The following is a 72089-nucleotide window of genomic DNA, read 5'->3' as shown; positions in this document are numbered from 1 at the left end:
TATTCATACTGAATCAATCCATCAAGTCCAGCTAGATCAGTGATGTGTTTATGTGTATTAGTGGAAATATTCACATAAGTGTATTACTATCCGATAGTACTAACTTTGCAATGCCAAAGCTAAAGTGAAACGTACTTCTTCCAAAACAGTAAATCCATGTGAATACAAAAAATATTTTACATTGCTTCCATTTAAAATTTTAAATATAAAATAATAAAAATTAAATAATATTAAAATTCATTTCCTCAGTGACACTAGTCCTATATCAAATGCTCAAAAGCATACATGGCCAGTGGCTACCACACTGGACAGCACAGGCCTATAAAACACAATCAACAAATATCCTTTGAATAAATAGACCCAGATGTATATCTTTCCCCAACTTTACACTGAACCTTGAAAATTAGAGACCTAATCATAGTTGCATTATACTCAGCTCCTCTCTAATCTAAGATCAACGGTACACAGACAATATCCAATTTTTAATAGACTAGTGAGGTTGAAGTGGTATAGACAACCGTGTGTGGTAACGGCAGCATGGTGTAACGGAGAAAAGTGCTGGACCTTGGACCGAAGAACTGGGGTTTCAGTCTCCACTCAGTAGCTCATTAGCTGTGTATGTTAGATTTCTCCTCTTTAAAAGCGATTGCTTATAACACTTCACATATTTGCTGTGAAGATCAAATTAAAATATTTCTATTTATAAGTTTTAAAACAATGTCCAAATGTTAGTGTTTATGGCTTATCTGTGCCAGTGGGAAATCTGTCTCAGGCTGAAAGCCACTTCACTCAGAAACTATGCTGTCATAAAAGCAGGGCAACTTTGTTAAGTAGTTGGCAAAGCCCAAGTTGCTGGCAGAGACTACCTGGCTTTGACTCTCCAGCTGCTTAAGGGATTTAAGATTTAGGATTTGGGATTTAGCAGCTGTATGACTTTGGGTACATTAATTAATTTGCAACGCCTCATTTTTCTCATCTGTTAAATGGAGGTAATAGTAGGGCCTATCTCATAGGATTGATTAAAGAGAGACAGAACCATTGTAAGGTGTTTAAAAGAGTGCCTGCCATATAGTGAGTTCTCAGTAAATGGTTAATGACTTATCATCTATGCTGAGTACACCATGGATGAAGCATCTACAAATCTCCTTCTTTTTATTTCTCTCTGTCTACTTTCTCTGTCCTCCATACAGTACCCTGGTTCTGGCTTAAGAAATCACAAATCCTTAAGATCCAGCTCATCAGTGGAGAAGATAATAAGTCTTCCATTTTCTGCAGAATGGAATATCTGTTAAAATGACTCTTCCTGCTGACTGTGGCCATATTTCACAGCTGAATGTAGATGTGCTGTCACGCTTGGCAGTTTCTACCTCTTCACTTAGGCTTACCAAAGAACCTTCCCCCAAGGAGGAGAATGTGAATGAAAGGAAATCTCATTCATTTATTATTGCCAAAAATATTTATTGAGTACTTACCTTATGTCAAACACTGTTTATGTTCTTGGGAGTCAACAGTGAACAAAATGGGTAAAAAAAACAATCCTGCCCTTTTGGAGTTTGCATCTTAGTGAGGGGAGATAGACAATAAATAGTAACAACAAATAAGCAAATTGTTCAGTATGTTAGACAATTATAAACACTGTGAAAAAAAATTGAGCAGACTTAAAGGGGATTGGAGGTGTGGGATATAGGGGTGGGAAATAATTTTAAACTGAATTTTCAGGGAGGCTTTCACTGAGAATAGAGCACTTGGAAACTACATGAAGGAGCCAGAGAAATAACTACAGGGGTATTTGGGTGAATAATTTGCTTAGAGAGGGAACAGCTACTGGAAGGGTCCTAAGGTGGGAGTACATCTGGCCTGCTCAGAACACAACGAGGAGACGGCTGTGTCTGGAGTGGAATGATAGAGGTGGGGCCATCACATGTAGAGCCTTGTGGGACACTGTAAAAACCAGGGCTTTTACTTCCAGTGAAGTTATTTAGGGGCACAGTGTATAACTATGGGAATAGTTACTAATTGCATAGTTATTTCAAGTCCTGTTTGGGCACTGAGAGTATAAATAGACCACAAAGCTAGATTCTCTGAGCCATCAGAAGCCTTTAAGAGAACTGAGTCCTCTTGCTCATCAATCCTTGAATTTTCTCCACAGCATTACCACCAGAGAGTCAACTTGCCTATTCTTGGGCACTCTGGTGACAGGGAGCTCCCATCTTCCCAGTGCAGCCCGTCTTTCTAATTCTGCTTAGTGGAAGAGTCTCTCATTTATTGAGCTGACATCTGACTGCCTGTCACTGCCATCTATCACCTTTATTTCTACTCCCTGGAGGCCTTTCAGAATAAGTCTAATCTTTCTTTCTTCCTCATGACAGCCCTTCAAATATTTGAAGACAGTTGCCACATCCCTAGAGTGTTCTCTTCCCCAAGCTGATAGACTCCGGTTCCTGATATCTTGTTTCATATGACAAATATGTATCCAGCATGTACTCTCTCTCCTCTGACTTTGCTCCAAGTCTACTTATTTAATGCCCAGAAAGGAGCCCAGAGATGCCTGGCTGGTAAAGACCAGGCTAGAGCCATCCCATCCTTGGCCTGGACCAAGTTCCAAGCTATAGCTGGGTGAGGGGAAAGACTTTAAAACCGATAGTTATGGATTCAAATCCCAGCTCTGCCCATTTAGTTTTGTGTGGCTCTGAAGAGTGGTTTAATTTCTCTGAACCTTTGTTTCTATGTCCATGAAGTTAAGATGATAATACTAATACCATGCCTTATTTTGTAACAAGTAAAGTGAGTGTTAATTCTACATCCAGGAGAGAGAGCTCTTCCTTTGTAATAGGGCATAAAGATGTAACTAAATTTATAACTCTCTCAGAGGATTATAGACACAGCTCTGCCATAAATATGACTCTCACAACTCATCTGAAGCTGAGGGGTCAGGGAAGACACTGTCCCTGAATGCTTGTAGCTATTCTGATGTGGAGAGTTAAGGAGAAGGCTGTGGTACATCTGGGTCATTATAGGACTGGCTATTTGGCCAAATTAAGCCTTTCTCTCCACCATCCTGGTGGAGAGGCTCCTCGTGTCTTGCATGGTCTATTGCACAAGGCAATCTCTTAACCAGTGCTCTGCCTCCAGTCTCAACTCCATTTATCTAGCTGTGATCTGATGATGACATTATACTCAAAGGCTCCCCTAGCTATCAGGCTCCTACATACTTCATACTCTAGTCTTAGTCAAACTTCCCAACCTCACATCCAGCTCACTCTTTGCTGTGGCCTTTCAAAATTATTTGCCATTCTCCTAAAACACCTTTCAGGTTCAAGCCTTCAATACTTTGCATGTGTTGTCAACTCTGCCGGAATTGCCTTTCTCTGTTTTTTTTTTGCTTAATGAAATCTCATCCATTCTTCAAGATCCACTCAGATAGCACTTCATTTATGAGGACTTCCCTGGTTTCTTCAGGAAGAGCTTATTACTCCCTCCCCTGTGCTCTTACTGCAACACTTGGCACATACCTGCATTGTATTATAATTGGTGTATTGTATTACAATGATTTGGTAATGCATCTTTCTCCTCCAAAAGAGGAGAAAGACTCAGCGTATTACTTTCCCAGGGGATGCCATAACAAAGTACCACAAACTGGCTTAAAACAACGGACATTTATTCTCTCACAGTCCTGAAGGCTAGAAGTCTGAAATAGAAGTGTCTGCAGGGCCATGAACCTTCTGAAGGCTCTAGAGAAGGATCCTTCCTGGTCTCTCCCTACTCCTGGTGATTGCTAGCAATCCTTGGTGATCCTTGTCTTGCAAGTGCATCACTCCAATCTCTGCCTCTGTTGTCACATGGTCTTCTTCTGTGTCCAAATCTCTCTCTTTTCTCCAGTCATAAGATTAGGGCCCACCTTACTACAATATGACCTCATTTAAACTTGATTACACCGGAAAAGACCCTATTTCCAAACAACATCCCCCTTTTAAAGGTTGGGACGGTGTTAGGACTTCAAAATATCAAAATTTGGGGTCACAATTCAACTTACAACAGTAGGTTTTCTATGTTTGTGTATTGTCACCACCTGGCTCCTAAGTGGTGCATAAAAACACTCACTCAGTGATGAAGGCATAAATGGTGAATGAAAAGAAGAATACGTTACCCCAATACACGTTCATTCTCTGTGTGCTGCCATCTATGCTAGGCCCTGTGGAGGTGCTGAGATCACAGAGGGGAACAAAATGTGGCTTCAGCCATCATTTGCTCCCCATGAGGCACTTGAGCTCCCAGCCGTGCTCTTTTGCAGTCCTCAGCTCACCCCACATTCTTTAGTTTTATTTTTTTATTTATTTATTTTTTTGCATTCTTTAGTTTTAAATAGACCTAGCAGTGTATCTGATGCCAGAGTGTTCATGACTAATTCAGGACCCTCCTGGCAGTGAGTTCAGGGGTGTGGGAATCCAGCTGGGACCCCCATTCCCCAAAGATCACTGGGTCCTGCTCCCACAGCATAGCTGTGGGGGGTTTACTCTCTGCATCTAAATGCAGAATAAATCTGTAGGCTCTTTTGAAACGAATTCCCACTTCTCCACCCCTCTTCTGCTCTGGGTTTTATTTCCTCACCTGTAAAGGGGGTTAGTACCCAGTTTCTCAAGGTGGCTGAGATAGTGGATCTGGAAGTAATTTATTATGCTACTTATTAGTTATTTAATACTCAAAATGTATTTTGGCACACATTCTTTCTATCCCTGTATTCTCACCCCTTGTCAAGTTGACCTTGCAGCTCCTCCCACCAAAATGTGGAGGCAATTCTCTTACTCCTTCATTATACCCTGACCATGTGGTTTGCACTGACCAATGAGAGAGTAGTAAATATGATGCAAATGCATGTTGAAAAGCACTTGGATATTGGTACTTGCTCTGTGGCTCTTGGTAGTCTTTTAAAAAAATTCCTTGGGATCCTGAAAATGCTGGACCCCACTTTCCTTCTGAATAGTCTCCGGAGTTCATAATTCTGAACTCATAATACGTCCTTCTCTAGAATTTCATAGTGTGTATTATGTGACAATCTCTTCATGTAACAGTGATTTTGTAATATATCCTATGGGAAATGGAAAGGGAGTTTAGTCAGTCTTTATACTAGAATGGCTGATCAAAACTTATTTTCCTGCTACTAAAGATACCAAAAAGAGTTTTAGTTTCACAAAATAAAGGTAATTTCAAGTAAATGTTTAGAGTGGTGATCAAATTTGACACTTCTATCAGTTTTTTTTTTTGTAAATGAGCTGTCAGATTTCAGGGCATTTCAGAATTTTCTTGTGTAATGACTAGTTTTAAATACTCAGTAACCAGCTTTTCACCAATGTCCTTGTTTTAGTGAATTTTGTGTTATCTTTGCAGATGTCACTACTTTATTTCTTAAACACAGACAAGAAAGAACATTAAGTGTTATTCCGAAGTGTTAATAGTTGTGGCTATTAAGATTTTAAAGCAAAAGAGAGAATTTCCTTTCAGACGTCATAATGAACGGTGGCATTCTTAAATAACAAATATTTCATAGGATTTATCAAGATAATTGCTGCTTTTAATCCATGAGCATTGGAGAAAATACTAAAATGAAAAAAGCAAATTTAACATTTATCCAAAAGATTTTATTAAGAATTAATCAAAAGAGAAAATGTGTATAAAATTAGGTGGTAAATAAAATAAACTAATCAGGCAGCAAGTAATAGTCCATTTTTGGAGATTTTATTTCGGATATGACAGTCCTGATAATTTGTTGTTTTAGAGCAAAAGAATCCAGTTTACGCTCACATATTGACCTTTATTATCATGTCTCTTTAGTTCTTTTTAGGCTAAAACAGTTCCTTAGTCTTTTCTTGACTTTTAAGACCTCGACAATTTTGAAATCATAGTGACTTATTTTGTAGAAATGTCCCTCAATTTCAGTTTGTCTGATTTTTCCTCATGACTAGATTCAGGTTATGTATCTTTGGCAGGAGTATTACAGGTATTAGGCTGTGTTCTTCTCAGTGCACCATATCAGGTAGCACATGGTTTCCATTCGTCCCAATGCTGATGATAATCACTTTGATCACTTTGATTAAGATGGTGTCTACAAGGCACCTCCACTGTAAAACAAATGTTTTCCCCTTTATAATTAGTAAGTACTTTATGTGGAGATATTTGAAACTATGCAAATATCCCATTCCTTATCAATTCACCCATAACTTCAATTTATTTGTTTATATCTGTATAAGTTCATGCTTCTTATTTTTACAATGTGTTAAAAAATCTTTTATTATCACTTTTTTTTGCAGTTTAAAAAACTGTGGTAAAATACATACTATAAAATTTAACCTCTTAAGCATTTTAAAGTGTACAGTTCAGCAGAGTTAACTATATTCACATTGTCATGTAACAGGTCTCTAGAATTTTTTCATCTTGCAAACCTGAAAAGGTGACACCTATACCCATCAAAAAACAACTCTCCCTTTCTCTCTACCCCAAGTCCCTGGCAACCACCATTCTACTTTTTGTTTCCATGATTCTGACAGGAAATTTGGAATCATGATTTTGACTGGGGACTACTCTGGATGTTTCATGAAAATGGAATCATACAATATTTGTCCTTTTGTGACTGGCTTATTTAATTCAGCATAATGTCCCCAAGTTTCATCCATGTGTAGCATGTGACAGGATTTCCTTCTTTTTTTTTTAAGATTGAATAATATTCCATTGTATGAATACATCACACTTTATTCATCTGTTGATGGACATTTGGGCTGCTTCCACCTCTTAAAATACTGCGAATAAGTGCTGCAAAAAACATGAGCGTGCAAAAGTTTCTTCAAAATGCTGCCTTCGATTCTTTTGGATATATACTCAGAAGAGGGATTGCTGGATCATATAGTAATTCTATTTTCAGTTTTTTAAGGAATTTTCATGCTGATTTCCACAGTGGCTGCACCGTTTTACATTCCTACTAACTGTACAAGAATTCTATATCCTTGTACATATCCTTCTGTATCCTTACCAATACTTATTTTATTGTTTTGGGGTTTTTTTTTTTTTTTGATAGTAGCCATCCTAATGGGTATGAGGTGATACCTCACTGTTGGTTTAATTTGAATTTCTCTAATGATTAGTGATGTTGAGCATCTTTTCATACGCATGTTGGCCATTCATTGAAGAAATGTCTATTCAGGTGCCCGGTCTTTTTTTTTTTTTTTTTTTGCTGCTAAAAGCTTTATTGTTTCTGTTTGGTCCAAGGCTTGGGACAGGGTCCCAGGGTAGTTAAAAAGCTGCCTGGTGACTGCATAGAGAGGCTTCAAGCAGAAGCCCTGACACCAGAGGGGCTCCACAAGGGCCGCTGGGTTGCAGATGCTCCTAGTCATGCTTGAGAGTGAGCCTCTCGAAGAGATAACTCACCCAGCCTAGCCTGGGGACCAGCCAGCCTGCAGAATTTAGTCAGGTGGTCGCCCATCTTCTTGATGAGTTTCACCTCCTTATCCAGGAAGTGGCTCTCCCAGAAGTCACAGAGGTGGGGGTGTCTGGGCGGGCAGAACCCAGGGCATGCAGACCAAAAAGGGCCTGGTTCAGGTTTTTCTCCAAGACAACAGAAGCTTCCATAGCATCCTGAGTATCACCTCACTCATCTCCTGATGGCTTCTGCATGTCCTGGAAGAGGGCGCAGCCACCGCATTGGTTTTGCATTTTCAAGAGACGCCTGGTGCCCTGGTGCTTCTCCTCAGCCAATTTGCAGAAAAGGGGGCCCACACCCTCCAGGGCCACATTGTCGTGGTCAAAATAGAAACCCAGAGAGAGGTCAGTGTAGGAGGCCCGCAGGTGCATGTTGACCAGGCAGTTCATGGCAGCCTCCATCTCAGGGGAATAATTCTGACGAATCCGGGAACTCATGGTTGATCAATAAGGAGTTAAGCTCAAAAAATGGTGTTGGCTGGTCCTGGAGGCCAAGGATAGCTGAGTGCATGGTTCTGAAGTTTGCGACTGGAAAAAAGGTTGAAGGGTGGTCGGAGGCTGGAACAAGGGGCGTCCTTGGGTTTGTTCTGTCCAAACACTGTTGAAGCAAGAGATCCGTGTGACCGCGGAACACACTGCCCCTCTGCCCATTCTTTAATCAGGTTAATTGCTTTTTTGTTGTTGAGCTATTAGAGTTCTTTACATATTCTAAATATTAACTCTTTATTAGATATATGATTTACAGTTTTCTCCTATTCCATAGTTACCTTTTTGCTCTGTTGATTATTTCCTTTAATGTGCAGAAGTTTTTAGGTTTGATGTGGTACCACTAATCTATGCTTGCTCCTGTTGCCTATGCTTTTTGTGTCATAGCTAAGAAATCATTGCCAAATCCAGTGTCATCAAGTTTTTCTCCTGTGTTTTCGTCTAGGAATTTTGTAGTTTTAGGTCTTACATTTATGTCTTTAATCCATTTTGAGTTAAACTTTATATATGGTGTTAGGTGAGGGTCCAGCTTTATTCTTTTCCTGCTGGATATCCAGTTTTTCTAACACCATTTGTTGAAGAGACTGTCCTTTCCCCCATTGTGGTCTAGGCACCCTTATTGAAGACCATTGGACCCTTTATGTGAGGGTTTGTTTCTAGGCTTTCTATTCTGTTTTGTTAGTCTATGTGTCTGTACCATCACTTTTTTGTTGCCCAAACTGTCCCCAATTTGACCAGGAGAGCACCCATTCTAGCTGGCTTCTGGGTAGTTTTGATGTGTCTCCATCATTCTTTGAGAACTTCCTTGCTTTCTGGCATGAGATGTTCTGTTCTCACCATTCACTTTGCCTGTGACAACCTCAAAATCAGCCACTTCTCTAGGGAGCCCTGATTCCTTTTAGTGGATGTGATATTTAAAAGCCAAGATCTAGATGCTAAGCATCCTCTTGGTATTTAAGTGTCACTGTTCCCAGTCCCTCTCAGTGAATAGAGATAGGAAATGTGTATGTACATAAAACTCCAATCCAAAACCACAGGGTTAATTCTAGTTTTCATCCTTTCTGTATTTTTAACTCTCTTCTCAGACAGGGGAAACCTGTCTTCTATTTTCCTTTTTTTTTTTTTTTTTTCCCAGTCTTTCTTTCCCCAACTATTTGGGCTGGGATGGGGGGATTGATAATTAGGTTTTTTTTTTTTTGATTTTCTTATTTAATGGAGGTCTGGGGATTGAACCCAGGACTTCATGCATGCTAGGCGTGTGTTCTACCACTGAGCTATGCCCTGTCCCCCCACTTTTTTCCTATTTAATCAGCCCCCTCCCCAGTATAACCAGTCTCCCATCTCCATTGCTACTCTGTTACCCACATAGATACCTCTTCTCTCTGATTGGGCTCTACCACCCCACACAAGGCCACTCCCTGCATGTATGCCCTCCTCACACCTGCTTAGCCTCTGGCTCCTCAGGCTAGGTTATTTCCATACATGGATACCCTCCTCATCCTACAGGCTTTGGTGGCCCACAAAGGTATTCTTCACCTTACTCAGGCTCTGACTCCCCATACGAAGATGCAACCCATCAAGGACCCCTTCCTTATTCACTTTGGGCTGTTCCTCCAATTGGACACCTTGGACTTTAATGTCTCCCTTCCCATCCTGCACCATACACACACACACACACACCCCAGGCTACCCCTTCCACAGATACCCTGCTCATGTCATTTGGGCTCCAAAAGCATATGTAAGGCTGCCCCCATGTGGGCAGCTTCATCACCCAGCTTGGGCTCTGACATACCACACTAGGCCAGCTACCTGCACGGCCTTCCTCTTCACCCTGCTCAGGTGGAGCCAGGTCATCCTTTTCTATTTTCTGGTAAGTATTGTGTAATTGGTGGCATTTCTTCCTTAAATGTTTGAAAGAATTCACCTGGTGGTTTCTTTGTGGGAATTATGGAATTTGATTTCTTTCATAGACACAGGGCTATTCATTCACTTTTCTTCTCATGTCAGTTTTGGTAAGTTGGTTTTTGCCCTAGGAGTTTGTTCATTGCATCTAAATTTTCAAGTTTATTAGCATAATTTGCTCGTTAAATCCTCTTATATTTTAAATTATGCAAACCTTGTATTAATTTCCCCCTTTTCATTCCTCCTACTGGTTTTACCTTCTCTTGTCAGTCTCCTTATCTCTCTCTCCCTTTGTCTCATTAGGGGTTTATCTATTTTAATGTCTTTTCCAAGTGCCAATTGTTGGCTGTATTGATTATCTGTTGATTCACTAATTTCTGCATTTATCTCTATAATTGTCTTCCTTCTATTTTTTTTAAAATTTTGCTGATGTTTTGGTATCTTACTGAGGTAGCTGCTTAGACAGGGGGTAGCAAACTTTTTCTGTAAAGGGCCAGATGGTAAATATTTTAGGCTTTGTGAGTCATACAGTTATCTGTTGTTACTATGCTGTTAGAGTAAAAAAGCAGCACAGATACACATAAATGAATGGGTGTGGCTACGTACCAAAAAAATCTTGATTTACAAAAACAGGGAGAGGGCCAGATTTTGCTGACGCTTGGCTTAGAACAAGAGATCCTTTATAAACTTGTTCCCATATCTATTATTTCTCTTGCCTTTTTGTTCATGTCTTGCCTTTTGGTAAATCAGGTTATTTTTGATTGAGTTCCAGAAATGCATTTGAAGGACTGTAGATAACTTGAAGCTCTGAATGATGTTAATCTTCCTCCAGATAATTTATTTTTGCTACTGCCAGGCAGATAGATTAATGTCACCTGTAGTCCCTTTAATCCAAAAAGGGATTGAGATCATTTGAAGCTGGATGAGTCCTTTTGGGTCCTAAATGAAAATTTGAGGTGTATATTTTTTCCTTGCAGCTTGACTCTAATTTTTGTCACTTCAGCACCATGAATCTGTTAAAAACTGTATTTAGCTTCTAGCTCTCTTGACTTCTACTTTCAGAAGTGGCAGAAAGAAACGATCTCAAATGCCAGACCCATATCTCCTTTCTGAGATTTCTAACCCTGAGATTCCTCATACATTGATTGATTTCTGATGCTTTCTAACAGATATATAATTTCTCCCGCTTTTCCAATTGTTTGTAGTGAGAGTAACTCTAAACCATTTATTCTAAAAAAACAAAACAAAACAAAACAAAAAAAACCCACCATCTATTCTGCCATTGCTGGAAACAGAACTTTCTTTGTACTTCCGAGTACACAATGTGTCTTTTCAATGTATAGATTTGAGTCTTCAGTTCAGGAAACTGTTGATTTTTCTACTTAGAACTCCAATTATGAATGTTAGGCTTTTTTTTCCCCTGCCTTTCTCCTATTTCTGTAATTTAAAAATCCTTTTTAAAAAGCAATAATTTTTTTTTTTCTAGTTGAAGTATAGATGATTGAAAGCAGTAATTTTTAAACGTTTAAAAGTACACTTTTCCATTTGCAACAACATGGATGGACCTAGAGGGTTTTATGCTCAGTGAAAAAAGTTAGCCAGAGAAAGACAAATATTCTACATTATCAGTTTTAAGTGGAATCTAAAAAATAAAACAAATTAACATATATAACAAAATAGAAACAGACACAGATATAGAGAACACGCTAGTGGTTACCAGTTGGGAGAGGGAAGGGGAGAGAGGTAGAATGCGGTAGGAGATTAAGAGGCACAAACTACTATGTATAAAATAAATAAGCTACAAGAATATATTGTATAGTGCAGGGAAATATAGCCATTATTTTGTAGTAACTTTAAATGGAGTATAATCTATAAAAATATTGAACTACAGTGTTGTCTACCTGACATTAATATTGTGAATCAACTAAACTTCAATAAAAAAATTTTAAAATAAAACATAAAAATAAATTGAAAACACTTTTACCTCACTGTGCTTTCAATTTTATTTTCATTTCTGTTATGATTTTGCTTTTTCTTTTATTTCTTTCCTCAGCCTGTCATTTCATATTTCATCTTTTTCTGTTATATGGCCATCTATATTCTCGTATTTTTGCATTGATTTTTTTTCTACTATAGCAGTAACTGTCCCTTGTCTACTGATTTTAATTCATGGCAAATGTTTGGCAGACCACTCTTGATGGACCAGTAATGTTTGCATACAAAATAAAAAAGCACACATATTTTATAAGTTATATTACTTATTCCATGAATTTTATTTTTTGCCTTTATTTCAGCGCAATTACTAATAATGTTGTGCTATTTTCATATAATTTGCATTCCATTGACAGTAATGATCTACAAGATTACAAATTTAAACATAATTTTATTCAAAGTATACCAAATTTGTACAGAGGTGTATAAACTTTGGTATATTTTGAAAACAAAAAGAAGAAAATCAATGCCTGGCACTTAGTGGGAAACAGTACTTTGTTATGCAGGAATCTTTTGCGATTTGTGCTGAGAGGAAGAATTTGACAAGTTAATTCATCTTTTCTGTTTCCTAAAACTTCTGACACTCAAATCCTCCCTGCTCGATGAAGCAATGTCAGTAGCAGTACAACCCACAAACCTGTGTGGTATTTGGCACAGTTGCCTTTTGTTTAGAAGATACCAGGCAAAGGATTTGGAGAAGTATTTCCCTGGGGCCTGAAAGAGCTTATTCACAAGAACAGAAATTTAAAGTTATTAATTGCAATGTGCTGGCACTGATCCAAAGTGACAGAGGTGCCTATTTGCTCTTTAATGTATCCATGTGCTTGTGGTACATGGTTCACTGTAAAGTGTGGGACCCAGAGCAAAGGCCTCTTTCATCTGAGTCTAAATGTGGTACTGGTATTTGGTAATAATTTTCATCTTCACTATGAAATGTTTTTCTGGTTACGTTTTTGGCTGATACCAAGTTTTACTGCTCTTCCTCACTGTTTGTTTCTTTGTTTTGTTTTATTTTTCTTTAGTATCTTTGTATCAGTGCAATGCCAAATACTTCACAGCATGTATCATCGCTGGCTCTTTCTAAAAGCTGCTACTTACCCCTCCTCCCCCACCACTCCAATAGTCCTCCATCCATTTGCACCTGTTTTCAACACTCCTTCCGTATTTTATCATTTGTGGATTTTGATCTGTAACCCAGTGTTGCTGAAAATAATTTGCAGGGTGTTAGAGGTTGAATTGTGTCCCTGCTCTTCTCCTCCCCGAAAAAGGTATGTTGAAGTCCTAACTCCTAGTACCTCAGAATGTGACCTTGGAAATAGGGTCATTGCAGATATAATTAGTTAAGACTAAGTCATACTAGAGTAGGGTGGGCTGCTAGTCCAACATGACTGATGTCCTTATAAACAGACTGCAATGAAAAGTCAGAGATACACAGGGAGAGCACCATGCTATGATGAGTGCAGAGATTGGAGTCATGCAGCCACAAGCCAAGGAATGCCAGAGGTTGCCAGCAAACCACCAGAGCTGGGAGGAGACATGGATTGCCCTAGTTTTCAGAGGGAGCCTGGCCTTACCTACATCTAGATTTCTAGCTTCTAGGTCCCAGAACTGTGAGTCAATTTGTTGTTTTTCTGGTGCACTGTTACAGCAGCACTAGGAAACAAATACACGGGGTGTCCCCTCTGTCCCCTTTTTGCTCTGGTTGGTTTCTAGAAGGTGAAAGGAACTTTGGATCTAAGTTGTTGCCAAATTCTATTGCCCACTATTCTCCAGCTTTACAAAAAAAATTCTGTTACTAGAATTGCCTACATGATTGCCCCAAAAGGAATGGGCTCTTGTGCCATATGATAACTCACAAATGATCCTGAATAAATAAATATATATCACCTCATACATGGATGCAAATGAACTTCTCCATAGCATACGTGTGACTGAAATATGAAGGCTATTGAGTTATTGTGAGTTTGTGTCTTTTCTATCTGGTTGCATTGTTAGAAACGGAGACTCTTTGTAAGTAGTACACATCAAGTTCTGGTAAAAGTTCATTATACCCTCTGAGTCCTCTGTGAGGACACAGGCTTAACTATGTGAGAAAAATGGGAAGCTCCATTGTTAGGACTGTGAAGGCCTTAATGAGGTCACTATCCCAGATCTTTATATACTCACTACTCCCTGATCAGTAGTAGCTCACTGGAAGATGGATATTTTGTAAAAGTGTGTGCTTCTTGGGGGCTTCAACTTCCTATAAGGCAACAAGTGGAAGATGGCATTTCAAATGTGGCTTGGCCATTCTGAATCTAATCATGACATTTCGTTTGTGTAAGACCCCAGACATTTATTGATTCATAATAACATCTCCTCCACCTACTTCCTCATTTCTTACAATATTCTCTTAAAAGCTCTTTACAATATTCTTTTTTTGTATATATATATATATATATTTTTATTGAAGTATAGTCGGTTTACAATGTTGTGTCTACAATACTGTCTTGAAGACTATCTCCTTTGTCTCCTCCCTTTCCCTCCTGAATTCATTCCAATCATCCTTTTATCCTCAACACTCCATTAAAATCATTTCACTCAAGTTACCAATGAATTCCAGGGTCAAATCACATGGTCGATTTATCTTATTTAACCCCCTTAGTAGCATGTGACACACCTCACCCCCTCTTTTGTGAAATTTGGATTTGGAGACACCCTTATTTTCTTTTCCTTCCTTCCTTCTCCCCCCGCCCCCTTTCTCCCCTTCTCTCTCTCTCTTTCTTTCTTGATCCTCTTACCTCACAGGCTGCAGCCTCGCTTGTCTTTTTGGTTGCATCATTCTATTTTCACTATTTCTAGGTATAGGAGTCTCCCATAGTTCAGTCCACTGATCTTTTATCACTCTCTTGGTGATCTCACCTGATCTCACTGCTTTAAATACTGTTTCGACACTGATACCTCCCACAATTGTATCTCCAGCCCTGAAATTGTCCCTGAATTCCACATATATATATCCAAATGACTACTTGATATCTCCACATGGTGGTCTAATTGTTTTCTCAAACTCAACATACCCAACACAAAACTTTTGATTTCTGCTCCCACCAAAAAAATGTTCCCACCCCATTCTACAGTTTTCTTCAACTGAGTGGAAGATAAGTCCATTTTTTGTTTGTTTGTTTCTTAGGTCAAAAACTAGAGAGATATTATTGATTTCTTTCTCTCATTCACTTCTTGTCCATCACAAATGAAGTTGCTCTACCTTTAAAATATACTCAGAATCCTACTGCTTCTCCACTGCTATTTCCTTAATCTAAACCACTTTAATTTCTCATCTGCACAAACGCAAACATCAATCCATTTGGTCTGCCTGCTTCCACAACTGCTCCCTAACAGTCTCTTCTTCAGATAGCAACCAATGATAAAATGTAGGATTATGTCACTTCTCTGCTCATATCCTTCCAGGTTTCCTGTCACACCATGAATAAAAGCTAAAATCCCTGTAAAGCCCTACACAATCATGCCCCCATGTACCTTCCGAAACCCATTTCCAGCCATTCTCCTTTTCCCTCATTCTACCAGTTTTTGCCACTTTACTTACCCTTTAAGGCATTTGTACTTACTATTCCCTCTGCTAGAACGGTCTTCTTGATATCTACCTGGCTGACTCCCTCACTGTCTTTGGGTCTCTGTTTAAACTGCCCCTTATAAAAGCCTTCCCTGATGAACCTGTATAAAATTGCCCTGCTTTATTTTACTTAACATCAGTTGGTATATTTGACCATTGTTGATCTTTCCTCACTAAAAATAAGCTCCGACGGGGATGTTGTCTGTCACATTCAGTGCTGCATTTCTAGCTCTTAGATGTGTGGTCAGCATATTTGTTAAATGAATGAATGAATCCTACCTGAGAGAGATGCTAACTATACAATGTCCTGATCTGAACACCAAATTTGACCTCACATAAACCCCTCTTCCAAGACTTCCTGAATACTGCAGCACCACCTTTTTGGGGGCTAACCCTAAAAACTGCATACATAAAATCACTCAAAAAGAGAAATTCCTGAGCTGTATCTTCTTCTGTCAAGTTATCTCCAACAAGAACTCAGTTACAGTAGATTGAGAATCCTCCAAATTAATTAAAATATTTCCACTGCTTCAGAGAAAAATTACCTTTTCATTTCTTCACTAATCTTGAGATGAAGGCGTTTTTTTTTTCATTTGGCCCTAGAACAGTGTCTGGCATCTAGTGGGCAACTCAGTAATTCGTGAAAGAATGAACACACAGAACCCATTGGTAATTAAGGCCTTTCAAGTATTGGAAGACACTATTCAGCGCCATCCCCATACAAGCTTCCCCAACCCATCTTGGCCTGCCACCTAGTGGTAGTTGCTTCCAACACTGTGCTGGGACCCATTCTGTCCCAAGGATACTCTGGTTCTGGTGACCTTCATCTTAGCTAATTTCTTCAGGAAGCAAACTCCAACTGAAGTCATCAACCCAAGATTTGGGAGCCATTAGCACAAATAGCTGTTTTTCAAAACAGTTTTTGACAAAAGGAGGCACCACATACCATAAGGAAGGCAGAAATGGTTTGGCACAGGTATATTACTATCTAAGTGCAAAGGTGTCGGGCTGAGATATAGGCGCATCCAGAGTGGCTCTAGGAGGCATAAAACTCCAGAACAGTCTGCTCAGTAAGGGAGGATGGCAGTTCAGTCTACATCCAAGTACATTACTCGTATCAATCACTGCATCCCATCCAAGACAATGAATACACGAAATACACTTTCGTGTAGCCTCACCTGCAACTCAGAGTTTCTGAATCTTTATCTTGTTACTGACCATTGTTGGTAATTTGCTTCTCCCAACACCCACTCCAGTGACCTTAGATACTGTTGACCAAGCAGTTGGCTTCCCTTTGCCCAGTGCTGTTTTAAGACTAATTTTAAGGCTGTTTCAAGAGAAAGTAGTGTCATGAGCTCACTTCTGAAAAATATAAACCATATGCTTTAATTTGATGTTATTTGAAATTTTGAAATAAAACACATTGAAACAATGGTAGTTTTAAAATACATAGCTCCAAATTACACATGCCTCTTTCTTTCATGTTGCGAATCTGATAGAGCAGGGGACTATTTATAACATCTACCTGCTATCTCCATTCCCTCAATGGAATGTGCTGTCTCCCACTACAAGTCAACTGTACTCAAACAAAACTTCAGATATAAATAGGAAATTGTTTTAAAGTAGCATTTGTAATGTCTTTGGAGAAATATCTTAGGTATTATCCTAAATATTTGTTAGCAGCGTTATCTAGATATAACTGTAACTTGAATGATCTAGAATTCAGTTAGATTTACACAACAGAAAGCATATTTCTATCATTGCAGTTTTATTGTGTTAAATAAATCAGATATGGGTGTGTTAAAATGTGTATTTACAGTTCAACGAGTAAAAACACACAAATATCAACCATTCTGACTAACAAATACATTATGACACCTGAGGAGCACCGTCTGGCAGGCTTCCTTGATTGTATTCCTCTACCTCCCTGCCCCCCATAACTACTATGCTGAATTTTGCTCATGACTTCCTTGTACTACTTTTCTATTCTTTTCCTTATATAGGAAAATACACATTCAAAATTCTGCCTATTTTGGAACTTTATGTAAGTGGAACAATACTGTGTGAATTCTTCTGACTTGCTTCTTCCAGTCAACATAATTTTAAGATTCATTAATGGTGGTATGGGCAGCTAGAGTTCTTGTATTTTCAGCCTATACAGTATTTCATTGTATGGATGTCCTACTATTTATCTCCTCTATAGTTGGTGGACATCTGAGCTGTTTCCAGGTTTTTGCTATCAGAAATAACACTGCTTATTCTCCAGTGAAGACATACAAATGGCCAACAGGTACATTAAAAAATGCTCAATATCACTAATTATCAGAGAAATGCAAATCAAAACTACAATGAGGTATCACCTCACACCAGTCAGAATGGCCATTATTCAAAAGTCCACGAACAATAAATGCTGGAGAGGCTATGGAGAAAAGGGAACCCTCCTGCACTGTTGGTGGGAATGTAGTTTGGTGCAGCCATTATAGAAAACAGTATGGATATTTCTCAAAAGACTAAAAATAGACTTACCATATGATCCAGCAATCCCACTCCTGGGCATATAATCAGAGAGAACCTTTATTCAAAAAGATACATGCTCCCCAATGTTCATAGCAGCACTATTTACAATAGCCAAGACATGGAAAAAACCTAAATGTCCATTGACAGATGACTAGATAAAGAAGTTGTGGTGTATTTATACAATGGAATACAACTCAGCCATAAAAAATAATAAAATAATGCCATTTGGAGCAACATGGATGGACCTGGAGAATGTCATTCTAAGTGAAGCCAGAAAGAAAGAAAAATACCATATGATATCACTTATATGTGGAATCTAAAAAAAGAAAGACAAACGAACTTACTTACAAAACAGAAACAGACTCACATAGAAAACTTATGGTTACCAGGTGGGGAAGGGGGTGGAAAAGGATAAATTGGGAGTTCAGGATTTGCAGATACTAACTAACTAATATATATAAAATAGATAAACAAGTTTATACTGTATAGCACAGGGAACTATATTCAATATCTTGTAGTACTTATGGTTAAAAAGAATATGAAAACAAATATATGTATGTTCCTATATGACTGAAGTGTTTTGCTGTATACCAGAAATTGATACAACATTGTAAACTGACTATACTTCAATAAAAATATATATATTAAAAAAAAAAAAAGAAATAACGTTGCTTGGAGGCATCTTGTAAATGCCTTGCACCCAAGTGCAGAGATACAGTCTACCTGGTGTATATATGCATATTTACTCTACAAAATAATGCTAAACTGTTTTTCAAAGTGGCTGTACCAGTTTACACTCCCTTCCAGTATTCATCATTGTACTATATCCTACCCAATACTTAGAATTAAAACTTTTTTTTTTCATGTCTTGTAGGTGTGAAATGGCACCTGTGATTTCAGTATGCATTTCTTAGATTACTAATGAAATTATCATTTCATTTATGATGATATGGGTATCCATATCATTTATAGAATATTTATTTTGTGTGAAATATCAGTTCATGTCTGTTGCCCATTTTTCTATTGGGTTTCTGTCATTTTCTTATAGATCTGTAGCTTATTATATATTCTTGATATTAGTCCTTTTTCAGTTCTTTGTGTTTCAAGTATCCTCCTCCAACTTGAGGCTTCTCTTTTCACTCTGTGGTGTCTTTTAATGAACAGATCTTAATTTAATGTATTCGCATTTATCAGTCTCTTCCTTTATGATTTGTAGTTTTCTTAAGAAATCTTTCTCTAATCCAAGGTCATAAAATCATCTCCTGTATTTTCTTCTTAACACAATCTAGCTTTGCCTCTCCCATTAAGTCCACATTTAATCCACCTAGAATTGGTATTTATGTATATAGCATTAGGTAAAGACCCTATTTTTTTAATCTCAATATAGTAATTTCCATTTTAGCATAAATCTACTTTTCATATATATGTGGTTTCTGGTCCCTCTACATTGTTCCATGGTCTATTTATTTATTCCTGTACAAAGTCTGCACTATTTATTACAGGTCTTAGTATGTGATAGGGCAATTCTTTCCTCATCTCTTTTCTTGGTTATCATTTGCTTTTAACTTCCACATAAAGTTAAAAACCATACTGTCAGGTCCCATGAGACTTGACAACTCTTGAAATTTTAAATGGATTTGCATTAATGCTGGGGGTAACTGTCATATTTACAAAATTGACTCTTCCTATTTATGAATATGACATGTCCACTGATTTGAGTCTGTTAATGTCTTTGGTTAAAGGTTTAAAACTTTCTCCAAGAAGGCTTGCACATCTTTTGTTAGATTGAATACTAGCTACTTTATATCTGGTTTCTATATTGATTTTGTCTTCACAGAGCTTTCTAATCTTTTGATTCCAATAATTTACTTGTAGAGTCTTTCATACCACATCCTCTGTAAGAATGACCATCACTAAGAAGTCTTACTGTCGCACTCTCTATAGATTGGCTCTTCTGACTCCAGAATAAAGCTGATTACTGCTTTGCTACTGAATCTTCCTAAATTTGTTCCCTCATCTGTAAAATGAGGAACCCCAACAGAATTGTTTTGATACTTACATGAAATAACATGGGGAAGTGGCCAGCATATTATTCTTCTCTTCAGTTGCTTGCTTTCAGACAGCATGTGGTTTTCTTTGTATGCTCACGTATTTTGCACATTGCAGTCACTTTGAGTACTGAGAATAAATTATTTTACTTCCTGGGTCTCAAAGGGCAGAAAGAATATTTCTTGGCTTATTATATCCCCTTCCTGAAGGCTATATATAGCAGAGTGGGCTTGAAAAAAAAAAAAAGATAGGTTTTCACCTCGGGTTAAAAACAAAAAATGTATTATATAGCTAAGTAAAAGTAAACCCACTCTCTTACACCTACCACAAGAATTCTGAGAATGACTTTAGGACACTTAAATATATTCTCCAAATAATCTGTGTATAAATACAAAGTATGTAGATACAAAATTCCTTCCCTTCAAGTGATCCTTATTACGTGCACTGAGTAAATTTAGAAATATTTTCAGTATAAGGATAGAAACAAAGGCTTTACTAGCTGATTTTATCACAATAATCAGGATATTATTATTGTCATTATTATTTTGATCTGGTTTGACTGTACTGCTGTGACTTAACAGGGACAATGGATTAGAAAAGAATCTTTCATATTTTTCTTGGGTATCAGAGCTTGGCTTGGATTCTTCCGTTCTTGGATCTGCTTTTACTGGTTATATTACTTTAGGTCTGAATGCATACTACACTGAACTGTTTCCTTCAATTATAAAATGGAATTACTAAATTATGACTTACCCTTTTATTTCTTACATAGTTATCACTAGGTGGCAGCACACTAACATTTAAAAATATTTTTAAACACAAAGTATTTTTAAATGTTAAAGCATTTAAAACTATTTAAGCCACGGCAAAAAAAAATCACAAAATATTTAAAAATAAGATACCAATTTTCACTTCCAAAATCGATCATTTTTAAAGCATCCATTGTTGATTTTTTTGTGAAGAAATATGCATTTTCACATACAGCTGTGGTGAAGGTAAGTAAGAGGGCAACTTGTGTCAAAAACCTCAAATGTTCATACTCATTGAATCAAGCACTGCATGAAACTACTTTTGGAAGAGATGTGCATTAGGTTTACTTATAAGGATATTCAATATAGTATTCTTTATACAAGCCAAAAATCTAATGAAATAACCTGAATACCCAATAACAAGAACTGATTAAAATACCCTCCACATAACCCACCTAAATAATCTCTGAATAAAACTGACTTACTCATGCAACATACATGTCCAAGAACTTCTGCTTACTAATTATGTTTACATGTTTACTAAGACTCAGTGTGTTCCTAAATTATATCATTTTTTCCTGTGATTTCATGACTTAATATTATGTAAACCAATTAAATATGGGTACAGAGTTGATTCACTGAAAACTAAGTTAAATGCTTTGGAAGAACTGAATAAGGATGTCACTTTAAAAATCAGTTGGGGGGGGGAAGGTATATATAGCTCAGTGGTAGAGTGCATGCTTATTAGCCTGCACAAGGTCCTGGGTTCAACCCCTACTACCTCCATTAAGGTAAATAAATAAACCTAATTACCTCCTTCCCCGAAAAAAATTTTTAAAAGTCTTAGAGGTTAAGGTTAAAAAGAAAAAAAATCACAGTTGACAATCACATACTTCACACCCAATAAAATAGCTATTATCAGAAAAACGTAAAATAACAAGTGTTGGTCAAGATATGGAGAAATTGAAATTCTCATGCATTGCTCGTGAAAATATAAACATAGAATTACAATATGATCCAGCAGTTCTACTCCTGGATATATACAAAAAAGAACTGCAAGGGACTCAGATACTTGTACACCAATGTTCATAGCAGCATTATTCACCATAGACAAAAGATGGACACAGCCCAAATGTCCATTGACAAATGGATAAACAAAATTTGGTATATGTATACAATGGAATATTCAGTCATAAAAGGAATGAAATTCTGACACATGCTACAAAATGCACTTGGACACATTAAGTGAAATAAGCCAATCACACAGGACCACATATTGTATAATTCTTACATGGGGTACCTAGAATAGGCAAATTCATAGAAGGAACAGTAGCAGTTGCCAGGGAGGGGCTGGAAGTGGGGCAGGAATGAGGAGTTACTGTTTAATGGGTACAGAATTTGTTTAGGATGAAAAAGTTCTAGAAATGTACAGTGGTGATGGCTGCACATTGTAAATGTACTTGGTGTCACTGAAATGAACACTTAAAATGGCTTAAATGGCAATTTTTGTTATATACAATTTGAAAGATGCTGAATTAGCTCTTACAACTGTGGTTGTATAAGCTTAAGCTAACAAGATAATGTGGTAGACCTAAACTTTAAGGACATTCACTCAAGTGTTTGTTGAACATCTATATGCTACACGCTGATGTAGGCACTTGGGACTTAAAACAAGATCCAGGCTTTCATGGGCCTTATAGTCTGACAACCAACATATATTGTGCTAGGTAATAACATATTATTGGGTAATAAATAATTGGAAAAAGGAAAGCAGAGTAAGGGAGATAGCGGATTCTATTCTTCAATTCAAAGGTGAAGATAAAAAATCTCACTAAGATAACACTATCATGCAGACATCCAGGCAAGGGAAATGGCCCAAAGGCTACGAAAGGGAAGCATACCTGGACTGAAAAACAAGGCCAGAATGGCTGGAATGCAGTGAGCATGGGGACAGGTACTGGGAGGTCTGGTCAGATAATAGGGGCCAAATTATGGAGGAACCTCTTAAGGACTGAAGCTTTACTCTAATACAAATGGGGAGCCATAGCAGGATTCTGAACAGACGTGATTGAACTCTGATAGCTGTGCTAAGAATATGCTAAAGGGAGGCAGAGGCAGAAAGCATGGAGACCTGTTATGAACAGGTAAAGGATGAAGGCAGTGGAAACAGTTGTCAGATTCTAGGTATTTTCTGATGGTAGACAAGATTTCCTAATGTGCTGGATGTGGAATGTGAGAAGAGTTAACAATTTCAGTTTTGGGTCTCAGTAATTGACGTTATTTGTTGGGGAAGACTGGGCTGAGCAGGTGGTGAGGAGCGGGTGAGAGTAAAATTCAGCCTTGGCATGTTATGTTTGAAGTGCCTATTAGATAATTCAAGTAGAGATGTCCAGTAGGCAGTTAAATCTCCATTTGTTGGGCGGAGGTCTGAACTGGAAATGTAAGTTTAGAAATTGACAGCATACTAATACTTAAAGCCATGAGACAGGAAGAGCAACAAGGAATGAAGGAAGACTAAGCCTCCTGGGAATACCTCACAATTCAAAGGTTAGGGAAGAGAAAAAACAAAGGACACTAAGGATAATAAAAACTTAAATTTAAATCCTCATTTATGACTCCTCGTTTTATCCGCCTATTTATGCTGATGAGCGGGTGAGAGTAAAATTCAGCCTTGGCATGTTATGTTTGAAGTGCCTATTAGATAATTCAAGTAGAGATGTCCAGTAGGCAGTTAAATCTCCATTTGTTGGGCGGAGGTCTGAACTGGAAATGTAAGTTTAGAAATTGACAGCATACTAATACTTAAAGCCATGAGACAGGAAGAGCAACAAGGAATGAAGGAAGACTAAGCCTCCTGGGAATACCTCACAATTCAAAGGTTAGGGAAGAGAAAAAACAAAGGACACTAAGGATAATAAAAACTTAAATTTAAATCCTCATTTATGACTCCTCGTTTTATCCGCCTATTTATGCTGATGAACCGATTCACTTCGCTAAGAGGGCATGTTCCATCCTAAATATTCACATATTCAGGAGAAACAATTGGTGAAAAGGTAACTTCAGATAGATTACCACCCAGGGATGAGTTGTGCCATTCATCTCCCTCCTCCCTTTTGCACCCATCTATACACTCAAATCATTTAGAAAGGCAAGGACTATGGAAAACTGACCACTACAGAAGTTTATAGGATAAAGTTTTTAGGAAGGCAGTTTCCCAGTGTGCAGATAAACATAGCGTATTTACAAGTAATGTGAAACATAAAAAAGCTTAAAGGTAGAATGGTTGCCATCAGTCTGAAACAATTTGAGATGTGTAAAAATGACTTCAACAAATGCTTACGTTAACTGTGAAAAGCCAGCCATCACTAAATTCAGTGAATAATGATCAGCTCGTCTCCAGTCTGTAAATCACCTTCTAATAAAGTGAGCGTGTTCTTAGGATAGTTAGATGCTTAGTTAGATCTTACCATTTTGTGTTTTCATTTAAGGTAACTTTCCTCCTTACTTGGGGAAAACTGAAGAAAGGATAATGTAAAATGACTTACCAGATTCAGGGGAAAAAAACTGAAGTGGTACAGTGATACTCACATTTCTGTACTGTACTGGGGTAGGGCCCAACTCCTGAGTCAATACCAAAATTTCCCACAAAGTTAAATTAACATTTCCACAAATGTTATATATACCCATCTATCTTATCCCTAATAGGATAACTATAGTAACTATGTAGGTAGAACCTGTGCTATTATTTATATGAAATGCTTTTTGAAAAAATAACAAGATACCACTAAGTATCTAGCATATTATCTTTTACAGAGTAGGTATGCTTGATATTTCTGGAAATGATTATTTTAAAGTAATATATTCCTAAATGTTTAGAGTTCAGGTATCAATAAAGCCTTTTAAGTTAGCACTTATGGCAGTGGGAGGCTTAGTTTGATAGCCATTCAGCACATAATCTGTGTGAATTTGGGGTCCTAAACCCTAACTTCAACTCCCCATTCTGTTAAGTCATAACCCCTCAGAGCCTGTTGGCTCACTTGTAAAAGAATACTCTTACCTATCTTACAGGGGGAAACCATTTCTAATAAAATTTCTTGTTTTGTTTTAGAAATTAAAACTAGGAGACTTGGTAAACTGTCTACAAATCTTTAATTTAAAAGCTTCCTCTTTCACCTTATCAGGCCTTGACTCCTATGGAGTTCTGTGTAGCACTGATTAAAACATGTTCCTAATAATCTTTTCTTTCAAATACTCTGTGCAAGAGTCTCAATTAACTCAACAAAGCGAGGATCAATGAACACAATCTTCTTTAAAATTTAAGTATATAGCAAAGAGTAATAGGGAAACTAACAAAAATCTGTACCACAATTTTAATGGGGTCATGCATGGAAAGGGATCCCAGTAATGGTTAACTGTATCCTATAGGGTTCTCAACTGTTTAGAATTGCTACCTTCAACATACACTGAAGCATACAAGTGAGAAATCTAGGGCCTGATTTAATACCTGACACACAAATCCGAACTGAAACCACAATGTTACTGTTTTAAAAGCACTCTAATTACTTCCAAGCTAGCTGGTGAAATATTTTTGTTGCAATCTAGGAACATTTTTACTTGATTAAAGTCTAGTAAGGTTAACAATCCCCTAAAATTAGACAAATGTTTTCTGAATCTTACATTTCAAAATATAATAGCATAGAAATCTTTCAGGTTTCTAAATCCTAATTTTAGTCAGACATCATGTGCTTTAAAGACCATCAAAATGCCAATACAAGAAAATAACCACTATCTAGGAGGCTGGTTTAAAGATAAAATATAAATGGTCCAATTTCTGTTATACTGCATATTGCCAATGAATATGAATTATTCAAACCATACACAATGGTTAACAAATCATAAATCCAACAAAAAAGGCAAACTGCAAAGTATTATAAAAACTGTGATTTATTTTCAGTACAAGATAAATACCATGCTTGTTACTAGTGCAGTTTAAAGGCCAACAATGGCCATATAGCAAACTGCTGAACAGTCACCTAAATGCTAAAGAAAGAAAAGACAGAAAGTAAACATTAAACACAAAATTTCAATTACAAACATTTTAATAAAATGGAATGAGCTTTTTAATAGAAGCTAATATGGAAGTCTAGTTCTCATGGACACCAAAAGAAGATGTTTATTTGATCAAATATCACCTTACCTTTTGCACAGAAATCTTATTGTGAAGTCACCATAGAGTCAATAGCTAAAATTTTAAGACTTTCTTTGGCCTTCTGGTATTAGACAAATTATTTACAAACCGTGGTTCAGTAATTCATGGATACTGGTAATATGATACAATTTTTTGTTAAGGGCTTTCCATTAAAAATTGTAAAACAACTTTGTAAGGCTGTACAAGGCTGTAAACTACTTTGCTAACATACCATGGAATGAAGAGGAAGAAGGAATAAGAATAGACCTTTTTTTAAGGCTAAAGTATCAATGTTATAGATGCATTCCTTAGAATACATTATGATTTACCCCAAAGGATCCTTTCCCATTAAATACCACCTGAGTACTACAATTTTCAAAGTAAAAAAATAAACATGAATTTACCATTGTATTTTAAAATAATTTAACTTACAGAATGCTGAGAAGTGTTACGCAGTAACAATGCGACAAAAAGAACACATCTTCAAAATGAAATGTTTTTACTAAATGCAGGGTCTGTCCAATTATGAAATTAATGTAAAACATTTACACCCATGGAGGAGTTTTAGGATACTCCCACATGAAAAACTCTTGGTAGTATTTACTATCCACAGATACAATTTCAAGATTTGTGTGACTTCAATTAAACTCTAATATTTTAAAAGACTCCCATTACAATATGTTAATTAATATAGCAGGAAGTCTTTAAAACATTAAAACCTGTCTATACCTAACCAAGTGTTTATATGTTCCATACAAATACCTAATAGTAGCTGCATACTCAGAGTGAATGCCAACAACCTGAAATTTTAAAGAAATTGGTTAAGACAAACCTAAATCAATCTGAACAGGATACAACTGCTTGAATATTTTGAATATTCATAAAAATTCATATTGCTTCTTTCTAATACCAAGAAAGAAGAGTATAAGAACTTCCTCCCAGAAGCCTAGACATTTTAACATTTTCTATTTCAACTTACAATAAAATACTTTAATCCTGAATCTTTATTTCTCTAAACCAAAAATCTCACATTACAAACACAAGGAATGCTATGTGTAAGGCCACATTTAATAAATTTATAATTTTTGGTTGAATATTTATTAAAAAAATTAGTCTAAGGCTTCTAAGAGTCAAGTTGCTAAAAAATAAAATACACCAGTGTTTAAACTGAAGGTTAATGTAAAAAAAAAACATACACACACACAGTAAGAACAAAAAATAGAATGTTTTGCTACAAAAATCCCACTTAATGTATTTCAGCACAAAAATGTCTAATATGTACAATGGATAAGCGTGCATTTAAAGTACATACAACTACAGGATACATTTACAGATAGCTATGGGATGCAAATGAACTTAATGAAAAAAATTTAAAAGGCAATTATCTGTAAAACAGCTAGTATCTCAATACTGTATTCTCAGTAAAAAATTAGAACATAAACTTCCTCTTAAAATAACAAGCTGAAGCTTAAAACACAAAAGTGAAGCCATCTTATAAGATACAGAAAATGCAATGATCACTCAGGTATGAAAACCAAAATGTTGAGAGCACTCCAACAGGAAGTCTTGTAGTAGCATCTCATTGTATAAAACAGTATGTATTTTTAGGTTATTGGCACATTTTAAATACATAGGGGAAAAGAAAAGTCTTTACCCTTCCAACAGTTTTCCCCTTTCACTATAAAGTGTTATACAACATTCACTGAAACCTCCATGTTTACTTTAAGAACTGACCTTAACCTAGTAGAAAACAAAGCAATATTCTCCACAGGAGAATTAACTGAAAATAATACCTTTAAGCTACAATCCATAAATTTTTTGTGAACTCCAAATTGTAGTTAACTGCTCAAGAATATTCTAGGTTAATATGCTAAACTATGATCATTAGCTACTGCAACTTACTCCATATCTTGCTTATGAAAACTGACAAAATAAACACTTCCAAATTTATACTGGAATATCCTTTCCACAACATATGTCCTTTAACTAAAAGCAGCACATTCAATTCAAAGCGTTGCTTCAAAAGTGATACCATTCAAGTACTGTATCACTGATTCATAATTTTACTGGCTGAAAGGAATTTGACTAATAAATGCTATGGTTTAAAATTAAGCTCAAGTTTGTTTTCATATCCACTAAAATTATTATTAAGAAATGAAGGGATCTCTGGGACTTTTTTTTTTTTTTTGGTGTCTAGGTAAAGATTTATCTCTTTGGATTGTTTTTAAACATTAAAAAAAGTTTCCAAATAACATCAGCCCATTAAAAAAAAAAACAAACAGAAGGGATATGAAGAATAAAACAAGGCTTGCATTTTCACCTTTACTGCTATACATTCATTTATCAGAGAAAGACTTTGCAAAAATTAGTCAAATCAAGTTATTTCCTTCTGACAACACTTAAAAATAATGGACTAACAGCAAACAATTCTAGTACACTCAACATTGTCTGCAACAAGTCACATAATGAGATCAGCCAAGAAGGAAGAAGAGTGATATAGAACGAGCAATTAAAGGGTTCCACCGATAAAAAATGAAAAGGTGAACGAAGGATTTAAATAGTACAAAGTTTCCAGTTTTCATTTCAAGTTCAAGCACAGTTAAAGATTTTATGACTCCATTTTTAAACTGTTCAGAGAAAATTTTATCCTCATGGACATTTACTTACCTTTTAAGCTTACTATTAACTAAATTCCCTTGTAATATATTTATGTCCACACTTCTTCACATTACGGCATTGTAATATAAAAAAAGCTAAGACATGACAAAAACTAACAATACCTATACACAAAGCAAGAGAACAGATTTTGGAACAACCTCAAATAATATTAAAAAGGCAACTGCATTTTCAACAAGATAGAACACTTAAATCTGAGAGCAGACAGTTCTGATAAACACCAATGATCCCATGCAAATACTCTAATCACAGAATGTTTTAAAATAAAACTGGCAATAATATAAATAATTTGAAACAGCTAATTTTTTAAAAACTAGCGTGATAGTGGACAATATGAAAGAGAAGAATTGCAGTTCCCTGGAGGGCTTCTACCACCGCACGTTACATAATATCTAGGGTGCTTAAATACTTTAATAGCACTGCTCTAAAATTCGACAATATTTTTTTAAAAAAACAATGTGTATTATTAGAAGATCTCTCAAAGATAATCATTTTAAAAACATTTTAAAAAATTAACTTGCTTAAGGATTTTAACTCAAATTTCTGAAGTGGTGATTCAGAATGACCTTCCTATAAAAATGTCTAATCAACTTGACACTGCCGATGCTAATTTTACAATGAAGAACACATGCTAACCAGGTGCTTTTAATGTGGGCTTATATGCAAGGCAGGTTTGAAAACAATCTTTGATTAACTTCAGCATGAATTAATAGGTTTCATGAATATACAGAATTCCTTAAATTGTGGAGATGGGTACACCTATAATCTCCCATTACACATACAGGAGAATACAACCCAATGTTAATAAACATCACACCCTTCAGAAACGTACTTCCTGTTACTGGTAAATAAAACTAAGGCTTTCTTTACTCACATCTGTGTGCTGCACGGCTGGCTATATTTACATTGCCCATGGCTTCAAAAATAAACCACAAGCACTATCAATACAAAACAGCAAATAAGTGCCGCATCAAATCAGAACTGTCAAAATATTTCTTCAATGCTAGCAGTTTACAATTAGTTTCAGCACATGTGTTGTAATTAAGCTGCATTACTGTAGCAAATCATGTATGGGTTTTTACTAAAATGTTAAAACCACAAAAATTTTGACCCCTAACACATTGACTGGATTGCTACGTCGTGAAATTTCAGTTTTTACAAGTTTACATATCATTCAGCAAAGTCACAAGCTTAACTAGGTAAAAACAGCTAGAAAAGCAGAATATAGAAATATTAAATACCCATGTAATCACCTATTCTAATATCAAAATTGAGGGCAAGAGACACTTAATTAGTATGTTTAATTCACTGAACGCAAGATTAAGAGTGATGCATATCCAAAAACGCTATTGCAATGCTTTTTTAAAGGACAGTATAAATGTCATAGTAACATTATCTTTAGATATTGCTGAACACAAGACTTTCCCTGAGGTGTAAACATCAAATAACTTGAACAGCTTTACACATCAGCCCCATTAAACAGTTTATTACAACACTACATCTACTGTAATCAAAGTGGTGCTGTTTACAGACATTATCATATGAACATTTTTAACAAGAACAAACTACTATAAAACAAGCATTTACTTGACTTTTTTTTTCCAATTGCTTGCACATTATAATGGCCAAATGTAAATAACCAGTAATAAAGTTGCAAAAGCTATAACTTTTTAAATCACACTGGTTTCCTTCAAATAAAACAGTTAAGCAACATAAAAAATAAAAGTAGAGCTACTGGTTACCATTTATGCAGATTTGCTTTATTCAGATCTATTCCTGTTCATTTTATCCATGAATCCTTACAGGTTCAGTTCAATCACAAGAAGCAAACTGCTGGACAAGCATCATTTTTCCCCCATGAAGACTGTTTTGTCTTGGAAGGTGTTCCTCTTCCTTCAGCTGTAATGTGTCAAAATTTATGATGTAGATTTTGCTATTCCCCATAATACACAGAAAAACGCTGGCTTAACTATACATATGCAAGTCGTGCATCTACTTCACTGATACGTATTCTAACACAAAATAAGAATTAACTGAAACAGTAGCTGCCTTTGTGGTGGAGAAATGCTCCCAATTTATGTGGTGACTAAAACTGAGACATTCTGACTTCATTCTTCTTAAGTATTACTGCCTTATAAATTTAATGACTGAAACAGAAATCAAAATGTAGCAGCTACTGTTTCAGTGAAGATGGAAACATTTAAGTCATTTTCTAAAATATGCATACTACAAAAATAAATGGAAAATGCTTGGATGATTTTAATGTAAATATTTTTCGTTCACCCACATAAATTCTATATAACTCATTAACAATTAAATGTGAACTAAATATAAATGCAAGAAATTATTTTACAAATTAGTTATTTATTTGACAGCATACAGGAACTTCTGCAAATGATATAAATCAAATGGTCCTCAATGTTACAAATTTATGAATATATAGCTCATTAGGCACATTTAAATAAATATGACATCCACGTACAAATCTTTAGACATAATACAAATTTAAAACATTTACTTTATTTTCACTCTATTCCACCTATATAGAAATATCTACCATAGTATGTAAACTAACCCAAAACAAGCTAAACAGGAATCTACAATGATAAATTTCATTGAAAACTCACATAAAGGAAAAAACCCCAATAAATCAGATAAAACTAAAATTTCAAGAATACATAAATATGCAAACTTCAGGTAGAGGTTCACAAAAGAAACATTTAATTAATGTGGATATAAGTGATCACTCAAACACCAATTATTTAAAATATAAACTCCAAGAGAACGTTTCAATAAGATGATGTAAGAGGCAAAGGGCACAATGTTTAGTGATAATCTTCCATAGAAGTAACTGAAAAATACGTTTTGCTCTACAATGAAGAGTAATTAATACTATGTCACAACTATAAATTTTATCTTTTATGTCCTTTCCTCTTCAATTAGGCTGTAAGCATCTTAAGAGCATCAGTACACATATGCATTCACAATGCCTACCAGTAGAAACCTAAATTTTACAACTGCAAAACGAGAAAACAGGTGTTATGTAACCCTGGGCTTTTATCTTTTAGTTTCTATTTGCCCACATTTTTCAAAGAGATACTTAAGCCATTTCTAATGTTACCTTTTATTGTACTTTATCTTATGCTGGTGAAGCTTTTGGTGGAATTATTTCATGGAAAAAGAAAGGTAGCTTTCATATATTTTATCTTCACTACTTGCAAAGAACTTTAAAAAACTAGTATTGAAGTATTAAAGAGAGAGAAGGCATATGTTCTAATCTGAAAAATGGGGATTACTCAGAAATTCATAAATCTTACTGCAAAAAGATGCTATATCCCTAATTATTCTGTCATGTTGGAAGGGATGAATAATAGGGGAAATATTATTTTAAGTCACAGTGAGCAAAACAAAAATACCCAACCCTTCCAAAAAACATATGGTATACACTGCAATTTTATATCACTTATCACTCCAATGGAGAATTTTACTACTTTTTATGTAGAGAATCCTGTTTGTGAAATTACAACACATATCTTTAGGATGAATGCACTTATCTTTTGCTTGAGTATACTTTATAGATAGATCTTTACTATTAATAAGTCTCTAATTTTCATCATACAGACATAAAATCTAGGGGATAATCTGACAGTTTTTATTTCTATTTCTAAACACTTTACATTTATCCATTTGGAGATACAAATTTTACAATCTCAAAAAGAAAGCAAATTTGAAGGCAATACAACCCATTTCCAATAATCCAATTCCATATTATAGTCTCAAATTTCTAAAGTAGAAATCTACATAAACAAAGATAGCAAAAAGAAGCTTAAGTGACAAATATGACAAACAATGCTCATGTTTTCAGAATACCATGTGGTCAAATCTGTAATGTCAAAGCCACACAATTTCTTGCTTTATCTATCAGTTATAAAAGATCTATGTAGACAGTTGTTTAAAAAAAAAATAAGACATATGGAATCTATGGCTCTTTAATGAAGTCTGTAAAGTAAGCACTAAATTAAAATTTCAAACAGAAAAGCACCTGTATTTTGAGACAATGTAAGATCAAATCAATACTAACAACTCAAATTATGACTGTTTCTGTCAGAAACTTATCTAAGCAAATTTACTGGTATCAGTATCTCTAAACTCATGGCAAATTCATCTTTCAAATAAAAATTCAAATAGATATGGATGTTTCACAGGTTGTGAAATAAAATATTGAATTAAAAGGATTCTAATATAATTTTAGAGTACTTTTATTAACTCAGTAAAATAAAATTCACTTTTATCTGAAAATTTTTTCTTAATGAGAGGAATGGAGATGGGGTGGGCAAAAGAAATAGAAGTAGCTAAATACAAGTTAACTCTTTTTAAAATCAAAATCCCTTCTTGCATTGACCAGAACACATTACACAAAATTCTTTTTACTATATATGTTTACAAAAAATTCCCTTACTATGAAAACATTTCATACTTTCACCTTTCTACTTCTGGAGATAGTACTTACCTCATTTTAACTAAAGCATTTTGTTACACTAGAAAACATATACATGATTGTTGCTCTAGGCAGTTCACTAAATAGTAGAAATAAACTTCGCCACAGTTAAATACTCAGTTTTGCCCCCCCAAAATTCACAAAACGGACATTTCAAAATAAGCTGCTGTGTAATTTAAAATTCACTGTTACAGTTAAAACATGCTACCACAGGAGGCAAATTAGTAAATCTGGATAGCATATATGACACCCTTACCCCCTTTTTGGTTATTAGGTTTCCTTTAAATAATGCTTAACTGTTCATTCAAACCATTATTAATTCAAAACAATCTAATTTACAACCTAAAACAAAGGTAGTAAATTTCACACTGAGATGAAAGTGAGATCAAGGTGACTCACATTGGCACTGGACTTTTTTTTTTTTTTTTAAACCAGGGAACATTCATCATTTGTAAAGAAAACCATATTCTTAAACCACAGTGAGCAAAACACACACTATATACATCCATTCAAGAGATCACTTCCTACCCTCTTATCACATAAGATAACTATGTAGTCAGACAGGTTTTGCAAATAATACTAAAAGCAAGGAAAATTAGAGCAAAAAAAGTGAGAGCTGGCACATCCAGGTGAGGCAACAGGGTTATACGGGAAATTGCAAAGAAACACAGGACTAGACAATATTAGGCAGATCTCAGATGACTAAGAGTTGCAGAAATAACTTTTAAATCTCATTACCACCAGTATAATTCATCAGATAATTAGAATTTAATTTTCACATAAGACTCAAAGTAACACTAACTCTTAAGGAGATAAAACATCTTAACATGTAAGAAAGAACTTTCGATTCTTTTGGGGTTTTTTTTTTTCCCAAAATAATACAAAGCTATAAACTGAATAAGGAATGCGAAACACCCTAAATCTTGTGCAATGACAACAAAATTGAAGATCATGATGTTTATGATTGAAGAAAAGTAACCATACAGCAAAGGAAAGTATAGTTATTTAACCCCCATCACGTACATGATGCTTAAAAATCTGATCAAAGAAATGGATGATTTGAGAATGTGCAAACATCATGTCAGGGACAGGAAAAGCATGAATAAATAGAGAGTATTTAAAAAAATAGTTTGGTTTCATCACTCTTCAGTATACAAAGAAAAGCTGAACTACTGACAGAAATTTGCTGAGTTGGTTTGTTCCAAACAAGTAATAAGAGGAATACAGCTTAAAATAACTATGAAAATAAAATTACTTCTATGAGAAGTATATAATCTTAAAATTAAAATACTGATCTACTTTTGTTTTGCTCAGAGTGGTCTGAGAATAGAGGCAGAAATTACAGAATAAAAGGCACAATGTATTTACATGCTGAAATTTACAATACTGATATTCCTATTAGAATATTATCTATTTGAACTTTGATATTAAATACTTTTAGAAAAACTAATACATTTTTAAATGAGAGAATGTAATTAACATTACCAACAGTTCAAACACAAAAAAAATTAAGATGGGACAGACATTAACAGCTTGCCAACATTAAGTTTCCAGTTAAATTAAGAACTTGCCTTTTTAGCCATTCATCATCACTTTAATGATAGATTACATTATTGTTTTACTTGTATACAGATTTACTACTGACATTCACTTTAGCTTCCAAATTACTCTCATTCCATTTAGTCCATTTAAGATTTACATGAAAGCTCAAAAGGACTCATAGTTAAAAACTTCTAAAAAGGTCAACAGACCTTATTATGATGGTGATTAAATGTGCAAATAATTTGTTTAAAAAAGTTTTTTTACTTGGATATATTTAATTCCAGTCCCCACCCATTTATTCACGTCTACATCCGCAATAAATACTGTTTGGTATAGCAAAGGTACAATATTCCAGGATAACAGAATTTTTTGTACTGGAAATGCTTATGTAAAATTTTGCTTGGATGAAGGCACATAACAAGATTACAACTCAATTCTGATTAATGTACAAACAAAACATGGGAATTTTGGTATGGTACATATCAGTGATTAAGAAGAAATGTCAACAATAGTTTGCAAGTTAGGAATTCATAGTTAATGTCTGAATGTAATGAAACTCAAACCATGATACAGTTAGGTGTACCCATTACTGGAATGTAATGTTAGTTAATTCAAAGTATTTAAAATTAACGATGGACTTTTTAGGAGTTTACTTGTTGACTATGCTAGTCTAACTAAAATCAGTAAGAAAACTCATTAATTAACTCTGGGTATAAACTGGTGGAGAAGCTCCTTGATGGGGGGAACATCCAATCTAGGAAATGACTGAAAATGTATGCAAGTTCCATTATCACGTCTTCAGTAACTAGAAGTTTGCTGATAACTGACAAAGTCTAAATAAAAATATAACTTGAAGGACTTGTACCTTACTATACATGAAATGGCTGACATACGTTAAGCACTTCAGTAAGTTGGCCTCAGTTCACCTTAAATAATTGATGGACACTAACAATTCTTTAAGATGGGATCAGAGCTATTCAACTCAGGGGGTGAAAAAGCTACATCTTTAAAATTTACTGTTTAGTTTTACATGATGTAACATTCAATTCTTACATCCAAAGAGCTGTTTTCAAAAAGCTTAGTTTTAAAAGTAAAAAATGTTTTGCCTCATATTAAAATAGTGTTTTGAAATTTATATTAAGTTCTAAAATATAGTACATGGAGAACTATTTTAAAGTTAAAGTTTTGATAAGTATTCAAGATGCATATTCAAAATGCAAGGAAAATATTAAAACTTGCCTTTTCACTTCAAAAACCCCTTAAAACTATAAATGTAATAGCTTATTTGTGTACCATAAAAATAAGACTTACATGCTTATTTTCTAAGTGATATTATTTTAAAAGGATCTCATTTGCTAAAATATACCTACTTTAAAGAAACTGCTATTCTATCACAGAATTATATACAAGTCTTTGATTTTGCCCATAACAATTTAAATACTAACAATTACCATAATTGAATTTTTATATTTCCCAATTTTATTTACGGAAAATAATCATGTAAAGAGTAGCTACCTATAAGGAGTTTGTTTTAGCCTAATTTAATTTGGATATGCAACCAACATAAGAAGAAAAATTTGTTTACAGAATAACCTTTGTGTCACATGCACAAGCCTTCTGTGCCCTCTCCCCACTTTTCACATAAATGCTGTTCACAAATATAAAAATAAAATTACACGTGAAAATGAAGTATAAACAGACAACTCGTCCCGCTTTATGAAAAATGTACACAAGAAATAGTTTTAAAATACAGAAAAAAAGACACAATGATTATGGCTTATGAATGAAACATCAAAGAAAATCATTTCAAGGTTATTCTAACCTGGGATGTATGATCTGATACAATTTAAAATTCTTTATATGGAATACCCTGAACCCATTTTAATTGAGTAACTTTCATATCTTCTCTGCAAATTAAAGAGTACTAATTCTTTTCTTTTAAAAACAAAACCCAGATGGCAGGAAAAGCGTCTTTTCTAAAAAAAAATTTTTTTAAGTAGAAAAGCTCTTTCAATGCTGAGAAACCACCCTCCTCTATTATAAACTATTATAGTGTTAGGTTTCTTTAAAAAAGTTTTAGGGATAAATAAAGTTAGTTCAAGGAGAGAAACTTTAAATTTATTTTTTAAAGTCCAAGCACATTGTATCTATGAATTAACCCCCTCTATTTTATATTTTACATCACATGCAAAATATGTATGTGATTAAGAGAATTCCAATTTTTAGATTTTAGAAGTAGGCAATGAGTCCTCTTGATTATTTTCTTGATTCTTAAGACCATTAATAATATGAAACCTAAAAGCTGTAACTCAAGCAAGCAATACAATAATCAAGGATAAGAGGTATCAAAATGTTTACCTGGCATTACTCACCTGTCATTTATCACAGATGTTTCCAGAAGATTTAATTCTGAACAAGTAGTTGGACCATACATACTGTATAAACAACAGCCTCGGAGTTATTACTGTTAATAATACGCATGCTAAATATAACAGGAACAAGGAATACCCACCTTCTAACGATGACGATACTCGCGCTCTCGGTCACGCTCTCGGTCCCGGTCCCGGTCCCGGTCCCGGTGTCTCTCTCGTTCTCTGCTTCTCTCTCTGTAATAATCATCATGACGATCTCTACTACGGGATTTATGACGCCGACTCTTTTCTCGTGATCTACTATGGTCCCTTTCTCTTGATCGTTCACGTCTTCTAAAAGAAATTACTGAATTAATGTTCTCCGTAATTGGATGGCCTTTAAAAAGGTATTCAATATTTTGATGTTTAAAAACACCTAAGAAGGCAAAAAATAACTGACAAATCTAGTTTAGACTAACTATATCCTGAACTGCCAATCATGATTTACAAACTTACCTACAAGTGTGAACTAGAAATCCCATTTTAAAAAATATTCACACCAAAATTGGGAACCAGACACACCATGGCATTACATCGTATCATCTATTATACCTATTATAACAGGTAGCCTAAAACAGACATGCAGTGTTTACTGAAAGAAAAGCAGAAAGGAAAAGGAGAGAAAATTTCAAAGGACCTGTGTTTCAAGCTAAAGAACATGTAAGAGGTAGTTTTTTAGACATAAAATTCATGAAATCGTTCAATATACAATGGGACTTAAACATAAAACTACCACTGATTAACACAAATTACCTAAACCTATATGTAAATATCAATTTTACATTTATAACTTACCAAAATATGGTTCATCGTTAAGTCCTACCCCACTAAGAAACTTTATAATGAAGTACATACACATGTATGCTTGGGGGGTTGGTGTTGAGGGGCATGGTGGGAAGCAGAGAAGAAACAGTAAATACGACCACTAGAAAAGACTGGGATACTATTCAGTGTTTCATGAGCTGCCTTTAAAAGAAACAAAAACAGGTACTTTGGTAACCAAAGTGTAAGCCTTATAAATCCTGCTATACTCATTTCTGAAATTCACAATAAGGAAATGCCTATTAGTTTAATCTCTATTTTGTATTTATGCACCAGACACCTAGACTTAGCAGACATTATTAAGTGCTAAGCTTCTGATCAAGGTAGAAGTTACTACTTTGGACTTTAAAAATTAAAAGAAGACTATATAAGATTTGGTCTTTAGCTATGACAAATTTGTTCAAATCCAAAGATCCTTATACTAGGTCAAAAAGATAGCAGTATAAAGTTGGGGACCATGACAAAGACAAGCTCCTTTTCCTAACTTAATGAAGAAGACTCTACCACCAGATAAAGCATACTAAAGACAGATCTAAGAATACTATAGGCAGATTAAAGATCTACCTTGCAAAAATATGGAAAATTTCATGGTTAGCAGTAATGCCAAAAAAAGGAACTACCTAATTAAAAAAAAACCCTAAGAAATAGATCATTCATTAACTTTCTTGTTTAAGAAATACTTATTTAGCACCCATTCTGTACCAAGCACTGTTTAGTCATTACAAATATTGTAGTGAACAAGACCAGTAAGAGACAAGATCACTTCCATCTTTCCATGTGTTCTAGGTAACAGAAATGTGCTTTAGTAATATTAAATAAGAATAAATTATGTTAAGTATTATGAAAGCAATAAAGAGAACAAATAGACAAAATAACCTGGGAGAAGACTCCTAGGAAATTAGACTGAGTTGAGGCACGAAGGATAAGGAGCCAGCTAGGGAAGAGCCAGGGAAAAGGGCTCCCAGCGGAATAAATATCAAGTACAAATACAGTGAGGTGGTCGAGCGCTTGATATGTTAAGAGAAAGAGAAGGGAGAACAACATGGCTAGAGAATAGTGAGCAAGGAGAGAGGTACACAATGATGCTGAAAAGACAGGAACTATATCACACAGTATCTCAATGTTTACAGTCTCAGTAAGAGTAACTGGAAGGCTTTGAGGGGGTTTAATCAAGTGAACACCCGACATTTGACTTAGAGTTTAAACAAAACCAAAAATCACTCTAGCTGCAAATTAAAAAGTAATAAGTAAATCAAAGTTTTGTAAATCTCAAACACACAATATTTTTCTATTTGTAAAATAGCAGTTTTAAATAGGCATGAGACAGGAAAGTTTTACCTTGATCCAGAACCGTAAGATTTGGATTCAATTCCATGAAGGCAATCTTGCAAAGAGCTAATAAGAACTTTGCAACGATCATCAGCGGATACTTTGGATTGCTTAATTAAAGAAATTGCAGTTACCAGTGTCTCAATAGCACTCCCATAATCACCTGTGAGCGAAAGGAGAGAGACTGAAGTCAAATTTTGTTTTTAAAACACCACCAAATCATTTGGACTAAACATTTTACAAAAGGAATGCACTTTAAAATGACTAAAGATGTCTTAATTTTTTTCAGTGTTTCATTATCTGGGAAAGGCATTAATATACATGAAATTAACAATAATCTGTTCCTATTATACACCTAAAAATTTTATATTAGGGGTCTTTCCACTACACTATATATACAGATCCATTCAATGCTTTTTAAATATAGGTAATGATTTGGAAATATAAAAAAATAACTCCTGCATGTAGATAACCCCTCTTCAAGATTGTACTTAAAAGTTTTAGGTCACTCCTAATAGCACAAATGAGAAATATTAATACAGAAACAAATATACAAACCAGCACTGGCATCAGACACAGCTCTTGAAATAGCACTGCTTGAGATTGCCCTATTTCTATTCATGATTTCTTCAAACTCAGCTTCACTCAATGGCGTTCTTGCAGTATCCATTTCCCTATAAAATCAAAATAAACCTTAACTTGTACTCAAATGATTTCCTAAATTAGTCATAACAGTGTAAAGCAATTCTGAATAGTTGCTTTTGACAAGTGCCTTACAACTCAGTACTTACTTTGTCAGACTGAAATATGCTATTTTTCCTACAAAGAGAGTAAGTCAAAGCAAAATTATCTTGCACCATTACCTTTCAGCTGAAATAAAGTAGCAACTTAAAAACCTCATCTTTCTGGAGACTAGAGATGATCTATTTACAAATCTAAAATACATTATTTTTCAAAGTCATACAAAAACAGATACAATAAACTGTTCTGCTGTCTCTGTCTCTCTCTATATATATATACACACATGTATATATAAACAAAAAAACGCTGAATGGAAAAAATACATCCCTACACAATCAAGGGTGAGAATTTAGTTTCACTTATGTTTGGATCCTCTAGGTGCAGAGGCCAACTCACAACAGAAGGATAATAAATGTCTGTTTAATAAAATTTCAGGAGGGATGAGATCTTAGACTTATCTTGTTTGCCACTGAATCCCTAGAAGAATATCCAGCAAATAAAGGGTAGTCAGTACCTGTAAATATTTGTTGAAAAAAATTAAATCCCAAGATTTTCTAAACCTGTTGGACAACTTTAAAAATTGTGACTACATGTATAGCACAGGAAAAGGTAAATTTTTTGCCATCTTAGTTATTAGGTAGGATGCTGAACTGAAGCAAGCAGTAGCAGCTCATTCTAATGAAATGAGGAAATAGCTAATATAACCTTATGCATGTTTTAAGATATTACTGTTATCCCCAAAACTTTATAAACATCCTGATGAAACTACAAATTGTTCAAAATCCATGTATGATTTTAACTAAATTCTGTGACATATACCCATCCTACCCCCTTTAAAAAAAAACTTATGTAGGATGTGTTCCCCAATTTTCTTTTTTTTCAGTATTTCTTTTATTGAGTTACAGTCATTTTACAATCCAATTTTCTATTAAAAACTACTCAATAATAACAAAAAATATATACATACACATATTTTTAGAAAACCTGATACTGTAGAAATTCTATTATGTTAAGAAAAGGATATGAAACTCAAATTTTAAACTGTTGAACCAAGCCACCTAACCCACTCCTATACATTAAGGGTGAACACATGATAGGTAGTTGTTCGCTGGAATTAAACTGCACAGAAGAAAAGTTGTGCTAGCCTTGCAGTTGTAACATCTTTCAAGCATTTTTGGCAGTCATAAAGACACAATGTCTATGAATAGATAACTGTCAACAGACTTTTCCAAACTCATTTCTCTGGCCCTGTGCAACTGTATGGAATTAAAATAATGCTCAATTCCATCCCTGCAGGACAATATCAAACAAACTGAAATACAAAGTAGTTCAACAGTGATAAAGAATACAAATTCAAATGATAAACTCAAAGGAAACTGAAGGGGCAAATTTAAATAGTTCTTAGAAATTAAGAATATAGCTCTCCAGATTATGATTTGAGTACAGATAGTTTTAAAATTATTTCAAAAGAGGGCTTAGTGATCACTTAGTTCCACTGTGCTTTCCACGCAGCTTTTCTCTAACGATTACCATTAACTATTTTAATTTCCATAAAGTCCGTGTTTTACAAGTCTCTGTAAATTACTTAATGTTCCCATTTTAATTAAAAGTTAATAATTTTGCTACTCAGGACTCCTGATGAGCATGAGATAATCAATAGTACCTATCTAATAAACTGATCTAATTCCTAAAATAATGAAGAAACTAGCATTCTATGTAGTGGTATCAATGGTAAATGCGATTCAGATTTTAAAATCTTAAAAATGGCTTAAGGATCCCATTTGCTCACTTAAATTATCTTTAGTAACCTCTTTTAATTTAAAAAAATGATAGAAATGAAGTGACTGGCCCTAAAAATCATATGGCTGTGTAAGTGGCAGAGCTGGATTATTCTCAACCCTGTACAGTATGTTTTTCACCATATCATACTGCTTCTTCTAAGGGAAAATAATACAGAAAATTAAGGATCTAAGGGGAAAGGTCATAATTTTTAAGAAAATTCAGTGTGAAAAATATCTTTTGCAGATCAAATACATCAAGTCCACTTTCATAGATAAATACTAACTTACCTTCCAGGAGGCCCATAGTCACCCCTATCATATGGCGGAGGCCGGCCATATGGATCTGTTGGTGGTGGACCTCGGCTATCTGATGTAGGCATGCCGCTGTTAGTTGGTGGAGGAAAAAAAGCCGGGTTCACATGTGGAGCTGGTGGTGGGGCACCTGGAGGTGGTCCAGGAAGATGCGGAGGAGGAGCAAGTGTAAGGGGTGGCCCAAGAGGGCCAGGTGGGCGAGGTGGAAAGGGGCCTGGAGGTGGAGGTGGTCCCTGTTGTGGAGGTGGTGGACCAGGAGGGGGGCCGTAGCCTGGAACTGGAGGTGGAGGACCAGGAGGAAGCGGACCCAACGGAGGCTGCCCAAAAGGTTGTCCAGGAAAAAGAACTGGTGGTGGAGGGCGATCTCCTCGATTAGGAGGCCCTGCTAAAGGAGGAGGCAGAACCTGACCAGGAGGTGGAGGACCTGGTGGACCGGGTGGGCCTGGAGGACCTAAGGGTGGACGTGGTGGAGTCTGTCCAGCTATAGAATAAAAGGGAGAGAGAGAGAAAAAAAAAAAAAAAAAAAAAAAAACAAAAAACACTTCAATAAGATTTTAATCTTCATGCCAAAATTATACTTTTAAAGCATAACTCACAGACCAAGATTCTTTCTCTTTAAATGAAACCCGTATATAAATGCTACACTAACAATTACAAAGGTGAAGTATATCCTTACACATTTAACTAGCTCAATTTATGCTTAAGGAAAATTATTGAAACAAAAACTTTAATAGATTACAATGCTTAGAGATAGTTTCCATCTTTCAGCGTACACACACTTCTTACAGTGAAATCACCCACCTTATAGTCTACTCTGATGCCAAGCTAGAAAGTGAAACAAGGAAAAATGGTCTTGAAAGGATTTTTTAAGAGGTAAGAAAATAAGACGGATGTAAATATTCTATATATAAGTCAAGCAAGTTTGGAGAAAAATAAAGACCTTTTAGGCCAAAAATGGGTATTTCCTCTATGCTGTGCCCCATATGCCATGGAATCCTAGTTTCCAGGAACAAAGGCCGAGTTCCTTTAACAAGATGCTTGATCAAATTTCCTGGATTCCAAAAATAGCATAACAAGGAGAGTAAGTCACATTAATAATGCATTACTTGAAAAAGAGAGAAAAGGAAAAGAGGTATTAGGTAGACACATTTTATCCATGGTAATTTAAGAAAAATTTTACCTGGAAAAGGTGGAGGTGGCCCTCCTGGTCCTGCTGGCCCAGGAAATCTGTCCCCACCAGGAACAGCCCCTGGAAAACGGCCCCGTCCTCTACCACCTTGTGGAAATGCTGCACGTGAACTGCCTCCTGGAGGACCAGCTTTACCTTCCCCAGACATTTGTCCTGATTGCGTAGCTGCAAATATTCAAATACTCATAAATAGCATTTATTAAAATAGTTCTCTGATATGTAACCACTGTTATTAGAAACAACTCTATTTTAAAGTTCATTTACACTATACACTAACTTGCAGATGCCTTGTGCCTGTCCAAACTACGTAAGAAGTACCAGTCAGGAAAACATTCATATCTCTTTAATTTCTTTTGAAGTCTCAAAAGATCCAGGCTTAAATGTATTTCCAATAAGCAAATATGAGTTACTTTCAAAATACCATACTCTGCAGCAGCCAAGACCAAAATTCTCCAACAGAAATCTCAATTTCAGTAAGCATAGATAATTTAAATTTTATAACATATTATCCATCAGTTAAGTGCTAAAACATTGAAAGAAAAACCACTTGAATTTCTGTTAATTACATGATCATCTTATTTCTTTAAATGATAACATTCACAAGTGTATTATGGCAAATCTTTTCTATAGTCACTTTACCAAGTGGTGAAAGGTCTTGGTGCCAAGCAGAAAATCAACGAATACTTTCTGGTTATCAGTGGTTTCTCCCCCACCATAACACACATCCATATAACTTTCCTTCAATCTAGGGATTAGAATGTAGCTTCTTCCTTTCTCTGGGATGGGAATGACAGAACAAGAACGGCAGACCTACAGAACTTGCATACTGTAGTATTATGTTGGGTCTGTGACATCTGGAGAAAAATGGGAGTAGGTTTCCAGTACACGGGACCACAGTCATAATCAGTAATTTAAATCAAATTCAAAGCATGGACTCTCTAAGATGGATTCTCCAATTAACTAAATATAAATATTAAGATGATTTCTCTAGTGTAACATCCAACAAATGCTAGCAAGATTGGTTAAAATGCACATCTTTTAATAAAAGCCTCTGAGGGGTTGCTTACTTTTCCTGGACTGCATTTCAAACTGACTCAGGAACTGTTTATTGCATGGAGTTACAACAGGATTCTGACCATGAAGTTCTCTTTTAGGCAACAGATCCATTAACTTTTTTGAGGATGCTTCAGATCCAACACCAACAAGGGCAAACCTAAAAGATGTTTAATGGGTTGAGGTTAGAAAGTGAGGACAGATTAACAACATTACCATTATTAAAAACGAAATGGTCTGAATTTAATTTTACCTAAAAAAACAGAAAACATGTCTTAGAATTATACAACCTCACTTTCATCTTTAACTTTTAAAAATAACAACACATATTATTCACTCACTTATAGTGTATATAATTCAGTGGGTTTTCTTAGTAACAGAGAATTTTACAACCATTGCCACAATCAATTAAGAACATTTTCATCACTCTAAAAAAACCCCCACACCCATTAGCTGTCACTCCATTTTTTCCATCCCCCAACCCTCATTAATTCATTGTTTCTATGGATTTGCCTATTCTGGATATTTGAATGGAATTATACAATATGTGGTCCTTTGTGCCTGGCTTTTTTCACTTAGCATAATGTTTTCAAGGTTTATACACGCTGTAGCATGTGTCAGTGCTTGATTTTTTCATGGCTGAATAATATTTCATTATATGGATATACTATATTTCCCCAAATCTGTTACCTGATGGACATTTGGGCTATTTCCACTTTTTGATTATTATGAATAATGTCACTATGAAAAAATGTTCTGTATCATTAGCCAACAGGGAAATGTACCACAACGATACCACCCTACACACACTAGGACAGCTATAATCAAAAAGACAATTAACAACTGCTGGTGAGGATATGGTGAAAATTAGAACCCTCATCCACTGCTTAATGGGAAACGTAAAATGCTGTGGCCATTTTGACATTCTGGCAGCTCCTCAACCCTACATGGTATGTAGGGCTAACATACAATGCAATAAATCTTCTCCTGTGTGTATGTATGTACCCAACAGAATTGAAAATACATACTTATATAAACTGATACACAAATATTCATATGGGCATTATCCACAATAGCAAAAATGGAAGTTTGTATTAATTTCTTTCATGAAAGATCTGAGAAAGGGTGGTTTTGGAACAGTGGCAAACCATATAGGGACTATGGTGTAACCTGTTTAGATAAAAGAAACCATTTTCTTAAAAAACAAAACGAAAATCTATGCTCATACAAAAACTAGTACATGAATATTCATAGGAGCCTTATTCATAACAGCAAAAATGAAAACAACCCAAATGTCTGCCAAATGATAGAATTTTTTAAATGTGATGTATCCATATATTACTGGAATATTCTTCATCTATAAAATTACTTAGCTATAAAAATATTATTTAGCTATAAATATTACTTGGCTATAAAAAGAAATTAAGTACTGATACATGCTACAAAATGGATGAACCTTGGATGAACCTTGAAAATACTATGACAAGTGAAAGAAGCCAGTCACATGGACCACATTCTTTATGATACCATTCCAGAATAGGCAAATCCAGAGACAGATTACTAGTAGGGTATGGGATTTATTTTTGAGGTGATGAACTGTTCTGGAATTAAATAGTGGTAATGGTTGTATAACTCTGTAAATAAACTAAAAAACACTGATTTGAACACTTTAAAAGGGTGAATTTTATAGCATGTGAATTATATCTCAATAGAAAAAATAAATTTAAAACAGAAAAAAACAAATGAGTATCAGTTCATACTGTTATTCTAAATTATTCTCAGAAGGACTCTTAGAAGCCTCTTCTCTCTAGGATTCAAAATGGCCTTTTAATTAGATCCCTTCTTCTAGTCAACAAAGTCTTCTGTTACACTCAAGATTATCTTGGGTCACAATATTTAGAAACAATTTAATGAATTCATTAATTTAACAAATGTTTATTGAGCACCACTTCCTATATGCCAGGTATCATTCTAGGGTGAGGGATACAATAAGTGATCAATGCTTTCATGGAACTTACAATCTAGTAGAGACAAGACAATAAACAAGTTAAATACACTATAATAAGGAAAAATTAAAAAAGGAAAGAGTGATGGGAGCAGAAGGTTCTATTTTTGCACAGGGTGGTCATGGAAGGGAACTCTTACACAGAATCCTGAACGAAGTGAAAGAGAGCTCCAAAATTTGGATATTTTGGGAAAAAGTAAGCCAAGAGGAGGCCCTAAGTAGGAATGTGTCTGAGGAACAGCAAAGAGACTAATGTGGCTGAAGCAGCAAAAGGAAGGTAAAGAGTAAGGTTACAGAGGGAGTGGGGAAACAGATTTTTACATAGCGCTTTGTAGGCCACAGTAAAGATTCTCACTTTCACTCTGGATAAAATAGGTGGCCATTAGAAGACACTGAGCAGACAAATACTGATGTCACTTTTCCCCATCCTCTACTGTACTGCACTACTTCTAGACTGTAGGGGATTAGAGTGAAAGCAGGGTAGGAGGCTATCATAGAAATTCAAGTAAGAGATAATAGTGGCTCAGACCAGGTAGCAGAAGTGAAGTTCACAAGAAGCAGCCAGACTGCACATGTTCTCAAAATATTCCTAGTGATTGTAAACTGATACACTTAGCACATTAGCATATTTTTTACTTTATCATTCTGCATCCAGCAAATTATCTTTAAAAGAAATTCAAAATCTGCACCTAAGAATTATATAAAACAAAGCCTGCCGCAACATCATTTATAATAGGCAAAACCAGAAGCCCAAATAATCAAAAGAATGGTAAAATAAATTACAGTAGCATACAAGGTATGGTGAAAAAATTAATACATTAGAGAAGATATATATTTACTGTAAATATTTGTTTTACTCCGTGTATCAAACATACTATAAAATATGTGAATTGTAATCCTATTGTCTTTTTGCAATAAAAATATAAGCACTAGGAAAAAACCTTAGAGGATATTCACTAAAATGTCAAGAGCAATCATCTATGGATGGTGAGATTGTGGCTTTTTATTTTCCTACTTTTGGACATCTGCATTTTATAATGATCCTACCTCATTTGTATAGTTTAATAGTTTAAAAAAAATAAAGCAAAACATGTTACATCATTCTCCAGTTGTCCATCTTCCTCCATCCCTAATCACAGGGATAGTAATACTTCTTCAAATTGTCATTTCAATAATCATTTCAACCACAGAGGGAGAACTCAGGAAAACTGGAGAGGAGATCTAATCTGTCCACACTCCCAGCTCCTCTAACTGTAGTGAGCTAGACAACAGGCTATGTGATTAAGTATGAATCGTTGTCCAAGAACCTCTTGCCAATATAGGGAATAAAATACCTTACACGTTAGTTAGCATTAACTCTAAGGAAAATTACCCCTAAACCTGTAATCAGTAGCTACTAACTTACATTAGGGAAAAAAAAAATTTAAAACAAAATTCTTACCCCTTTGACTGGCCATTTGCCCGATTTTCAAAAAATTTTATCTCCAAAATATCATTTACTCCCAAAGAATGAACTGCTTCAGTTAAGTCTTCATCTGTTGTCCACTGCAAGACATTTCCCCCTCATTAACCATCAAAACATAGCCAAGATATTTAGTTTCAATTTACTTTTTAAGGGTAAACGCAGGACAAACAAGAGAAAATTAATGCTCAGTACCAACTAAGTGCAATTACTACGAGTCAGTCTCCATTTTTAAAATAGCACAAAAGCACCAGAGGACTTTTAACTTCATTCCTTGATAAGAGTTTTGGAAATTAGAAGGTATACACTTAGGGATAATAAAGATTTTTTTTTTAACTCAATTAGTTTTTGGTCTCTTCCAGCTTTCAACTGCTATGACTTTAAATTTGCAATAAAACCAATCTCACTTGTCGTTTCCTTTCCTTAAAGGAAATTATTTTAGGAAATAATTTCCACCTGATGTTTCAATATAAAATGGGGGGAAAAATCCTAGCATATACTCAGTGCCTACCATATACTTTATATCAAGGATATTTAACTCTTAAAACATAAAAGTCCTGTATCATTCCCATTTTACATATGATGCAACAGAGAGATTAAAGAGCTTGTCCAAGGTTATAAAGCTAACATAGGTAGGAGGTAGGAGCTAAGATTCAAAGTCTTACTTAGCAACCACACTCTTTATAACTACATTGCTACTATCTCCAATATAAAGATCACTTAGCCTGGATGGCAGGAGATTGATCAATTAGTTTTTTAAAAATTTAAACATTAAAAAATGCTATTAAGGAAGTGGAATGGTGACAAGTTTTGACTTCTAGACAATTTTTAAACTTTCAAGTATGTGTAATAAATGCTTCTAAGTTGAGCTACAGAAATTCTATAGGACTGTTTTAGTAAATATTTAAGACTTAATGCTAATAAAACACAGATAACACTGAACATCCAGCTAATAAAACTCCCAACCAATAATCCTATGGCCTCATAAACTATTCAAATTAAAATACAATGTATACAGCAGCATTTCCACGAATGAGATTTCAAATTTAAGAGCGGAAATAAAACTTAACATGACTGTAACGTGAACTAATAATGAAAACTTTAAAAACCAAGAGTTGTATTGTGTCTCTCTCCTACACTTCTGAATCCTGGTTTGAGATTTTATGTGAGCACTTTTCTTTGTAAAACTGAGACAGCTGAAGTATAGGAGTAGTAAAGTAAAAAGAATTAATTAGAAGACAAAATAACTGAACTATATTTGATAGGAATATCTACCAAAACAAGTTGAATGACTACAAAATTCACATGTAGAAAATTTGGAATTTATGATGTTTTAAAGGTACTTGTATTTCCTTCCTCAATGCATATAGAACCAACCTAGTAACTTCAAATTCTTATTTTACAAAATTGGAGAAAAATATTAACTACTGGAATGTTTCAAAATCAATCATCAATAACTTAATTCACATGCCAAGTTTACGTACCCATGTTAGATTTCCAATATACAATGCAATTCTCTTTCCAGTATACGTATAGACAACATTTGGTGCTGCTCCTTTACCCACATCATCACCAACAGTTGGTGGGAGAGTATCCATGTAGTCCCGGTCTTCTGGGGCATCTCCATTATTTGCAGATGGAGAGATGACATCATCATACAAATCTATCTGATCATGCCCACCATATTCAGCTTCCTGAGATACAGAAATAATGCTCTAGATTATACAGCAGTCAGACTACTACTCAACAGATTTGAATGCAAATTCATTCAACTACTTTGTTTTAAAAATTTGGTAAAAGAAAAAAGCCTAAGATCTCAGTACAAATTTCAGTTTATGCCATAGACAATTCTTCTTGAACAGTGCCTATAAAGTGAATTTCTAATCAGTGAATTCTGTTTTCCCAGTGATTATTTATTATTATATAGGAAATAACATTCCTGTGGGAAAAGAATGACATGTAGACAAAATAAATAATACAAAACTTTCCATGGAAGTAAAATACTCTACAAGTAATACATGAATACAAACAGATGGGCTTAAAAATTTTTTTGACACAAAAATATCACAAACAAAAATCAGAGCCATTACAAATCCTTAATATTTATCTGCAAAAAAAAAATACAACTATTATTTTCCATGGAATTCAGGATCTTGTTTCCCAACCCTGTGAAAGCTATTAGTTTAAGAAAAAGCAGTGAGCTAAGCCATAGGAAAGGGATAAACAAATGTGGATATTTAAATGATTCTGAATGTCACAACAAATGAAGAGAAGCAGTAAACAAAATATAGGTTAAACTATCCAAATTAGTATCTATTAATAGTTTCATTATTCTCAGTCAAAAAACAGTTAATGCTTACCTGACTTCTTAGTCAATTAGCAAGAGATATCTACATGGTCAAGAGAAAAGGGATATGAATAAGGACCTAGTAAAGCTTTGCCATTAAGTGTCACCAGCAGAATTAAAGCAATGCTAGCGGATGCCACTTACATGCATGCCTAAATGATACGTCAGTAAGAGGAAAATGGAAAAAAAAATGTGAACAGGAAAAAAATGAAAAAGGAGGATTCAATTTGTGAAAAAAAGCACAAGAAAGGTACTGGCAGAACACTGGACACCATTTAAGTTGCCTTTGGTAACCGTTACTGGGCCACAGACGTGACTAGCTAGGATCAGAGGAAAAGCTCTACTTTTATCTTCCTCCCTTTCCACCACTAAGTACCTAAATCTTGATGTGAACTGTTTTATTCTTGAGGTAAAATATTTGAGAAAATAAGGGAAAAGAGGCAATTACATTTACAAAAAAAACAAATTTAAAAGAGTTCAGACATAACTCCTATCCTTTCCCATTAATCCATTTTATTAAGGATGAATACAAATGGCACAGGAGAAACTAACAGTTTTAAGGACTAACTACTATATGGATTTAAAAAATGACACAGAAGTTATTTCTAATATGACTGTGAACAGATCAACAAAATATTGTTACTATAGGTCCCAAAGGAACATGGCTATTGTTTCGTTATTTAGAAGAGAGCCAGAATAAGATATTGTTAAAAAGAAAGAGAAAAAGAAGAAAATCTAGAAGAGGAAATACCACTTATACACATAGCCAAAGGGACCTGAAATTTGTAAAGTCATCTTCAGATAATTATCTAATTTACTAATTATTCAACAGCATCTCTACATAACAATACTGTTAGGAGGTTGAACATCTATAGTAAGATCTCAAGATAAATCAAAAACAAAGCCATCTTTAGCAATGGACAGAAACTAAGAACACAAATCACTGAATAATACTATAATTTAATTTTGTTTGTACAGCAATACCAAAATAACCGTTGAAAATTGAGTTTTTGTTAAACAAAGTAACATGATCAAATTGCGGTGACAGTAAAAATTAGAAAAAAGGAGGGTGAGTTTTGTTATGAAGTTTCAGTGTAGCTGAAAGCTTCAGGTGGCATGGCTGCAGCAGTGATTCCACACTCCACACACCTAAGACACTAAAAAGGTTCCCACAGGGGGTAGTGGGCACTTTAAACTCTTGCAATCCAGTTCTGTACATCAAGTAGAATTATTATTACTATTATTCAAAAGGAGTTGTGTTTCCATCCTCCTCAGCAGAGACTATAATCACAATATATGGTCTGAGGGAGAGTAAAAAAGAATGCAAGGGTTATTAACAGCAGCACTAAAATAAAAAGTATTTAGATTTACACTTTCATGAAATAGGTTAACACATCATTTGATTTTTTCATTAGTTGTAAATCTAGGAGAATGTTTACATAAGTAGACAATTCACAAGCATAATTGCAGCTACACTAACCTGGTGAATCACAATCACTTACTATTTTTGTCCGTCCATGAATTCCTACGTTGACACCAACCAATTTTCCATATTGATATGATTCTACCAATATTTAGCATCAGCCATTTTGTCTGGTAGCTGGACTGCTTCCAACTGGTTGAAGTATGATGCTAATTGAGACCATGGTCCTGGGGTTTGATCTCCATGTGGACTAGTTAGCTTCACTCTGTTCCAAGGCCACAGCCTGTACTTCTAGCCCCAGTGGTATGCATTTGGACTTGGTGAAAAAATATTAATGAATCTGAATACATATGCCACCATTACTAAAATGCAACTCAAAACACACACTCTTTTGTAGTATCAGTAATCTTCCTCTTCAGCTTTAGCATATCACACCTATCCTCCAGATTAAATAAAAATATATATATAGAGAGAGAACATATCCTACCTTCTGTTCCCACTCTAAAAAGGGGGAAAACATGCATCTTCTGAAATTATGTAAAAGGTATATCATAGGTCATATATAAAGAAACTGAGCCCTGAAAGTCTATTGAACAAACTGTCAAAGAGAAATGGGCAACAATGTCAAGTTCTACTATGTAGAGTCTTTTCAGTGATTACCTTTAGGAAATTTTAATGGCATTCAAAAACAAGAACATGTCAACATTAGCCCTCAAATTATTTATAGTATTTATACCAAATACTGCCTAATTGTAACTATCTACTTTTCACAGCAGCTACTCACCGATAGGGCTGCACATTAAATAACTTCCAGCAGGCAACAACTCTTAGGGTTTGTAAAAAAAAAAAAAAAAAAAAAAAATTCACTTTTCTTTTTTCATTTCCTACATTCTAATCACTATAATCATTTTAAAGGCAAAGTATCCTCTCAATATTTTACGCTTCAAGATTATGTTCCTCGTGATATATAAGTAGCTGTTGCCAAGTGAAAGAATAACCAAAATTCAATTAGCTTCTTTTTAAAGTAATATTTCTCAACTTTTTTTCATTATTACCACTCCCTGCTTCCAAACAGTTATTTTTAGACATATTTTCCCTATCACCTCCGATAAAATTTTAGTATTACAGATGTACTGTACACCCTTATTGGAATGGCTGTGGTACAATTGTATTATACACTTCATTCTCCCTTACAGGCCTAGCCCTGCCTTTGGTGGTCCTAAAATGTATTCTATACCATGGAAGAGAAATATACTAGCATGCAAAATCCAATAGCATATAATCTATTACATATTATCTTTTTAGAAAATATTTCACTTTCTGATTTTGTTTATGTTCCAAGTAGATAATTAAAATTAGTTTGTGATCTCTATAAAAAGCTCAACTGATGGTAAGGAAGACAACTTGGTACTAAAAATATGCCACATAAACCACAAAGTGGACAATTTATAGGCAGCTCAATGAGCTACTCAAATAATTAAACTGAGTAAGAAGGGTTTTAGTGCCTCTTAAATATTTCAACCCAAGTTTCTAAATTAATCTCTACCTACCTCAGTCTCCATCTTACAAGACTTATCTTACAGGATTTTCTATTAAATATAAAATTCTTAGAAATAAGATTTTACTGATATTTGTCTAATAAACTTATCTTCCAAAATTAGCTAAACATTGGCTAGAGTAAATACTTAGAAACTAAATGTAAAGTATAATGACTTATGAAATAAAGGCAAGTTGACTTATGAAGATGTCTAAACCCATAACTTCCAAATGAATTTTTCCACTACATTTTCATTTTGGTCAGATTACTAAATGAGCACTGCTATCAGTGACCTGCCACCAGATACATCAATAACTAAATTCTCCATTATGAGCTTTTACTCCCCAAACAAGCAAAATACACACTACTTCAATGCACATGGTATAAACTTTCCTAAAGTTCAGAAAATTTGACTTTCCTCTCCACTGTCAACAAAAATTCTAAGACAGAGATACGCATAAAGGAGTGATTTCTATAATACATTACTTGTCAGTGTTATAATTAGGTAGGTGTCTCTCAACCCCGCTACAGTGCACTGTATGGTAGAGACTGAAAACTTTGTATCCCTCCTTGTTGGCATGTAACAGATACTCAAGAAATGTATATTGGACAATTGAGTTTAAAATTTTTTATTTTAGTTTTGGTCAAAATACAAGCCTATAATTATTAAATATTAAGCTACCAACTACTACATTCAAGTACAAATACCATTTCGAACTGAACTGATACACAGTACAAAGGCTGAAACGAACCACTTTCTTCTCAATTCTAAATCCAAGTAATGTACAGGGTTGGAAGTAGTTCAAATTCTTCCACTGGAGCAACTGTTCTCAATTTGGTTACATCCAAAGACCTTCAGTTTAAGAACTAAGAAGCACCTATAAAGAATAGCGAAGTCCCTTGTGCCTTCTCCCCTTCTCCACTTTCATTCTCCATTCTTAAATTCATCTAGTGAAGAAAGGGAATGATACTATAGTTTGACTAACTTATTCTCACATCATTCCCAAATTAAAGTTTATTCTAAGACAGCTGAATGTGTCACGCTTTTTGAAATAGGTTTATACTGTGCTTTACCAAACACATTTTTTAAAAAAAGCATAAAAGTATGACCATTTAAAATAGAAAACACATAGACCACAAAGAATATCAAAGTATACAGTGCAATTTAAACTGCAACTCACAAGAACAAATTTTTTAAATGTCTACAGTTTAGAAGCCAAAATAAGACCAATTATATTTTAGCAAAACATTTTACTCAACCACCACAAGTAAGAGTTCACAGTTTACTGTAAGAACCAGTAAAAACAGTCACCAGCTAATAAGAGTCCACATTAAATCAATCAGCAATAATTTTGTAGTTGCCTCTAATTCTGATAAAATTTCAGAAAAATATTTGATGATAGGAACATTTTAAAAAATGAAGGATGAACCTTAAAAACCACCAACTATCCTTTTGTGGCCATATTTTATATAGGAATTACCACAACAAGCAGTATATTACGAAAGCCAGTCATATGAAAAAATAACAAAAACAAAGCCTCTATTTAATCCCATTAATCTATTAAAAAGTAAAAAGATTTTACTGTAAAAATTATACAACTATGTGTAAGATATAATGCTACAGGTACAAGTCAATAAAAAGGCACATTTTTTAAAAAAAGATCCCTATAAAGCAGTTCCTCATGAAGGCCACAAAATTTTAAACTCTTCTTACCTCCTCCTCAGTCAGCACTAGTTACTTACTGCACAGGGATAAGCAAGTATCACTCCATCCAGCTATACAGATTAGAGAAATGCCCACCCCAAATAAAGTTATATGAAAGTCTAAAAGATATTTCATTAAAAGGTTCTGAAAAAAGTTCCAACTTCTAAAATTGTAGCCCAATTATTCCTTTATTGTGGGAAGAAAAACAAAGTAAATATATTTTCTGGTAAGAAATCTAAGACTGTCTTGAACATTTAATTGTTCCTTTACTTATAGATATGGACATTTTCGATGGAATGTTATACTCATTTGATTGATAAAAAGAAAAAAAATTTTCCTAGAGGTCTTTGTCTACAGATCTTAAAAAAGCATTAGAACCTGTGTAGCACTCAAGGTAATTTTCTAAATTATCATTGACACAACTCAGGCATCACATATCCAAAATGTAAACACAATAAAAAGAACAAAGATTTTAAAACTTAACATTTGACTACAATGGGTTACATTTAGGCATGTTGAGTCTTGAACGGAGTAAGAAACATTTAAAGCTAATTGAATTTTTTTTCTAACATTAAACGAGGAGCACAAATATTTCTTTTTAAAAAAGGTTTCTAGCTTTCCCTATTTTAAAAAAACTTGAGCCCCTAGTCACAAATAAGATTCTCAACGGAGGAAAAAGCCCCACAAAAACACATTAATTAGCTAGTAGAATTTTACTAAGCTTCTCATAGAGACCTGGAAAATACAAAAAATAAAGCTTTTAAGTGTACTGCAGTTAGGGACAATTTGACTTTTTTAAACGTGTTACTACAAAGAAGGCAGTAAAGATGTGAGCAGTAGGCTTACAGCTTAAACGTCACTACTCTAGTAACAACCTTCTCCAAGGATGCCCAACATCAGAGATCACAGCTCCGCGGCTAAGTTCTTCTAGGCAACTGTGGCCTATGAGATACCGGAAAAACCTTACATTCTCTTTCTCCAGCCTTTCAAAATCCCTTGGAGAACAGTAAACGTTTTGCTTTTGGAAATCGGGTCATAGCTACAACCCTTTATTTTAAAACTATACGGTAAGAATTTCGAGTGAACGTTCTTTAATCACTCCTCTGATCTCTAAGTGAGCTACCATCTTTTTTCGTTCCATCCAGTACCGCGCTTCCAAGTAGTCCTTTCGGCCCAGGCCACCTATCTTCATAGGTATTTCCATGACAAAGGCCGAGAACGACTGGGCCTCAAAGGCAGTGCAAGCCCTCGACCACCGACGCTGGGCCAACCGACTTTTAAACTCGATCTTTAGGTCCAAAAGTCAGAGGACTTGTTGCAAAGTGCCTGCACCTAAGCCGCCTTTGGAAAGTGTGAGGGGAGGAGGAGGAAGGCGCCACGCCGAAACCTGTCGCAAACGTGAGCAGGAGGGCCCAGGAAGCTGGGCGCGCGGGATACAAAGGGCCGTGAACGCGGCCTTCCATGCGGCGACCGTGCGCCGACAGGGAGACAAAATGGAGCGATGGGAGGAATCGGAGACCGAGCGGCAGGGCCGGGGGCGAGGCGGCCAGCGCGCGCCCCGCTGGGCTTCCTCCCCGACACGGCGGCGGGGGAGGGGACGCAGTGGCGGCCTGTTCTCCACGCCGCCCCACCGCCCCGGCCTAGCGCGGCGGGAAGCGCCCGCCGGCCGCCGCCAACAATGGGGAGCGAGGCGGCGGCGAGGGAGGGGCCCGCGGCGGCTGCACGGCGGCCCGCGGCCGCGCTCGGGGCCCCGCGGCGGGTCGCTGCGCCCGCAGCCCACGAAACGACGCGGTAGAACGAGGGGCGAGGGGGCGCCCCGACGCGATCGGGCGGCGCGGCCCACAGGCGCCAAGGACGCACGGTCTGCAGCGGCGCCGGCTCGCAGCCCGCGGCGGACCCCAGGTCCACGTCCCGGCCGCAGCGCCGCCCACTTCGGCGGCGTGGGCCTAGGTCCCCACGTACCTGGTTGAACTCTTCGCCCACATCCGCGTAAATGTCTATGTGGTCCACACCGTCCGCCATCTTCCCTCGGCCTCGGGCGCCGCCGCCACCGCCGCCGCCGCCGCCGCCGCCGCCGCCTCCTGCAGGTCCGTCCGCCGCGGCAGCAGCAGCGGATCTAGCGGTGGGGGCGGGGCACGCTGCGTCACTTCCGAGGCCCGAGGGCCGAGGCGGGGGAGGACGGGGGCGCCGGTCTCCTCCGCGGCCGCCAGCTCGCCGCGGAGAAGAAAAACTGCGCCTCCGAGGGCACCAGCGGATTCTTTTGTGTGTCTGGGTTAGGCTTGGGGGGCGGGGCAGGGGGTGGTCTCAGTTGTTTCCCGACACTGTTTTCACGTTATCTCAGCTACAGTCAAACGTTTTGTAATATTTTCATTTCTCAGTTTTTCTTGCATTTCTCACAGCCAGGGATTTTAGAAAAGTGGGAGTTTGAGGTCCACGATTAAATACAAAGTGTTACCCCAGCTTTCTGTGAGCGCCTTGAGAGCGAGAAGAAAGTCTTACCCCTGCATCCTCAGAGACCAGCAGAATTTCCTTTGCCTTGTAAACGCTAGATACCCGTTGATGGTTATCTTGAGCTATTTGTATACATGTCATATGCATGTTATTTATCTTTCCATCTGTATCTCCGGCATCTTCTTTCATCTCTTTCTTTTCTGTCGTTTATCGTCCCATTCATCGCCCTTCATTTTTCCTTCCTTTGATTTGCAGTTGGTTCTCTCTCGAATAGTTTAAATGCCTCTAACTTGAATGCAGTCCTCCAGAACCAACACAGTAAGGTGGAGGTATCCTGAGGCAAGGAGCTTCTCTCTTAGAATCATGGAATCTCAGAGAGGGAAGGGAACTGGTAAAGGTGTAATTAGGTCCAAACTGCTCGTTTTACAGATAAAGGAGGGAATTGAGGCCTAACAGACTCTAAATGATTTAACTGGGGTCACATAGTTAATAAAGAAAGCTTTTGCCACCAATATATTACTCTACCCTTAAAGAGGGTTTCAGTTAAAGGGGATCAACTGCAGTCCAAAAATGTTCAATGGAAAATTTCAGAAATAGTTCATAAGTTTTAAGTTGCTACCATTCTGAGTAGCATCATGAGATCTCTAGCAATCTGTAGTTTCTGGCATCTGTTAGGGGTTTTGAAACATAGCCTCCCCCAGGTAAGTGGGGACTGCTGTACTTTGATCAAAGATGTCTCTCCAGTTTGAAACCTTCTCCCCTTCTTTATATCTTTTTCACCCATTTAAAAACCCACCAAGTCAGAGTGTCTTTCATAAGATATATACTACCCAGAAATTATTCATAAGCCAAGCAATATCTGTACTTAATATACTAAGAAAAGCTTGGCTGGAGTCATAGAGACCAAACTGGTGATCTGGATACAAATTTCTAGTCAAATACTCTACCAGCTAGATGACCTCAGTCAAGTTACCTAACCTCTCTGATGTTCAATCTCAGAATCTTTAAAGTTGGGACAATAATATTTACCTCACCAAGGCTGAAGGTTGATAGTGTTTTAAATGAGATAATATGAAAAATGCCTATCTGCTTCTGCTTCTTGGAAACACTGATTTCCTTTTTCCCATGGGGCTTTATAGAAGAAAAAAGTCACTCATGATAAAGGGTGAGAGCATTTCTTAGATTGGTGATATGGTAGGCACAATAATGGCCCATCGTAGATGTCCACATCCCAAAACCTAGAATCTGTGACTATGTTACCTTACATTCCAAAACAGACTTTGTAGATATGATTAAGTTAAGGATCTTGAGATAGAGAGATTATTCTGGATTTCTTGGTGAGTCCAAAGGAATCACACGAGTCCTTGTAAGTGAAAGAGCAAGAGTCAGAGGAAGTGTGAGGATAAGAGCAGTTTATGTTCTTTCAGTACACTTAAAAATCATTCCAGGATTCTGACTTCTGTTGTTACCTGTGAAAACTTAGCTGTTAGTGTGACTGTTTTTTGAAGGTCACTGGTGTTTCTTCCCCTCTGGCTGCTTTTAAGATTTTTTTTTTCTCTTGGATTTTGATTTTCCACTCTTGTTCTATATATGTTTGGAAGGGTAATTCTTTTTATTCATGATGCTTGGAATTTATTGGGCCTCTTGAATATATCAATTGATCCCTTTCATGAGTTCTGGAAAATTCTCAGACATTACCTCTTCAAATATTACTTCTGCCCCGTTCTTTCTTCTCTCCTATAACCCCAATTAAAAGTATATTAGATCTTCTCTATTCACTATTTCTCTTACCTTCTCTCTTTTATTTTCCATGCTTTTATTTCCCCATGCTTCACTTTGAGTAGCTTTTTTTCTGTTTCCTGGATTGCTAATCTCTCTCCTATAGTGTTAAACTCATATATTGAACTGTTAATTCTTTTTAAATTTTAGGTTCTAGAATTTCTATTTGATTCTTTTAAATATCTATTACATTCATTTTTATAACATCAATTTTTTTTTTTTTTTTTTTGCTGGAACTGTTGATCTTAGCTTTTATCTCTTTGAACATAGTGGCATCATTGGTATACAATCTTGGTCTCTGATAATTCCAATATCTGGAGTCTCATTGCATCTGTCATTGGTTCTTTGTTCTAGTTATTTATTATGCATTGTTTAAGCTGGTTCTCATTCATGTTGTCTTGTTACTTGATTGTCTTTGTAAGCTGGACATCATAATTGAAACACTTGAAGAAATAATGTGAGACCTATGATGATTTTTTTTCCATAAGGGATTTTCATTTTCTTCTGTCAGGCACCTTGAGATACCAACAAACAGGATCACCCTAACCCAGATGATTGGGAACCTTGGGAAGACTGCTTTAGTTTGGTTTGTCCTTACCTCTCAGAGTTCTGTCCTGAGAACCATCCCAAAACATGGTTTACCAGAATCACCACTTTCGACGAGTCCTAGACTCCATACTTCGTTCCCTTAAATGTCAAAAGTGCAGTTGAACCTCTCAGCCATCTCTTTTGAATCTGAAAATGCATACCTCCCCCTACCCCAGGACAAAAGCACTCTGAATGCGTAGACCCTGTCCCTTTTTGCTTCTCAGCCAGGTAATTCCTCATTCCTTGGTTAGTTTTTTTATTATTTTATTTTTTTTAATTTTTTAAAGTAGTTTATTAAAATTTTAATACAATTTTTAAAGTTTACTTTCCATTGACAGTTATTACAAAATGTTGGTTATATTCCCCATGTTGTACAATATATCCTTAAGACTAAATTACACCCAATAGTTTGTACCTTCCACTCCCCCAACTTTTTGATGATTTTAAAATGTTGTTTCAGGATACCTCCTTACTCAGCCCCAAAATGAGATATTGTAGTAGATTACAAAGGTAAATGCATAATAATAATGACAACAATGACAAACTCTACTGCTTATTGAGTACCTTCTACATAACAGTCTCTTTTGACATCTTACACTCATTAACATACATAGAAAAAAGATGGGAGATTTGGATTCTTGTTTTGGCTTTAAAACTGACTAGCCAGGTAACCTTGGACAAGTCTTTTACCTCAAGTCCTTTGCCTCAAATCCTCCATGAAGGTCCCTGTCAGTTCTGAAATTATATTGTTCAATATCTACATAGACTTGAAAGTCCAAGGTGCCTTAGGAGAAATTCCACAGTAGTATGTTAAATACTGCAGAGGCATTTCCCTTTAGCCCACCTGCATTAGTTTCCTGTTACTGCTGTAACAAATTACCATAAATTTAATGACTTGAAGCAACACAAATTTCTTGTCTTACAGTTTTAGAGATGAGACGTCTAAAATGGATCTCACTGGGCTAACATCAAGATGTTAGCAGGGCTGTATTCCAGGAAGCTCTAGAGGAGAATCCATTTTCTTGCCTTATCCATCTTGTAGAGGCTGCCCACATGCTTTGGCTATGGCTCCCTTTCAGCAATCACATCACTCCAACAATATAAGCACTATAAAATCAAAATATTTAAGAAGAGTAGCAAAGAGTCCATCAACAGGTGACTGGATAAAGAAGATGTGGTATATTTATACAATGGAATACTACTCAGCCATAAAAACTGACAACATAATGCCATTTGCAGCAACATGGATGCTCCTGGAGAATGTCATTCTAAGTGAAGTAAGCCAGAAAGAGAAAGAAAAATACCATATGAGATCGCTCATATGTGGAATCTAAAAAACAAAAACAAAAACAAACAAACAAACAAAAACAAAGCATAAATAAAGGACAGAAATAGACTCACAGACAGAGAATACAGACTTGTGGTTACCAGGGGGGTGGAGGGTGGGAAGGGATAGACTGGGATTTCAAAATTGTAGAATAGACTACACTGTATAGCACAGGGAAATATACACAAAATGTTATGATAACTCACAGAGAAAAAAATGTGACAATGAGTGTGTATATGTCCATGAGTGACTGGGGAATTGTGCTGAACACTGGAATTTGACACAACATTGTGAAATGATTATAAATCAATAAAAAATGTTAAAAAAAAAAGAGTAGCAAAGAGATTGGAAAGGAGATAAATAATGTTCTAAGGTGCTCTATACATCTGCCTCTTCTCTGTATAGAAGGACTTTCTCTCCTTTTCCATGCACATGGCTGTGCAACAATGGCAACCTCAGCTCCAGAGTTCCAATAACCACCATTCAAGAAAATGGCCATCTGGCTTAGTTTCAGTTACAAAACCTGAGGAAAAAGCAACTGATTAGCTCAGTTTTTATAGAAGTTTACTCCTAGTCCAATCAAATTTGTCTAAGGGAGTAGGGTCACAGAGTAACAACTTGGCTTACAGCTTCTACTCTGTGAGTTAGGAAAGCATAGAGAATTATCAGTGAACGATGGTTGCTTTGAACTAAGGAGACACTCCAAAGGTTATCTAACACGTTCCACCTGCTGAATGACAACACATAGACAAATCCTGATGGTTGGGGAAGGCAAATCCAAATTCATAGATATTTAACACATGCTATCATTCTGACTTACTCTATATAAGTCAATGCCACAATCTCTGTAGGAATATGACTTTGGTTCTAACACATTACAGGCCATAGTTTAGCCTTATGGTCCCCAAACTTTGTAAAATACTTAACTCTCTTAGTATAACATTTTAAAACATGCAGCTGTAATATGTATGTGTAAATACTATTTTATTGAGGCATTATATGTTAACATTCTTATACCATGAACATATGTATAAATATAAAATTTTAGAGGGTGAAACAAATAAGATTTTAAAATGTCTTGCTAATAATACTTAAAGACCTCATATTATCATTAGTGAATGTTAATCCATATTTCAAATTGTCTTCTTGAAATTTGGGGGCTTATTCTTGTCAAATCTGATTATATCATCACTTTTTTTATCTATTATGTGGCTGACAAGAATTCATAATAGAAGTGGGTAAGTGTTGGCTCTGCTAATTTCTTGTCTTTTGCTTTTATTTTCATTATTAGTGTTAACTATGAATCATGGTTTCTTAGGAGTCTTTTTAAGACAACTGGGCATTTTGTGATGGTTAGCTTAGTTAAAGCTGGAGAATATAATCTATTAGTCTATGTAACTGGGCTTTCATAAACTGCCATGTATTGTAATACACTGCAGGTGAATCGTATTAAGTGCCTGTGTGAGGGAATCCTTTCGAATCCTCTATGTCGGAGAGGAAATCCCCCTCTTTTGCTCAGGATTGCCCCCAACAGGAGGGACTATGTAGGAAATGAAAGACGTTAATGATTCAAAGCGCCTCACCTTCATGGGTGCTTTCTGCAATTGGAGACCACGGTTCCTTTCCACTCAACTTTTCTCTCTCTGACACATGCCCACTTCGTGTTGGATAGGGGTTGGGAGTGGCAGCAGGCATCTTTTTGGATCTAAGTGGAAGTTGATTGGGGAGGTACATTAAGTTTGGGGTTAATGGGGCTTCTGTGATACTAAGATACAAGGCTAAATGTCGTATCATGATCTGGGTATGTCCGACTGTGCTAGGCTCTGGAGGTATGTGGGTTATGGAGGAGAAACAAAGTATTAGATATTATTCTTTGGAAAATTAATCTAAAGAAACATGAAAAATTGTAAGTGGAAGATTTGGTTCTCATTAATGCATAGTCAAAATAAAAGTCTTTACTGACAGGAATATACTAAATAATGAGACATATAAAATTATTAACTTACTATACAATTTTTTCTCTTTATGAGAAAAATCATGTGAAATTGAAATTCCTGTATTTCTTTTCTTCTTCTAAACAATTTGTTTTCATGCCTTACTTTGTATTCATAACCTTTTTGTCCTTTTTCTTTTTGAAAGCCCCCCAAATACAGACATTTCAGGCTCCAGAAGACCTAGATTCATGCCTTCCACATACTTTAGTGATATAAAACCATTTGACATATGAATTGAGTGAGGACACTAGTGTCAACTCATATATTAAATATTAGTTCAGCTTAGTTTTTCTATTTTTTTCATTATTTAGAGAATACTTTATTAGTTTCTGTAATCAAACCCATGTAGTTAAGACTTTACATATTTAATACAGTGTATTACCCCTGTACAAATGGAAAAAATTAGGTTCAATGTTTCTATTTTTAAAATAACCCCAATATTTATATTTAAAACAAAATATTTTTATTTTAAAAATAAAATTTTTAAAGTAAAAAACATAATACTACATGATCTAATATCTTTCCACATCCCAATGAATAGATTTGTGTACTGTAAGTCAGAGACAATTGGTTAAACCACCTATTTTGCTATGGCTAAATAAAGACTTATTGCAAGTCCAGGAAAGTGGAGCATTGCCTCCTTGAATCAGTCCGTTCCACATGTCAAGTACTGCTGTTAACCAAATTCTGTTAGACTGAATCATCTAAAATTGCAGTTTTTTTAGGTCAACAATGATCAAACTTTGACAAATTCATAGGTTCATACTAATATGCTATTTAGGATGGATTCAGCTTTAAGTAAAAGAAAGAGGACTCAAATTGACACTAACAATAAGAAAACATATTGTGTGGGTATCAGTAAACACACAAAATTGACTATGAGGCTTGAGAAACAATTTTGGAAAACAGGCAGAAAAACCAAAGGAGGCAAAGTAGAGTCAGGATCCTGCTGCAGAGATAAATTGCCTAGGAAGCTTCTACTAGCATTGTCTGCAAGAGATAATTGCTGTAACTCTACTGGACTCCACCGTTAGTGGTTGCTCATTGCTAGAATGCCACACCTTTAACTGAGCTGCAGCCACCTCATACAAGCTCTAACGGTTGTTCTTTTGTACATTCCCTCAAGATTCAAAGTCCAGGGCTGGAACATCAGGCCTAAAACAAAGGATTATGTACACACTGCCAGGATGATCAGATACTGGCCAAAAAAAAAGTTTATTTTGAGTACATATAGACAAAATACTGGATGAAAATACTTCCAAATGTTAATATTAGTTTTGGGCAGTAGAATTGTGAGTATTTTTCGTTTCTTATTTATTTATACATTTCTGTTTTCAGTATTGCTAAATATGTTTACTAACTTTATAATAAAAAATTTTTAACTTTCATTTTAAAAATAGAAAAGCATAGAATTAAGATTCTATTATGCAGTATAGCTATACATTTGTACTCAGGATGGAACTTGGCATTTAGAAACTTGTAATCATAATGAGTTCACATACCTGATTAAAAAAATAAAAACATCTGAGGCTATACTGTAGTTTGCCATAAACTTTTTCAGCATTTGTGTGAAAATATGTTTAAAAATTAAAGTTTTTGCCATGATTTTAAAGTTAGTTGTTTGTTACCACTGGTCATACTTTGTACTTTGTACAATGTATTTGTCTTTGTGTTTTTGATGATTTGTTTCTGGAGATTACTGAAGGTGAAAATGGAAATATAAAGTCCATGTGAAGGACTGGACTTTGGCAAAATATAGTAACATTAGTATGAGTGGAAGACAGACAGACATAATAGGTAGCCTTCACACCAGGGAGAAAGAAGGTGGGGAGGTGGAAAGTTTTTTCTCATCTAAAAGGAACTAGGAAAGGAGAAAATAAAGAAAAAAGAAGTATAAATAGAAAATACAAAATAACATGATAGTTTATGTCCAAATACATTGGGACACAGTCAATGCATATCAAACTAAGCTCACCAATTAAAAGACCTAGGTTATCAGAGTCAGTTGCTCTTGAAATTATAGAGGAGACGTACCTAAACAAAGACTTACAGAAAGGTTAAAAATAAAGGGATGCAAAAAGGTGGAGCAAACAAGTGTACAGCTGAAGCAAAGCTAGCATAGCTATATTAATATCAGATAAAGGAAAATTTAAGAGAATTTAACTGTTAATAAAAATAAAGATAGCAATGCATTTCTTTAAAGAATGTTGGAATGCATTAAAAAAAATAAGGTAAAAGAAATACCACTGTCTTGGGTATTTTCTTTGAGTAGTTTCCTCTGCTTTTTTCCCCTGCCTGAAAGTAACTGTGTATTTTTATATGCCATAGAAAATTAATATATGGTAATTACAGAAAAATGTAGACAATGCTGAAAATTAAAAAGGGCAAAATAAAAATTAATCTTATAACCAGAGATAATCCTATTACTATTTTATGTACATCCTTCTGATATTCTGATGCACATGTATAAATATACATTTTATTTTTTAAAATGGCATCATAATATATGCCACTTTTCACCTAAGGATATAATGTAAATGTTTTACCATACCAGTAAACATTCTTTTATGTCACTTTAATGTGTGTGTATTATCCATTGTGTGACTTTACCCTAGTATTTCTCAATGTATATTTTTACAGTTGAAATAATACTGTGTATCATTTTTCATCTTGTATTTTTCACTTAATATAAAATAAGCAACAATAAGTTATTAAGATTTTTTCCTTACATTTGAATGATCAAGTAATATTTTACATCTGTGCAAAACTAACTTAGTTATTGCTCTACTGTTAAATTTTTAAGATGTTCACATTTTTTCACTTATAAGGGCTACAATAATAATTTTTCAGAAAAATTTTTAATGAAATTTGGCTCCTCTTGATTTTCCCTCAAACTTATTCTAAATACAAGAAAGGCATCAGCAAAGCATTAATAAAATGCCTAATTAGTAATTAATATTGGTATATTTAGCATATTTGCCCTAGGTAAGTCAAATCTATGATTAAATAATGTTAAATTTAATATGCTGATTGTATTCCTAACAGTGTAATCAGTCTTCTTAGGGAGTCTATGCAGGTAGAAACTTTGTGTCTGTTTTATAAAACTTGAGCAGTTTATTACAATTTTTAGGTGTTAGAAACTTTTCAAGTTGTTTCCTTGCTTTTTTTGATATTTAATGGATCAAATCTGTGATTTATGTGATACTAAGTCTTTGGTAACTTTGGTAATTGAGATGTCCCTATCACAAAGTTATTCTTCCCTGAACCCCTGCTTCCCTTAGTCCAAAGGGCCAGCCAAGACAAGGGGTGGGTGTCTGTTGCCTGAAGCTGTAAATGTCACAGGAATCAAGGGCATGTGCAAAGCGTAGAGTTATCTAGAGAGCTGAGCTGATGAAGTTGGAGAAGAGAACTCTTCTGGATCTTCAGACTGAGGGTGAGGGGCAAAGGCAGATATTAGAAGTCAGAGAACTGACCAGGAATAGAAAGTCAGAGGTTTGAGAACTGAAGAAAAAGATAGATTCGGTGAAGAGTCTGTAGTCTGGGCCTGTCCACCTACCTGGTTGGAAGCAGTTACTGCTGGCTTTATTGTGTTTATCTCTCTGTGGCCCAGGAAGTGTGTTCGAAGAGACAGGAGCAGAGCTACCACCAACATGCCCTTCCTCACTCCTTACACATACCTCCTTCCTTGGGTTCAGTTGTATCACAGCTTCCCTATGTTACCAAACAGAAGGTTCTTGTATTGGTTTCCTATAGTGTCCTAGAATTTCATAAACCTAGTGTTTTAAAAACAACACAAATTTATTATCTTACAGTTCTGAAAGAAGTCTGAAATGGGTCTCGGTAGGCTAAAATCAGAGTGTTGGCAGGACTGTGTTCCTTTCTGGAGGCTTTAGGGGAGAATCTATTTCCATGTCTTTGTGATAAAAGATCAGTCTTCAGCCTTAAACAATATTTAGTGATAACCTTTGGCTGTGTGATTACTTGCACAACAGCCCTCAAGCCTGCATCATGGAAGTCCCTTTTGAAAATTAAGCAGTCCCAAGTAGAGCACATTCTACAAAGCCTACTTCAGATGCAGACCCAGAGAAGAATGGACAGGGAGAATCTCCCATAGGACAAAATTTGGGGTCATGGAGAGAAAATGGCAATGATTCAGGAGAGAGATCTCCACTTCCCACACCTGTCCACCCCCAGGCAGCAATAATAGCAACTGCCATATGGGTAACCTAGGTCCACTACCAGGGCAGGGAGTCTTTGCAATTCCTGATCTTTAGGGTTTGTTAACTACTATGAACCAGAAGCTGTTATGTCTTTCCCATTCTTCTTTTTTTCAAAATGAATGTTAAAAAAACTATATATATATATTTTTTTTAAATATGTATATGTGTACATACAAATAGTCAATGCTATTCTTGTTTTACAATTTGTAACAGGATGATTGGAGGCAGATAACTTTCTTTTAGTTTATAGGCTATAGATTGTGAGGAATTATATGTGGATGTTATAAATAGAACTGAGAATTAACCATTGATTGTGAATTTAGAGCTGGATGCAGGAACTGGATGGGAATTTGGTGGTTTATGCCCCAAGAGAGGAAATAAATGTGTGGAAAGAAGGGTGTACATGGATATTTGGGTGACTAGAGGGGCAGAATGGGCCAGAGTTTATTGGTTGCCCCTCAATATGTCTCCTCTTCTTTATTAGTATTAGAAGTCTTTAGTTTGGCAAATAGTTACCCAGGAAGACAATATATTTCCCTTTAGCCTTACTTGCAGCTAAATTATTCGTATAGTTAAGTCCTGGGCAAAGGGATCTTAGTGGGAGTGATGTTTTGGGCTTCTGGGTTGCACTCTTAAAGGGAGTGGCACACTCACTTTCTCTTTTCCTTCTTGCTGGTTGAAATGTGATAAGATACGGAGTCATCTGAGACCATGAGGGCCAAGAAGACACCATAGGGATAAGGAAACAATAAGATGAAGGAACTTAGGCTCCTGACACTGTGGAGCGATATACCAGATTTTCACATGAAAGAAAAATACCTTTCTTCTGTAAAGCCAGTATTATTTTAAGTCTTTATTTGTGTGGCTGAAACCATAACTTAAGTTTCACAAAAATGTTGAGTTTGAGGTGCCTTTAAAAAAATTCTTATGAAAAGTGTCAAACATACACAAAAGTAGAAAGAATAGTATGATAATATCATACTCATACTCAACTTTAACTTCAACAACTATCACTTCATCTATCTGATTTGAGCTAAACCCACACTTTTCCCTCTTTCCACTGAAGTGTTTTGAAGCAATTCCAAACATCATATTTCTTCTATAAATATTTGAGCATGCATCTCTAAAAGACAAAGATTCTTTTTTTAAAGAAGAATTTCAAATGCTTTTGAGTAAAACAAATGTAGATATCTAGTAGACAGTTGGGCATATCTCTTTAACATTCAGGGGAAAGTTCTGGCCTGAAGGTACTGCTTTGAGAGATGTCCTCCTGGATGGTATTTAAGGCCTTGGCAGTAGATGAGATAACCAAGGGAAAGTGACCTCCTGAGTTGAAAAGAGAAAATGTCTATCAGTTTAGATGAATAAAATTTCTTTCACTGGTGTCAGGTAGCATGGGGTATTGTGAAAAATAGGGTAAATGCACGTGGGTAGGAAACTTGTAGAGACGTTGCTTTCACTGCCCCAAATCCATTCCTCATCTTGCTTTTCTTTGGGGTAGAAAGTTCCAATCTTATTTCCTCAGTACCAGTTATTTGCTCAGGGGTGGTCATATATCTTAGTTGCAGCTGATGAGATCCAAGGAATGTTTGCTGGGACTTTTAAGAAACCCTCTCAGTTCTTCAGGAACTACTTGCATCTGCCTGGATGGTGTGGTGTGATGGAATCTGCTGGAACTGCTGTAGCCATTTTGTTATCATGAGAGGATTCTAGAACCACTGAGGGCCTTGGTGTAGAGTCTAAGGATGAAGTCAACACTGAGTGGAGAGAGAGAAAAGCAGTCCTTAATGACACAATTTGTGCTGCAGCTTAAGCCTCTTAGAGCCAGCCTTCAATGAGCTACCAATTTGCCGTCATTGTTTAAATTGTTTGAAATTGAATTTTCTGTCACTTGTAATACAAAGTGTTCTGACTAGCAGAGTAGGCCATCAGGTTAATGTTTTTTAAGACCTGGGAGAACACCTGTGCTGGTCATCTTAGTTTTATCATCGGGAGGCAATTTGTTTGTGTAAGAAAAATAACTAGATGACATCTTCCACTCAGTATATTTCCTTGACGTTCAGTAGCAATAAACACAGATTGCTTTTTGGCAGATAGCAGGATTTCCTGCAGGCTTTCTCTAGTGGCTTACACCTTGTACAGATACTGGCCAGTTGACAGGGGTAATGGTTGTACTTAAAAGTATGGGTAAATAGCAAATGTGGAACCAGCTCCTATGAAAGAAAATGTTCTGCATAGAGAAATACAGTGAGTTGTGTATAAAATTTGCTTTGGTTATGTGATAGACCTAGTTCTTCTCTGTAGAAAAATAGCATGGAGTATTGCTCTAAGACTTACCTAATACACCCAACCAAGTGGACAGGAGGAGGGAAAATTATATCTTTTTGAACCATATCCTTCAAAATTGCAGCCAAAGACAGCAATTCTTGGAGGTGGACATTTCTTTGACAAAATATTGGGAGGAGGGAGGGTGGGATGGTGTTAATGGAGGGCTAAAGCAGATGAAATGTACTGTACTGATGAGGGATGACCTCAACCTTCAAGAGTATATTGAATTCCTAGGGCCATCATCAACTGAATGTGGTTTCATTCTGCAGCACTGACACTTCAAGTAATCATAAGCAAAGAGTGCTCAGTGGCAGGTGATGTGGACAATCACTAAAGTCACCTTTCAATGATTTTTTAATATGCAACAAGGGGGATCCCTGTTCCTTTTTCATGCTCCATTGAGAAAAAATGGCAGCCCTAGGACGATTTTCCAGGAAGAGTATTCACACTTTTTGACAGTGATTTGTGGGGGAAATTAGCTGAGGTGACACATCTCTTACTAGGTAAATGGAAGACAGCATATGAATGTTTTAAAAAAGCAATTTACATCTATTTAAATTTAACTGAGAGGACTACAGCTTGTTAAAACTCCATAGACAAGGGCCTATAGAGGACGGGCTTATTTTTATTTTTGTTTTTAGTACCTAAAACTCAGCATGTAGAGAAGCCAAACTGGATTTATTATTTTGTTATAAACTATGTATGAATATTTGCATTAACAAATCAAGTTTCTTCTTTGGAGTGCAGATTCTAGGGTGACAGGATTAATAACTATATTTGCCAATGTTAGAGCAGGGAGAGGCAGCTCCCTTAGAAGAGAGCAAAGTATCTCAAGTGTTTGCCAGAAACTCCTGGAGACAAGAGTACAGACCCCCCTGCTGGCAAGGACTAGCAAAGAAAAACAAAGGCCAAAAAAAGTAGACGCATTCATGGAAATAGTGTGAAAAATAATGAGGTGAGTCAGACCTTGAAGGTTTAAGATTGACAAGATTAGGCTTATTGTCATCCTTGGCAGGAGAAGCTGAGAGTTTGCAGGGTTGGAGGACCTTGGTGTGTCCTGAGATATAGGTGTAAAAGTTGACCCAACTAGTACAAATGAAGATGGCTGAGGACCAGAGTAGGTGTTAAAGAATTAGTAGAAAGGGAGAAGTGGCAGCCAAGTCACAAACCAGAGCTACAAGTGTTGGTCTCAAAGGGTAAAAATGAATTGGTCAGTGTAGAAGTGGCATTTCAGCTCCAAGGGCAACTTTAGCCAACAATTTCTCTAGAGCTGGAAGGAGTTTTTGAGACGGTAACCTCTGGAAGTTCCTGGCCAGCATCCTGCAGTTCATATTCACCTACTATCTCTCTTCACCCTCCTCCTCCAACACCCGCCCCTGGGACCTATTTGTGAAAAAGACTAGGAGATCTCGCTTTAGGATGACTGTGGAACCTCAAAGAGGTTCCTATTTGAAATTGCTGCCTGAAGCTATTGGGCCCTAAACTTCTGGGTCACCCCTAAGCATTCTATTTCCCTGAGGACAAGGACTGTGGGTTTTCAAAAAATCTTTTCAGCCCCTCTCCCCCCTGATACAATGCTTGGGTCATAGTAGTTGTTTAATGCATATTTGTGAAGTAAATGAATGAATCATTAAACCAGACCTGTGGGAGGCCTATAATGTGGTTAGGTCTCAGAAGAGTAATTCATTTATAGGTTCATTTTCCTTTCACTTTATTTCTATTGTGTTTTCTTCCATAAGAGATTTGCAAAGGCTTACAACAATACATATGATCCAATAGAAAATATAAATGAGGCAAGGTTATGGCTCAAGTGTTAGAGTGCATGATTAGCATGTACAAGGTCCTGGGTTCAATCCCCAGTCCCTTCTCTAAAAGGAAATAAACCTAATTACCTCCCCATACCTGACAAAATAAAATAATTAAATAATATGATAATAAATAAATATTTAAAAATATATATATAAATAATAAATAAAGCCAAGATCATTAGAAATATATATTAAGCAAAAACAAATCAGTGAAACGAATTGAGTTATACAAGCAATAGGATTCCATATAATTATCTAAGCTGAGCCACAGATATGGATTTGAGTGTTCTGCTGAAAAAAAAAAAAGAAAGTCAATCATAATTTTCATGACTACAAAGGCAAGACATTCTAGTTTCTCAAGCTTTTACTGGAACTTAGTTCTAAAATAAATTTCTGGTATGGAACTTTATATCTGAGACATTGAGTAATGTGGTGAGCAGTGTCCTTAACGATATTCTTACAGCAAATTCAATTGGGTATTTCTAAAGCTGTGTCTTTTTTTTAAAATACATTTTTATTGAAGTATAGTCAGTTTACAATATTGTATCAATTTCTGGTGTACAGCACAATACTTCAGTCATATAGGAACATACATATATTCATTTTCATATTTTATAACCATAAGTTACTACAAGATATTGAATATAGTTCCCTGTGCTATACAGTATGAACTTGTTGTTTATCTATTTTATATGTAGTAGTTAGTATCTGCAAATCTCGAACTCCCAATTTATTCCTTCTCACCCATTTCCCTTTGGTAACCATAAGTTCATTTGTCTTTTTTTTTTTTTTTTTTTTTTA

The 72089-nt window shown here is 35.7% G+C and overlaps 1 protein-coding gene and 1 pseudogene across 5 annotated transcripts; both read right to left on the bottom strand.

The window, feature by feature from the left end:
* Positions 1-5380: 5380 nt before the first annotated feature.
* LOC141579511 (ferritin light chain pseudogene) lies at positions 5381-10961 on the bottom strand (annotated as a pseudogene).
* Positions 10962-25698: 14737 nt separating this feature from the next.
* CPSF6 (cleavage and polyadenylation specific factor 6) lies at positions 25699-56975 on the bottom strand. Of its 5 annotated transcripts, none has more exons than XM_074375103.1 (11): positions 56756-56975; positions 49266-49475; positions 47761-47864; positions 44329-44474; positions 43253-43426; positions 43013-43123; positions 42049-42553; positions 39797-39912; positions 39248-39401; positions 37189-37381; positions 25699-37111 (listed from the first exon to the last, which is right to left on the bottom strand). In XM_074375103.1, the coding sequence occupies exons 1-10, from the start codon at positions 56813-56815 to the stop codon at positions 37192-37194; spliced, it is 1770 nt and encodes a 589-aa protein (XP_074231204.1). In that variant the 5' UTR covers positions 56816-56975; the 3' UTR covers positions 25699-37111; positions 37189-37191. The 5 variants fall into 5 exon arrangements, with proteins under 5 accessions (XP_074231204.1, XP_074231203.1, XP_074231205.1 ...); XM_074375102.1 differs by having other exon boundaries at positions 25699-30535; positions 56756-56960; XM_074375104.1 differs by having other exon boundaries at positions 25699-30535; positions 37189-37378; positions 56756-56941.
* Positions 56976-72089: the final 15114 nt, after the last annotated feature.

This window comes from Camelus bactrianus, chromosome 12 (genome assembly GCF_048773025.1).
Source record: "Camelus bactrianus isolate YW-2024 breed Bactrian camel chromosome 12, ASM4877302v1, whole genome shotgun sequence".
Taxonomy (NCBI): domain Eukaryota; kingdom Metazoa; phylum Chordata; class Mammalia; order Artiodactyla; family Camelidae; genus Camelus; species Camelus bactrianus.
The sequence above is the reverse complement of the archived record's forward strand: the minus strand, read 5'-3'. Positions and strand labels throughout refer to the sequence as shown.

Excerpts from the sequence above, each read along its gene's own strand:
- CPSF6 (XM_074375103.1), bottom strand. The coding sequence starts at position 56,815 with ATGGCGGACGGTGTGGACCACATAGACATTTACGCGGATGTGGGCGAA. Across the intron at positions 44,475-47,760 it reads GCAAATGGCCAGTCAAAGGG|GTTTGCCCTTGTTGGTGTTG; the intron begins GTAAGAATTTTG and ends AACATCTTTTAG. Across the intron at positions 43,124-43,252 it reads GCCACCTCCACCTTTTCCAG|GAAATTTGATCAAGCATCTT; the intron begins GTAAAATTTTTC and ends TTTGGAATCCAG.